The sequence below is a fragment of the Pinus tabuliformis genome, chromosome 1_2 (assembly GCF_031772625.1).
Source record: "Pinus tabuliformis cultivar Carrire ecotype Pingquan chromosome 1_2, CPIR1, whole genome shotgun sequence".
In the NCBI taxonomy this organism is placed as follows: domain Eukaryota; kingdom Viridiplantae; phylum Streptophyta; class Pinopsida; order Pinales; family Pinaceae; genus Pinus; species Pinus tabuliformis.
The window spans coordinates 937215804-937287892 of NC_142298.1; positions in this window are offsets into that span (position 1 = coordinate 937215804).

Consider the following 72089-nt stretch of genomic DNA (forward strand, 5'->3'; position numbering starts at 1 on the left):
TATGTTACATGATCAGGGCCTATCGTTTCACTTATGGGTTGAAGCATGCAACATAGTCGTATATGTGCAGAACAGGAGTCCTCATCAGAGTCTCGGTATGATTACATTAGAAGAAGCTTTTTCAGGTAAGAAACGAGATGTGGCACACTTTAAGATATTTAGTTCATCAATTTACTGTCATTTTACTAAGGATTCAAGGAAAAATCTAGAGCCGACAGCTGAGTTAGCCATATTTGTGGGGTACATTGGTACACTTCACAACTCTCGAATGTACCTACCATCTAATGCCATGAAAATTATTTATAGAGATGTGAATTTCGATGAAGACAAGACCATGGGATGTTCCCTTGAGAGGGAGCTTCAGTTACATGCAGATGAGGAGATTTTAGCTCCAAAAGAAGAACCTCATGATGATGTGGAGCAGCGATATGTAGAGGAGCAAAGAGTGGAAGCACCCACTCATGCAGAGACTTCCAGAGATGGAAGGAAGCGCACCAAAGAAGCTGATAGATTGATGCATGAATCTAGAGAGAATGTGGGAACACCCACATCACAACATAGGTAGAGGAGGTCACCATATATGTACACTAGCTACATGGCTTTGATGAGTGAGAGTGTAGAGATTGAGCCATCGTCATTTGAGGAAGCAGTGCAGCAACTAGTATGGGTTGATGCCATGGTATAGGAGTATGACTCCATTATCAGAAACACTCTTTGGGAAGTGGTCCCAAGTCTAGCAAAGAAGTCAGTGGTGACATACAAATGGGTTTACAAGGTAAAGCAAGTAGTAGATGGAAGTGTGGAGAAACAAAACGTTAGATTTGTGGCCAAAGGGTTCTCTGAGGTGGAGGGAATTGATTACGAGGAGATATTTTCTCCAGTAGAAAGGTACTCTTCAATCAGATCTATTCTAGCACTTTCAACATAGATGGGATGGATGATACATCATATGGATGTGAAGGCAACATTCCTCATTGGAGTGATTGAGGAAGAGGTGTACATTGAGAAGCCAAAAGGATTTGAGACCTTCAAAAAAGAGTCGCATGTGTGTAGACTCAAGCGAGCATTGTATGGATTGAAGCAAGCACCCTATGCTTGGTACACCAGGATTAACAGTTATTTCACTAGGTTGGACTTCACCAAAAGTGAAGCAGATGCAAACCTTTACCATATCGTGGTTGAAGGTAAATTGTTGATTATAGTATTATATATCGATGATTTAATTCTAATAGGTGATGAGAAGCTGGTAAAATCTTCCAAAGAGGATCTTGCAAGAGAATTCAGGATGAAGGACCTGGGGCTCATGCATTATTTACTTGGTATGGAAGTATGACAAGGAGATGATGAATTGTTTGTCTCTGAGGAAAAGTATGCCAACGAGATACTGAAGAAGTTCCACATTGAGAGAAGCAAACCCATAGAGACTCCTATAGCAGGGAATTGGAGGAAGGAAGATGCTACTTCAGGTGAAGTAGTGGAGGCTATTATTTACAGGCAGCTTGCGCATTCACTTATGTATTTGGTGAACACACGACCAGACATATGTTTTGTAGTTAACCAACTTAGTCAAGAAATGGTTAAGCCAACCAATCTCTATTGGAAGGCAGCTAAACATGTGTTGAGATACCTCAAAGGCACCACTCATTTTGGTATTTAGTACAGATGGACAGAGGGAGTGAAGCTTCAAGGGTTCACAGATGCAGATTGGGTAGGGAGTCCATCAAACAAGAAGAGCACATCAGGGGAAATATTCATTATTCGGTCAGCAACATTTTCTTGGTACAACAAGAAGCATAGATCAGTTGCTCTTGCTTCGGCAAAAGCAGAGTACATGGCTACTAGTCAAGTATCTTGTGAGGCTATCTGGATGAGGAATATCCTTGTTGGGTTTGGTCAGCAGATGGATCCTACATTGATTTACTGTGGCAATCAAAGTTGTATCAAACTCTCTGAGAATCTAGTTTTTCATGATCGGTCCAAGAATATCGACATCTGGTATCACCATTTACAAGATTGTGTGTAGAGGATAATAATATTGTTGGATTACATTCCTACAGAGGAACAAGATGTAGACATCTTGACTAAGGCACTGTCAAGAGGAAAATTCTAGTTCCATAGAGGCAGGATTAGTGTATATGATAATCCCTTTCTTGTTAAGAGGGAGTGTTGAAAATGTAATAAGAAAATCCTAATTTAATTTTGTCCTTGAATTAAATTAGGAATAAAATTTTAATTCCACATCACAAGACAACTTGTACGAGTCAACTAAGTTAAATTGACTTAGTTGGCTCAGTTAATTCGATTTGAGGGTCCAACTTGAGTCATGTAGAGTGTCTCCTACATTATAGGAGCATTGGTTGAGTTTATTTTGAGTTTTAATTAATTAATTCAGTTTAACTGAGTTAAAGTTAGTTAAACTAGTTCCAACTGATGGAGGAACTAGTAGGAGGACAGTTGGGTGTCGCTTCATGTCTTCAACCAATTAATTGATGATTCACTCATAAATAACTCATGCATGTCAGATTTGAAAGTTACCCAATTGAGATTGGAGTTTAGGGATAGTGTACTATCATTTGTATAATCATCTAAATTGTATAGGTGGTGCATCCAGTCAGAGGAATGCCTATGAGGATTGCACAATTCATATTGAAAATTTTCCCTGATTAATAGGGGGTTAATTCCCAAGGAAACAGTGTAAGGAAATAGGGACTTGGGAAAGCCAAAAATTGGTTTATTATTTACCAAATATTGTTTAGGAAGTAGTAAGACAAATAGAGATAGTGCAGAGGTTGCTCAGGCTTGAGCAAAGCATTGTAATCTTCTCATATTTCCTGACTAATGCAATATACATATAGCAGGGGTTTTCAGTTGTGGCTTTCCCCGGTAAATCATTGTGTAATATGTTGATTTAATTCTTTTTCTTGTATGCTTCACGGTTTCATGATCATTTAATTGTTTCCGCTAATGAGTAGAGTAGATTCAAGTGTTTTGTTTTAGTATATTACATAAGCAATTTGAATCTACAAGTAATTTCTATAAGTTTTGTCTCATAGTTACCTAAAAAATTCAAAGGCCAAATGATTTGATCTTCTTAATCATTCAAATTTATGAACCAATGTCTTAGATTTTGAATATAACATTTCCATTAGTCCACATTCTCCACATGTAGTCCAATCTCTTCCCAAGAAAGTCATTGTTGTGGATTCTCAAAAGGTTAAAATCCCCAAGTTACCTATCTCCAAGTATGATAACCCTAACTTTTCATAGCCTTAATTAAATGGTGTTGCAACATATATATATATATATATATATATATATATATATATATATATATATATATATATATATATCCAGGGGTCTAGGCCAATTTGGACTTTGTTTTGTCTTCCAATTTTCCAAATTAACAAATTATCTATTAAGTGGAAAGCCTAAAAATAACTTTCCATGTGTCTTAAAAGTGTTAAATTAGCTTATTGACCCATTATTCTATGGATTTAGAAGAAATATGCTTATCTTTGATTATTTGTTCCAATAGTCTAGAGCCTTATATTAGTGTCGAGGCATTTTGGCTACAAAGGCCTCTAAGAAAATGAATAGGTTTATAATGCTCCATCCATCTTCCTATTTTCATTATTGCAGCTATTGGGACTATTACTTGGGAAATAGGAAAATACCATTACTTTCATATCCCATGGTACTGTGAGTTTCTTCTACGAGGCTAGAACCATCATTTTCTTGCCTACCTCCCTAGAGTAGGTCAACCTAAGGCTTAATTGTTTGCTTGTTTTTCATGACTCCTTTCAAAATCCATTATAAGTACATCAAGTAGACAAGGATGGATTCTATGATTGATTTGTTAAGAACAAATTTACCTCCTCTTAAGAGCCATCAATTTCACCATGTGTTGAGTTTTTTCTATACCTGGGGTATTAGCCAATATTAGTTTCCTTTTCTATACTGATTTGTTTCCAAATGAAATCATAGTTATTTCATTCCCTCATATGGTGCCAATACTTGAAAATTAAATACTTTGTAATACACAACTTTCTCATTCTCTAAGAGTCCATAGTAAGAGATTTTTGACTTGTCAATGCTAAACTTGATACCCACTGATTCATAGAAGAGATTGATGATCTCTCTAAGATTGTACACCATCCTTCTAGGTACTTTATAGAAGATTAAAATTCACCAGCAGATAATAAATGGGTGACATAGTAGGAAGTACCAATATTTACACCTTTTATGTTTCTAGTTCTAGTAACCTCCTTAATAGATCTATTGAGATATTATATAATAATTAGGAACAACAATGGGGGAGAGGATAGTCTTATCTAATACTTGTTTCAAAATTAAATTATTCTCTATTTAATCTCTCTTTAAAAATTAAAGTATGGAGAGGAAATACCATTGATTAGAATTGCAAAAGAAATTAAGCTAATGTAGCTCATTACCCAAATAATAAGGTTATGGCAAAAATTTACATGAATAGGGATGAGTCTAATGAAAAGCTAAATCTACCTATAAAATGATTTAGAAAGGTCTACTTTAAGGGATAGGGATTTTTAGTTTCCTAGCCTTGATTGAGTGGAGACTCTCCTGTGATACCCCAATATCTTAACAATTTTCCTCCCTTCAAAAAATACAAATTGCTTTGGAGAGATCGAATAAGAGATAATTCTCAAACGGAGTGGGATTATGTGTCTTCAAGATCATGGGTAAGAAACAAGTATTAAAAGTTGTTAATACTTTCCTAGAGGTTCTAGAGACCTCAATCACTTGTTGAAGGTCCTCTTCAATGAAATCAAAATAGTTCAAGACTGCTTCTATTGGGAGATTGTTCAACCCTAGAATTTTCTCCTTTTGCAAGTTATGGAGAGTTCATTCTATGGAAAAGTTCCTTTTTCTTCACTTCAACAATTAGTTCTTGATTACCTTCATGGTTAAAAAATGTTGGAAAGAAGTTAGCCAGTCTGATGACTATTGTTACGATTGTTTTGGATTCTTTTTTTAAAAGAGTGAAAATAATTAACTCCTTTTGTATCCATTTTAGAGAAGTTGGTGGCCATGGATGCATCCTTTCTCTCTATCTTCTAAACTAAAATAATGTTTTTATTTTTATTTGCATACTTGCAAAAAAATTAGTATTTTCATCTCTTTCCTATAATCAAAGAGCTCTACTCTTAATTCTCCATTCTATCTCTTTGTTAAGCGAGAAATTCATTTTTTTATGTTTCAAGATTTTAATTTCCTCCTTGATTATTTGTAAGGAAACAAAATACTTCTTTGTTATAGAAAGATTCTATATATTCTTTAGCTTATATTAGGGTTGTTCCATCCTTCCTTTTTTTAAATCAATATACCAATTATTTGTAATCTTCTTTATCCTTTTTATGTTTTAAAAAAATTTAATGGGGTTTTATTCATGAAGATAATTGTCAAAATTCTTTAAAGGGTCCTTTCGCTTATTTAGGAAATCTTCATTTTCTAACCATTCAGGATTCAATTTGAAAGGACTGGGAGGTTTCTCTATTATTGGGAGCATCCCAAATAGCACATGATTATGGTTAAATATACATCTTGAGGGAACCCATTGATTTAGTCTTACAACATCATTTAGAAAACATTTCGAGATTAATAATCAATCCAATCATTTTTCTATTTGGGCTTACCCTATCCTCTTGTATCTCCATGTTGAGGTTGATCTAGAAATCTCTATTACAAGTAGACCTTCTAGTTCCAATTTATTTATGAAGAATATTGTGAGGTTATCCACATGGTATTTTGGTCCTTAGACCTTAGAATCTCCTAGGGAGAAATTTAGGTCTCCACCAATGATCACTAGACTTTTTCTAGTCTACTCCCTATGAAAGAAAACTTTCCCATTATTCTAGCCTAAGAAAATAAGGCCCATAAATGTTTATCAAAAATGTTTATTTTCCCATGTCCATAGAGTAAATGGTAGTTCATAGCCTTGATACAAAATCCCCAGAGTTAATTAGAGTAAATAATCCATTTTTCCTTCTTATGATATTCCCGCCAAAAACTCCTAAAGCACCAATAAACTAGAAATACCAACCCTTTAAAATTAATGTCAAGTCATGAATAACCTTCTCCTCATCTATAATAATCTCTTGCAAGAACATTATCTAGATGGGTTGTGAACTTAAAATAATCTCTCAAGCGCCTATTATTTTAGGGAATTGGCTAGTCCTTTGCAATTTAGGGCTTGCATAATCTCTCTCTCTCTCTCTCTCTCTCTCTCTCTCTCTCTCTATATATATATATATATATATATATATATATATATATATATATATATATATATAAGCTAAGGTAGGCAATGAAATATTTATTAATATAATTTTGAAAAATCTCACATGTCAACTTCATATTGAGAATAAAAAGAATTACACATATCCCTCATACTAGGGTATAAAAAGTCCCTTGTGATGTAATCATCATAATTAAAGGTAGAAAAATAATAATGTTTTTTTGGGAAGAGTCATTTCTTAGAAAACACTAGCAAAGAGGTATCTACTCATATGTAAAAGAATGCATCTATAAAATAGTCATATTAATCCCCCTTGGTTTTATAAAATTATTTTGTGAGGTTTCTTCATTTTGTGAGCTAAGATTCTGGATATAATTTTGTATAAAGCATTAAAAAGAGAGATTGGCTATAATTTTAACTACAATGGTGGATTTGATTCTTTTGGGATATGAGCCATAGAAGTCGTGTCCATTATGCCTCCCATTTTCCATGACCTATGAATAAATTGTAGAATTCTACTTATATCTCATTTGATGAGATTCCAACAAACTCAATACAATGTATAGTAAATCCATTTGGTCTAGGGGCCTTAATTGGTTCTAATCACCAAATTGCTTTGATGATCTATTCCTTTAAAATTATTTTGACTACTTCATATATATATATATATATATATATATATATATATATATATATATTATTTAACTAATTATTTTGGTTGTTTTTTAACATCGTTGTCTCCTGGGGCCATAATTTTACCTGAAATATATTTTTGCCAAAATCTGGTAATTTAACATTTATGGAATACATTTTTTAACTCTATATTTTATATTTTTGGTTGGAATCTGGTAATTTCTCCTTTATGGATTACATTATTTAACTTTATTTAATTATTCTATATTTAACTAGATATTTTTATATTTTTAGTCAAAATCTAGTAATTTGTCCCTTTTGAAATACGTTTTTTAAATATTTAACTTTTTTTTTATTATTTAACTATTTTATATTTAGCTATATATTTTACATTTAATGATTTTTTGTGTTTTTTTGGGGCATGGTTATTAACGTTAAATGAGTCCGCACTTTTTATTTATATTTTGTCACTAATATCAAGATTTACATTGCATTAATAACTTTTTTTATATTCTAATTCATATAGGTAAGGTAGGTAAATAATATTAATAAAATATTTCACGAATACCCAAATTAATAATATAATATTTCACGGATACTCAAATTAATAATAAAATATTTCACTGATACCAAAATTAAACAATTTAAAATTATTTAGGACATGTACCTCTTTTTAAATTTAAAGGATTTTGATTAGTTTACTTATTATGACATGGAAATTACATGAAAATTTCATGGGCACTTTTACGCTGAATTTTCCCCTGTCTCTACCTGAAGTAATTCCACCAAATCCACTGGTCCTCCACAATCAATAGGGTAGAACTTTGACTTTATGAAAATTTTGAAATTCACCCACTTAATAACTGGAGAATCTCCCTCTAATCTCAAGATTTATGTGTGGCTTTCCCACTAGATCAAGGCATGGCCCTCTAATTTCATACATGCAAATGAAATTTTTCGTTCATTCTCTATGTGGTGAACATTAAAATAAACCTTTAACTTTTGTAACCAATGAATTAACATATAATTGTCAATCTCACCTTAATATGGCTTGATGTCAATGATCGCTTCTATCTTGAACAAGAATTGTGAATGGTTTGTAGCACTCATACTAGGTTATTCCTTTTTGGGTTCTTTGTTAGGATCCCTCTCTAGTTCTTCCCAATCCCCTAATCTCCCTTCAAATATTCCCTATACATTAGAACCTCCATATTCTTTGAATATCCCAAGCTTACAAGTCAAGGATGCCATGAATAGGTTCACATTATGGTTTATATATGTGACTTGTGTTTCCAGCTTCACAAACCTCTCTTCCACTGGATCTTGAGGGTTATTAATAGATTTTTTGGCTATGTCTAGGGTTTTATGACTTTCAAATTAACAAATATGGATCCCTTGCAATTCCTTGTAATATACCCAAAGAAACCTGCTTTGATACCACTATGATCTATAAATGGTCATGTGTATTCCACTGTAATATTTGTCACAACAAATCTACTAAAATATGTTTCAAAAAGTGAAACTTATACAATGAGGGTTAATTTCTCCTTATATTTCTAGATTGATTAACTATTGTGCTATTCTTGTGCATGTTATTAATAATTTATGGAAAATAAATAACAACATAATAAAACTCACAAACCATAATGAACACAAGATATGATCTAGGAAACCGTTACAGGAGAAAACTCAGTTAGAAGGTGAGGTTTCTCTACTCTCTCTCTCTCTAAATGGAAATTGTTGCAAGTACACAGGAGTGAAACCTGTGGCCTGCGGGTTTATACAATGCAAAAACCATCTTTGTTCTCTCTCTATATCCACTCTTTTCTACTTTACTCATATATGAAACAAAACTCACTCCAATCTAATGGAAACCCTTTTCCTCCTAGTGGCATGATTATAACATAATCGATAGCCTACTAGTGGTTAAGTTTGACTCATTTAACTCTTAACTAGAGTTACAATATCAAGTCTTCTAGAGTATTTTTCATCATGATCACATGGCTAGCCCATTTTCCATGATTAATAGGGGCTAACATGGAATCTTCTTGAATCATGGTGGTCAAAAGAGGAAGGTCAACTTCTAGGTGTTATAACTTTTGCATACATACTTTGTTTAAGATATTTCTTACGTCATTCGAAAGGTGTCTGTGTGTATAATAGTGTGAGGGGGTGTTGCACCTAAGGAAAATGTTTTATACTCAAAAAAAACACCATTTAATCCCTAAAATTTCTTCTGAAATATTGTAAGGGTAGTTATTTCCCATGAACACAACTCCTCGAAAACTCGGTTTAAAAATAAATAAATAATAATAAATTAATTAATAATAAATAAATAAATAATATATATATATATATATATATAATTGGCACTAATGTGTCCTTTAAACCACAATTTATATTATGGCCAAGTAGATCCCTTAAGGGTATTGGGATCGTACTAAAATATTTGGATGGGTTGAACCACTTTGTCATTGGTCAACCATTCTTATTAAATTTTAGCATGTTTTATTGATGTGGGTAAAGATAAAGCTAAGAGAGACATGTCCTCCCCATATTTCCTAGAAAAAGCATCAATGGCCACATTCTCTTTGACTTAATTATCATAATCATATCCAAGAATCCTAGTGACCCATTTATGTTGCTACAAGAAACAACCTCTATTATAGGAAATACTTTAAACTAAGATCATCTATCTTGATATAAAAGCACACTGCAATGAGATACATGTGCCATATACTGACTCGCCCAAATTTTTGTCACACAAATATTTATTATTTGAATGCCAAGGGGCACCCTTCTTTCATTAGCACAAACCCCATACTCTATTCCTAAGACATCACATTCCAAGACAAAAAATTTAGTGAAATCAAGCATTGCTAAAATGGGTGTAATACACATGGTTGCTTCTTTGAAGCCAAAAATGCTTATCCGATAGCATTGTTACATACAAGGCTATTCATTTTTAGTCGAGTGGTTAAGAGGGCTACAATTCACCCATAATTATTCACAAACCTTATATTGTATACCATAAGTTCTAATAATTGACATAATAGTTTAGGGTCTTGGGGCATGGTCAATCCTCAATAGCTTCAATTTTCTTCGAATCCACTTGTTGTTTAATATTGCAGCTATTGTTGTAGTGTTTTTGGAGCACATGTGTACCAAAAAACACCCCCTCAATAGTGGATTGTTACCTGCGAAGGATCACAATCAAATTTGGTGTTGTTAGTGGACAGACTTAAATAAAAAAACATTGTAAATAATGGATACAATGCATACAAAAAACATAAAATTAAACAAAGAGGTGCATGAATATAACAATGCTCAAATGGAGCAAAACACATCAATAATATATGGAAAATATCCCTTTATCGATTGTTGGTGGTAGAGATTGAGCACAATCAGAATACTATAGCACTTGAAGAGAATTCCTTGAGATAGGGAGCTCAATAATCCTCAGCAAGGATATTTCTTTTCCTCGATCTCTTTGCAAGTTTCTCCTCTCTCTCAAATAACTGTGAAGACTCTCCAAAGGGTGGATTTTTCTTCACTCACTAAGATGTTGGGTTGCTTAGAAGCAATTTGGCTAGCATAACAATGTCTCCTATTTTTGGCTCTCCCATGGCCTGTTTATATAGAGTTTATTTAATCCCTCTTCCCTCCCTTGGTACATGTATGATAAAGACACATGAGTAGGACAAGATGGTTCCATTGAGGGTTTCACTTCTCCAAGGCAACTCGAATTCGGTTGTACTAGGCCGACCTCATATCAAGAAATCAGCTCCAAGTGTGTGGAGTGGTCCCGGACTGTTAAGTCACCTTTTCTCCAACCACGCGGATTTTTTGGTGATATGCCACGCACGTGCATTTATCAAAGAAATATACACGCAGCCTTAAGTAATTACCTTTATAAAATTTGGACCTTAGGAGAACCTTTGATTTTTGAATCTTTGTAATGTATTTGGCTGGAAAATTGCCCACCTGTGCATTCTACTAGACACTTTTAATGTCTTCTAGATTATACTAGCAGGTGTACGATTTTCCTGTGTTAACAGTTCCCCCCTGATGTATGAGGTTAGGGGTAGATGTATAGCCTAAATACATCATGTTTTCACTTTCTTTGGAGAGTCTGATTATCCTTTTGAGAGAGAAGATAGCGTGTTTCAGAGATGAGTAGAGAAAAATACTTGACTGAGCATAACTAATGCCCATGCTCCGGTGGAAAAAACTTCAATCATGGTGTGTTCTATACAAGGCAGGTATGTCCCATGCTTGTTATGATGGCTAATCAGAACTTATTACATTTGGACAACAACTGATTTATGTCCAGTCAAATTTTTGGTTGTTGACCTATTGATAATTGACGATGATTATTTTTTATGCCCTCAGTGGCGCTTTCTGGTCAAATAGGCAAAATATTCTTTCCCTATGCATATCTTGGTGAAACACTTTGGATGGGTGCTATGGTATGTATAGATATTTGGCAATAGGTACCTCCCCCACCTCATAATATAAGCATTGTTGAATGAGGTGCTTAGTGAAGCGGGGGTCTTCGACTATGTGAACAGGCTGCAATAGTAACTAAGTACGGCACCACCTTGACATGAAATTTTGAGTTGATGTTGAATGTCAAGGGAACCGATGACATCACTAGGCAATAATGGTTCCCACTGTGCCACCCGAGGATATCCCTATTAAGGGAGGGAGTATCCAAGGTACTACCTCTTTCTTGGAATACATTTGTTGAAGTCGACAGGAAAGGGGTGTCATCTGCCCGACGTGGGGAGTCAGGAAATAGATATGAACAGATTGTAATAACTTGGGTCAGATAGTCATGATAGCGAGGGCTATCGATATTGGAGGATACAAATAGCTCTTCTAAGGTCAGAGATCGAGATGTAAATGGTGGCAGTCAAAACATGCTTTCTGATGATCCTGGAGTCGGTAGGATTTTACAAGATGGGTGTAAGTGATTTTTGATAGACGTAAAAAATGGGGGTAGTTTGCTAATGAGTTGTGACTAAATATGATCCAGGACTGAAGGCGGGCAAGGGCCCTGGATTGTAAAAACCAAATATGGATGGGAGATTTTTCCTTTTTCTTTTTTTGGAAGAATCTTTGTATTCTTACCAAAATAATAGGGTTTGGTTTGGATGTACAGCCACGGAGATGGGTGCCCCATGATGATAGTAACCTATAAGAAGGTGTAATGTATCTGTTGAGGGTTGGGGCCTCATTGGTTTGTCTCTGTGTTGGGTGGGTTGGTGAGGTGGTACAAATGGGCTATGTGATGCAAATGAAAGATAGGCCAAATGTAGAATGCAGAGGTGCATTCGTTAGTATTTGTATGGGCTCGGGAGAATGGGGTGAATGTGTAAATGAATGTAACATAATGAGGCTAAAATTTTAGATATGTATGTGAGATTTCTCCCAGGCCGAAGTGAGTGGTCATGGATCCTTTGTGTGAAGAAGGATCGACAATGATGAAGGTAGCCATGGGGGGGGGGGGGGGTGGTGTGGGGGGGTTTCTATCGATCGGCATGAATGCTTATCATGTACAAGTGTGAGATGGTGATAAACATGGTCGAGATGTTGGACCTTATGGCACATTTTGGAGAAATGATGTCAAGATATGAAAATATTTTTAGGGGGAAGCCTATCATGCTAAGTGGAGAATGATACCTGCTCTTTTTCGCTTATCGAGGCACTAGTTGAAACTCACCATGTGTGATATTCCTGCAATGGATACAACCAACACTCGAAGTGAAAAGACATGAATATGTAATGACTATTATGGACTTAGAGAGCTTGAGAAGTACCTGACATGTGTGGTAGGTCTAAAAATGATTTTTGGTGTTTTCGGGAATGGAGGGTTCCATGATGAAGATGTTGTGGGACTGATCCTTGTGTCTCTTTTGGTTTTGTTAATGGAGATCCCAGGCTTCTGCAATGTTCCCCCAAAGATGGAAAACAGGGTGATAGATAGGTTTGTGGGGCCCAAATATCAATCATTTGCATTGTTGAGTTGAGGCCATAGAGATTTCCTAGAGCGTTTCTTGTTGTTCTCAGGATTCGTGTTGTCAGAGACAAGTAGGAGCCTGAGCCCATCCCTGTGTAATTTTTAGTCTAGTAGATCACGTAGGCCATATAAGGGTCCCCTGTATGGCTTTTTGAGTCCATTTTTGAGGACCATACAGGCAACTCAACTTGAGCCGCACAGTCTTCTCGCATAACTCGGTTTATACCCTAAGACCCCGCGTATAATGAATACTTAGACGTGCATGGTTCATATTTGAGTTAACACATTGCGCGAAAAAACCTGCTCAAGGTTCATCATGTCTTTCCTAGGTGAATGTGCACCGGATGTGCACCTGTATGGGATACAAGCGCGTGCATTGTGCGCCTGTTTAGCAAACAGGTGCGTGGTGGGAAAAAAATGGGTTTTTTTCCCCCATTCTAGTTTTTTGAGGACCTGAGGGGTTCTCCTTTCTAATTTGTGACATCCTTGATGGCAAGATGATCTAAAGAGAGCGGGACTAGACTCCTCTTCAAAATGCAGTGACACAAGATGCTGGTGCGAGGCACTAGCTGGTGCAGTGGGGGTTACTAAAGTTTCTTCAAAACCCATTGATGAGGTCGTAGGACAGCCTCCTACAATATTTGATCACTTGTTGGGATGTGGATCGCCAATTGATGGTCATCCATGATACAGACCTCTCGATCCTTGCGGAGGTTAACATCTATTTTGTGACCGGTTTGATGCCATGAGGGGAGGTGCTTATGTATCCCCTTCTAGGAGGTGATGCTGGTATGTGAGCTTGGGATGAGTAGCATTGTGGTCCAAACCCTATCTCAGATGGTTGCGTGAGAATCACAACAGTGGAGGATATAGCCGAGCGAGCAGCGCTCGCTATGATTATTACACTGGTGGGGTCGGCATCCCCAACTGATGCTCGGGGTCACATATCTCTATTTTGCAGCAACTTCCGGCAAGGGCATTTTTTGACTGGGTCGACTAGTGCAGTAGGGGATAGTGTCGCAACTTACCCAAGTTCAATGCTTGACACTAAAGAGTTTTGGTTACAGGAGCATGTTATGCAGCGTACTCTATGAGAGGGTGGTGATGCTTCACCCCATACTTGCAGTACCGGCTGGGACGCCTCGGGAGCCTCACATGCGCCATTGGGGTCGGGCGTTGCCTCGCGAGGGCGAAGGAGAGGTGGGTCATTATTGGACCGACGCGGTACAGCATTGGTTCAAGTCGAACCCCCAACTGATTTTGGACTATCCGTACCATGGGGTTGACTTCCGAGGAGATCTAAAGATGGGGCTCCCTCCAGGTGTTGCCTAGGGGTGATTAAGTATATGATTGTTATTTCTTCATTTGTATACATATGTATTTTTTCATGTATTTATGATTTACAATGATATTGACACTATGTTCTTTTTACTTGAAGATGTGGGACCGCAGGGGCATCCATTGGCATTCCTGGTTGGCCATTACCCGAGACACATGGGAGTTGAGGGGGATTCACCTGTTCCTCAGAGAGCCTAAGTATTGAGGCCTCTGGTTGCTCCTCGAGAGCGACTAGGATAGCGGCATCAGATGGAGATTGGTGGGCCATCCGTAGAGGGGGCTATGGTTACAGATCGTCTAGTCGCTCGAGCTGAGGAGGCTAAGGCACAACAAGATGCTGCAAAGGAACCGTTATAGTGGTACCGTGACTCCTAGATACTAGTGGAGACCTTGATTAGAGGTGTGCACCTTGAGGGATGGGATCACCTTCCAGAGGCTATGGTTGAGACAACGATGTTCCAAGAGCGGGAGCATAAGACAAATTTGCACCGCATTGCTATGGAGGCGGCTACAGTTGGTCCCATCTTCGATTTGGATGCACAGATGGTGCCACTAGGGCCTTAGAGAGGTCGGTTATGTATTTTTGTTTTGAGTTGGGATGACGTATGTACTAGGGCAAGCACCCATTTTATGAGGATGCTCCCCTCTATTTTTTGATGACTTATCATTCCTGGTCTTGGGCCAATGATTTTGTATCTATATATATTTTTTGATGTATATATGAAGCACTTTTTTGGCGGCTCTCATGGTGTGATATGTGCGTCCATACTTGTTGGTATACTTTTGCATTTATGTTTATAGATGTATCTAGTGTTTGATGTTTTTACATATCTTGATGGTTATATATGTGTGATGCATGTTAGTCTAGGATTTGATTAGCGATGTGATCAGCTACATGATTTTTATCTCTAGGTATATGTGTAAATGTGATTTGATCAAAATGTCTAGCTAACCTTTGTGCATGTAGATACTTGCGAAAAAGGCATGAATCATGGACTTGGAATGTCCTATTTAATTGTGACACTATGAGCTAGGAATCAAGGAATACATGCAGGTGACAAATGCCTAGGTGGTGGGCATCATCCAGGAGGCCTATGACGGCATCATATTCTTCTTGATTGTTGGTGGCTGACCTGATACATAGCCCATTGAAGAGACAAGGTGCTCGGTCAGGAGAGTATATGGCCCATGCTACGACAGCGAGATTTTGTGACCATCGAGATGCGCCGTCAGCGAACCCATGGTGATAAGATGGCAGAAGATCCATCTATTTACATGAGAGGAGAGAGTGATTTTTAGAAAAAATCTATGATGAGGTGATCATCATAAAAAATAAGTCATTTTAAATACATGCTTACTCTAAAATTTTATGGGTGAAAGTTTTTGAGGTAGAGACCATTGATGGGGTTTTTTAGGCAAGTCCTGTCAGGTTCTGATAGTATGTATGCCCCTTTTCGGAGGCAATCTTTGACTATGTATGGGTCCTTCTAAAGGGTTTCAAACTTCTATCATACCATTCACATGGTTTCTCTTAATTGGTTCAGTGCTAACTGAATAGATTGTATGACAGGGGATGCTACTCATGTTATGGGCTGTTGATGCCTCGTGGTTATTATATGACTAGATATCTTGTGGAGGTATCCATATCTACGGTGAAGTATGGTTATTGTGAGATAGGACATCTTGTGTAGGTATCCATCTCTGAGGTGAGGTCTTGTTATGGTGAGAGAGGATATCTTGTGGGGGTATCCATCTCTGAGGCTAGGTTTTGTTCTTGTGCGGCATGTTTGTGTGGGTTTGTTTTAATGTTGCTAGGGGGGAATGTTTCTTTGGGAAAGAAAAATGAATGATTATGCATAGCATCCCAAGGACACTCAAGTTCCATCATGGCCTCGAGAATATCTTCATCCGAGTGGAAAATATTATCCAAGGTTGACTGGGAGTGGGTCGATTCTTGAGATGTAGATTTGGTTGTGCTAGTGGAGGAACACGAATATAACTCATCAGTTGAAGCTATAGAACCAAGAGAGGTTGAAAAGGTGCAGATTGGATGGTTTTGCACCATCAGAGTTGGTATTACCATTGTGGTATGCTTTGCAATCTCGACACCAAAAAATAATGAGAAGACTGCACGAATCATGGTTCCTACAGATGAGGAAATAAATCGTATATGGTGTTGTGTATCGTCAGCATTGGGTGGTGGTATAATCTCAATTATAGGTGGTTGTTGCGTCTTAAGAGGAAGGTCTCACTCTATGGTTGGTGTAGGGGGGTGAGGGAAGGTTCTTCCATGGGATGTTGTTGTTGAATCCTAAGTTGCCAAAATGTGTGTAACATAGGGCAGGCTTCATTGGTATGAATAGAAGTGGTACAGATTCCACGTATTGGTCTTATGGTACCAGGTGTTGATGCTTTTTTATCATATGGAAGGTCCAATCTATTTTGGTGGTGTTGAAGAGGGCTCACATATTGAGGGTTAGGCCCTGTTGTTGGGAGTCGCTTTTCCTCAAATACTCACATAATGGACCTTGATGCTTCATTCCTTGGGGAAGGTGAATGTCTTGATGGTTGGGTCTTTACTCTGGGAAAATTTGGATTCTCTGCAATAAATCACCGCATGAATCCTAACATTGGACAGAATCAATTAAGATGTGGACAGTGTCACACATGATGGTTGTCGGTGCAAATTTTGCAAGTGTGACACATGTACCTTGATCTTGTCAGTTGGGTGATGTGAGGAACTAGATACAATCAGTTAAATGCTTATAACTCAGGGAATTGGTTGATTAAATTTTCTGATGCATCAATCAGAGCACGTGTTAGTGATTGTGAGGTATGTGGTTGCTGAGGGTGCATCCGACCGTGCGTGGAGGTTGATGGAGCAGCCGGATGAGAGGAGCAAGAGGCTTCTTCGCTTACGACAAAGAAAATATTTTTTGAGCCATTCTTTGTAGAGATTAATGGGGAACTAGGTTGAGTGATTGTTACTAATGCATCTTTGTATCAAGGCACTTTGGGGAAACTATGGGTATAATTCTCGTACTCGGCGCAGATGGCACATGCATGATTGGTGCATAATGCTTTATAATGCATGGGTAAATTCTTCTTCTCACTAGAGGTTAGATGGTTTATAGGATTTTGTGGGTCATGTAGCAGATATTTTAGCCTCTTTAATTTGGGGCACTTATCAGTGGGGTGCCCTATGGTTTCACACAAAGCGCAGGGTTGAGGGGTCTTAGAGGAGGAAGTGCTTGTGGCTTCCGTCTTTTTTCCTTTCTTATTATCTATTGGTTTTGTTTTAGTTGGTGTTGGTATCATCACTACTTGTGGCATAGGTGAAAACTAGGTAGGTGTCATATGGGGTGTCTTATTGCCCTCAGGAGGGATAGGGAACACCCCTGTCGCAGTGTAACCAGTGCTAGCTGGAGATTGGGATAAATACCACACTGGTATTGTGAGGGTTAGGTCAGGAAACGTGATTGTTATGACGACTTGGTGTGAAACAAAACCCAGTGGTGGATATAAGAAGGGTGTTTTCATAATTACAGAAGGTAAAGACCTGACTTCTTGAGTTGTCGGTGTTGAGGTTTCTGGAACTTATTCTAGTGTTTTGGTGGTGTTTCATGATGTCATCATGCAAACTAGTGCTTCGGTACTTGGGACAATCTCTTTTATTACCAGATGGTCTCCTGGTAATGTTCGTAGGAGACTTGATGGCTTAAACTAGCCTGAACTGAGCTCAGTGTAAGTAGTGACCACTTCTTGGGATACTAAGGGCAACACGCCATCTGGTGTGGGTGAAGTTGTCTTCTCGTAGTATGTTACTTAATCAATGGTAATGACCTTTCCCTCATGGGGGAACACCATTATTATGAACACCAATGAAGCGGTTGGGATCATTTCGTACATATGGCTTCGGCCTAGGAGGATATTGTAATTCAATTGAGCATTGAGTGATTCAATGTCTATTAATATAGTTTTCCCATCCAAATTAATTGGAATGCTAGGGTATCGGGGGAAGAAGGGCACCCATCGCATGCTCTGAGCATTATGTCAGAAGGTTGAAGTTCAAGGGATCCGATTTGGACATGATGCATGTGGAAGCCCCTTCGTCGATGATGCAATGATGGATATTGATATTCTAGATTGAGAAATGGATTTGGAAAGCGATGGTTGAGGGTAGTTGAGGAGTAACTTTGTCCAAGTCAAAGACCATGAGACAAGAATAGGATGGGTTGATTGCACCTAAATCGAAAAGTAGGGCTTTCCACTAGGTTGGGCATGTCTGTAGGACTTCAAGTGTTGACATAGCTGAAGGCGCCTGAGACAAGTCATCTATTATGTAGTAATTGTGGGCAGCTCTTGAATTGGACCCTGCACGCTGTAAAGGTCCTTTAACCATTTTATGCATGAAATCATGGTCAATGGTCCAGCAGGTATAGCCTTAGCCTAGTTGGATAGACTGGGCTCTGGGGGAGCCTCATAAGTACGATTCCTCATTTGCAAGAGGATGTCCTCTCCTGTCATGAAGATATCATGTTTAGGAGACTTATTGAGGTTCCCTGCAAACAAGTCTTATTGTCGGGTGTTAACAATTCCCTAATGGGGAAAGGGTTCTTGCATGACTGCATTTAGCTGGCCCCTTTTCCTCCTACTATCTTTTACCCTTTTTAAATCGGGAATCTGGGGATAGTGATGGGTATAATGGGAATATTCCCCGCAGATGGTGCATGCATGATTCGTCCGAAGACTAGTGTTCTTGCTCTATTTCTGTGAGTTGTTATTGGCTGTACCCTGGTTTTGGTTCTGTTTGGGGTTGTCCCTTCTGGGTGCCCTTAGGGATTGTTGTTGATTTCTGCCTCCCCACTTGGGCTCTCCCTTTGGCTTATTTTTCGGTTTTTTCCTAGCACTGTTAGAAGAATTAACCGAATTCAGTTGTTCTTTTGATTGATGCAATGAAGTGAGAGATGGTTGCACTAGATTTACCTATGCATTGTTTTGCTTTGGCAGGTTGTTTTGTTGCAAAGTTGGAAAAGGAGAATATTGGTTCTCCTTTCCCTAGTTAACATACTGGTTCGGGCGAGTAGACGTTTTCTTCGTACTCCAAGAGGAGTATTGATTTCCTTGTGGGAGATGATACAAGCCTCCTTGGGGGGGCTTGTATTGTTTAACCCTATTGCCTATATTTTGCATAGGTGCGGGTTGACTATTATAATACCCAGTATTTTGTAATGGTGGCCTAGCATCGTAAGATGGGCTATTCATTGGATACGCAGGGTATTGGCTACTACTGTTGTGATGTCTTTGGGATAGTGCCCCAATTAATCTGTCAACAGTATTGGACGCACCTGTTATTTCTCGATAAGATTGCAGGCACGGGGCGTTTGGGAGTATGTGGTAAATGTACCCTGACTGGTTGTAGATTAGCTCCAGTTGCTGAGATTTACTGATGGCTTCTTCCTCTATTTGCAAGAATGTTTTAGCCACGTCTTTTGAGATTTAATAGGTGAGGGATCTCAAGAAAATATCCAAGAGGAATTTATCTTCAAAATAATTTTTTCACAGGTTGCGACGTTTCCACCACTTGTGGATGCGTTCCAAGATGTTCGTTGCCTGTGTTTGCTTGAAATTTTTTAGAAGCTCCAACCCATAATCATGGCGGATTGTGAGTTAGAAGAAAGTAAGGAATGAATAGCTAATGACCTAAAGGTTCCATGAGATGTAGAGGGTTGGTCTATATACCACTTCACAATAGGCCCTGTCAGGGTGCATTGAAATAGCCTTAATCTAATAATATCTTATGTGATATTGTTAGATGAACACCATAGGTGAAATTTCATGATGTGGTTCCCTGGGTCTTCACCCTAATTTCCCTCAAAATTTTGAATATCTGAAGGGATATTTGTGGGCTTGGCTGGACAATTTTGGCCATGATCGATCGGGTCATTTGTGAGCTTTCTTAAATCTAGGAGATTTAGTGAAGCTAAAAACAGGATATGTGCATTTTTTTCCATCACAAATCAATTCTGGATAGCTATGTGCAGTGGAGTCCTCTTTGGGGATGTCACAAGAGGGTTACCCTGATGGGTAGCTCGGGGACTCTCCGGAGGAGAAGTGTGTGCGCTCCCAAAGGTGGTAGCATGTGGGGATCCCTCATGGGTGGTGAAGGGTGTCCCTTGCCATGGAGGACTTCCAAGAAAAGTTGCGCCAATAAAGGAAGATCCAATAATGGTGGTTGAATGATTTCTTCTCCACCTAAACTATGAGAAAACTTGGTAGGCCTCCCGGTAATGGGAGGAGGTTTAAGAAATGCTTAGATCAACGGGGAGCCGTGGGGTCCCCGATAATGTCAATTTAGATTATGGGATACTTTGATTTTAGTGATGGGAGGGGATATATATATTAATGAAAAATGGATTACATACATAAAGCAAAGTGAAAATATCAATGGTTTATTTTCCTTTAATTAAACTATGTGACCAAGCAAACAAAAAAATGGTTTTTATTTGTTGTGTATGATAAATAGTTATATGAAGACCTAATCATCTTGTTCACTCTCAAAGTAACTAGTCCTTGCAAAGATAACCTCTGATGGTTCATGAGGTAACATCCCGAAAGAACTAACGATGCCTTCCAGCAGCCGAGGAATCAACCAAGGTAATGGTAATGAGGATCGAGTGTTTCCTGCACCGTCACCTATAGGGAAGGATGCCCTAGTTTTTTCCACTAAGTACCTTCGTTCCATGTGAGAATTTGATTATTTAGCTTCTTGGTAATCAGTTACGAGCACCAAGCACTAGATGGTTCAAGTAGCCCCAAAGAGTATCGCACGCACTGGGCTTCAGCCGAACCCCCTCTGAATCAAGTCTTTACCATGCTGGGGTTTTATTTTCCGTGGAATTGTTGAAGGATTTTTAAGCTCCCTAGAAATTCAACAACGATGTTTCAGTGGTGAATCATGGCCATGGAAACTTATGGGATGCCTACCCCCAATGGTCCTATCCTGAAATTAAAAAAAAAAATGTGGCCCCTATGGAGAAACTTAATTTGTACAAGTTATAGTTGTTTTTAAAGAGGCTTATTTCACTTATGGGGTGACTTCTTAAGCCAAAATAGACTAAGTAACCAAAGATCCAAAAATGGATGGTCTTTGAGTACAAAGTGTATGGAGGTTTAGTGTGTGATGCAATGTGAACATACAAGTGTGATAAGATTTGGATATGTGATGATCCTTTTCAATATCCCTTTAATTACACTAGGTGTTGGTTTAACCTTGCATGGAAAAATAAATTTATTTGTGGATTATGGGCCACTTACTTTTTCCTATTAAACTACGTGGAATTTAATGAGGGAGATGTAAATTCAAATATTTTCAAGAAGGTTTTCATATGCAAGCCCAGGTTCGTCTAGAAGACGCAAGGGAAGCATGGATTACTCACTTTCTTTACTAATATTTTCCCCTAGTTCCAAAAAAAAATGTGTGCTTTGGTTAGTAATAAGATTCATGGATAATGGCCACTTACTTTCTTTACTAATTAAGCTAATGTGACTTGCAAAAACTTAAGCGAAATAGGTTGAAAACATATGTTGATTATGGCCACTTAATTTTCTCCCTAATTAAGCTATGTGGGTATTTGTTTGAAACTAAAATAAAACAATAAAAAATCTAATTGATTGATGAACTCGGGTTCATTCAAGAAATCAAGGGTGCTAAATAGTAAATATAGAATGCAGGGGTGAAGGCAATTCACTAGAGGCTACCAATCACTTGAGAAAACTGAAAAATACAAGTTTTTTTTGTTGCCGCACGAGTTCTGTATAAACAAACATGTGCTTTGCGATTCTTGAATATACAAACATGCACTTCACATATGTCAGAGAAGAAAGTGAGCGAGCGATAAAACTCAGAAATTTCTTCATTTCCACGGGCTCAGAACAAGTCCAGGGGGACTGTAAAAATTCTAGAGAGGTAAAGAGTGCCTTGAAGGATGTTTGTGCAGAGAGGAGGTACTCCTAGAAACAATCTCTATATTAGCGAAAAGAGATCAGTGGAGTCGTCATTCCTGTTGTAGTCTTTTTGGAGCACAAGTGTACCAAAAAACACCCCCTTAGCAGTGGATTGTTACCTGCAAAGGATCACAGTCAAATTTGGTGTTGTTAGTGGACAAACTTAAATAAACACAACATTGTAAACAATGGATACAATGCATAAAAAAAACATAAAATTAAACAAAGAGGTGTATGAACATAACAATTATCAAATGGAGCAAAACACATCAATAATATATTGAAAATCTCCCTTTTTTTATTGTTGGTGGTAGAGGTTGAATACAATCAGAATACTAGAGCACTTGAAGAGAATTCCTTGAGATAGGGAGCTCAATAATCCTCAACAAGGATGTTTCTTTTCCTCAATCTCTTTGCAAGTTTCTCCTCTCTCCCAAAGAAGTGTGAAGACTCTCCAAAGGGTGGATTGTTCTTCACTCACTAAGATTTTGGGTTACTTAGAAGCATTTTGACCAACATGCTACTACTCTTCACTTCCTTGGTTCAACAATGAAATGGTGGTTTGCTTACAAGATATTAGGCAAACATAACAATGTCTCCTCTTTTTGGCTCTCCCATGGCATGTTTATATAGAGTTTTTTTAATCCCTCTTCCCTCTCTCGGTACATGTATGATAAAGACACATGAGTAGGAAAAGATGATTTCATTGAGGGTTGCACTTCTCCAAGGCGACTCGAATTCGGTTGTACTAGGCCAAACTTGTATCAAGAAATCATCTCCAAGTGTGTGGAGTGGTCTCGAACTGTTGAGTCGCCCTTTTTTCAACCACGTGTATTTTTTGGTGATATGTCACGTGCCCACATTTATCGAAGAAATATACGTGCGGCCTCAATTAATTTCCTTTATAAACTTTGGACCTTAGGAGAACCTTTGATTTTTTAATCTTTGTAATGTATTCGGCTGGAAAATTGCCCACTTGTGCATTCTACTGGACACTTTTAATTTCTTCCGGATTGTACTAGCAGGTGTACGATTTTCCTGTGTTAACGGCTATGGTCATTTTTCATAATTAATGTTTTATCCATTTAAATATATAAAATTAAAAATGTAACACACATTCTTCATGTCATTTATTTAGCCAATGAAATTATTCATGTTGTTTTTAAGAGAGAAAAAAATTAATTTTGAATTTTGAATTTTTGGCTCCAAATGTGTCAAGTCAACCCTCCTTCAAGTCAAGTCATCCCAAGGAAGAGAGACGCCCATTCAGCTAGGTAAAAAACTATATATATGGCACTCGGCCTCCTCCACAAGGCACCATTTGATCTCTCACACAAGAAGATATATTTTAGGCATCTAAGCGAAGGAAGAAAGACAAGAAAGACAAAGAAATAAAAAATTCATCTTAAGCATATTTCTCTCTCTATTTGACTTCGCACGTGTGACTTTTTGGGCATATTTTGGGCAATAGGTCAAACTTCTGGGCGGCAAGGCTGAAATTCTAGGCAGAAGGGTCGAGTTTTTGGGTAGTTTCTGGGAGGTCAAAATTTGGCCTAGGTAGATCAGACCAAGTTTGACCATTGTCTTGTACGTTAGTTTTACCATCATATTAATTAGCATAATTAGGTGTATCTCTTGTTGAACTAAAAAAAAATTCTAAGGAAAAGGTTGTTTGGTTTTTCCCCAAGTGGGTTTTCCTAAGGTAAATGTTATGAAACCAGCTCACAAAAAGATAGAAAAGATAGATGAACGCCTTATAAATAAGCCTCTTCAAGGGGACAACTTCCTTTACATTACACAAATGAACAATTCTTGGATGATACAAATGACAAGACCTCCTTTTATATATAGGGGTCTAAGGGGTCATAATATAATCAGAGTCGACATAACAATAATAATGTAAGGGCACAATAATAACAATAGTGGGCTTCTATGGGGCACAATAATAACAATATGGGGACTACATGGGCACAACAATATAATAAGGGGGTTTTACTAATAATAATAACGGGTTACACTAGTAGTATAGGGACCTAACATTCCCCTCTCCTTCAAAAAGTGTTATCCTCAACGCTTGAGTAGTTCTTGATGCTTCTGTGTAAAATTCTTGTCCTCCCATGTGGAATCTTCAGTGGGTAAGTTCTTCCACTTTATGAGATACTCTAAATTTGATCTATTTCATAGTTGTCGATTTCTCGGTTCTGCGACTGCATCAGGTTCCAATATGATTTTTCTTTCCTTGTCAAGTTCTCGCAATATTGTTTGAACTGGGATCTTCTGAAACTTTTGAATGAGTTCCCACTCCTTTGGGTATATGGATATCTATAAGGCCTGATGTTTGGAGGAACACTTTCTGGAATCAAATGAATAGCATGATCATGATCACGAATAGGTGGGAGGCCTTTAGGAGTCTCAAATACCTTGGAATGATTGTCCAAAATGTTTTAGAGATCTGGAGAAATACATGATTTCGATGTGGGATCCTCTAGTGAACATAATTGTATAATTACGCCCCGTTTTTCTTTATTTAGAAGATTTAACATGCTATTAGATTTTATTATCTTTCCCGGTTTCCCTTCGATACCCCTCAATTCAACTTCCTTTCCTTCCCAAAAAAATTTCAAGAAAAGTTCTTGAAAATTAAAAGCTATCGTACCCAAAGATTGTAGCCATTAGACTCGTAGTAAAACATCAGTACCACCCATTGGAATGGAAAGCATTGGGATATTCAATACATATTCTCCCATGGATAGCTTGATATTATGGAACTTTCCAGAGAAATTTATGGTTCTTCCACTTGCAACCATCACTTGACACTCTGGTGTTCGATATAGGAAGCAATTCAATTCCTTGGCTATCTTACAATGAATAAAATTATGGGTACTGCCTGAATCAATCAACACTATTACCTTTTTCTTCTTGATATTTCCTTCTATATTGATAGTTTGAGGAGTGGTAATTTCTTCCAATTCATTACAAGATATGGTTGGATTCATTTCTTGATGCTTGATGTGATCTTTCTCTCCTTGAACATTTTCCTTCTTGATATCTCCTTCTATATTGATAGTTTGGGGAGTGGTAATTTCGTCCAATGCATTACAACATATGGTCGGATTCATTTCTTCTTTCTCGATGTGATCTTTCACTTCTTGAACATTTTTCTTCTTGATATGTCCTCTATCTTGAGAGTTTAAGGAGTGGTAATTCTTTCCAGTGCTTTACGAGATATGGTCGTATTCATTTCTTCTTTCTCTGGGGTGGGTTCTCGGTGTATATCCTCTTCTTTTGATGTTTTTTAATCTTTTTCTTCCTCCTCTTCATAATCTATGTAAAATGAATTCTTCTCAGCACACATGTGATCTTTAGTGTATTTGCTATCACAATTGTAACAAAGTCATTTTTCTCTTTTTTCTTCCAATTGTTGTGTTGTAAACCTTGTAGGTTGAGTAAGGCTAGGAGAAAAAACACTTCCATAATTATAGTCATGAGTAGTGGGATTCCTTGTTTCCATAATTTCACTTTCAATTTTTCTTGCCAACCTGAATGCCTTCTCCAATGAATCAGGTTCCCAAAGACAAACCTCGTGTTGAATGTTATCCTTTAAAGTCCCAATGAAGACATCAACCATTTTCTTCTCTAGAATATCATTTACCCTTATATTCAATTTTTGGAAGTCCTCAATGTGCTCTGCCATTGAACCCTTTTGTTCGAGATTTATCAATTGGCTAAAGAAGGTGTTACTCTTTGTATCCTCATAATGTGTTATCATTTCTTCCATGAAAATTGACCAAGTGACAGTGTTTTACAAGAACAAAGCCCTTTATACCATAAAAATTGATCCGGTTCTAAATATGAAGATGCAATATGTACCTTTGGTAAAAGTTGCACCTCATGTAGATCAAAATATTTCTTCATATGTAGTATCCAATTTAACGGATCCTTGCCATCAAACTTCCTCATATCGAATTTTCTTGATTTTAGGAGCTCGATCTTGCAACGACTATAACTCTGTACTTTCATATCTCCAAGTTCTGAAAATGCTTCCTACAATAGTCCTGTGAGTCCTCTTTCTAACCCAACAAGTCTGATCAAGATTGGATTCTACAAGGAAGCTTTATGTCAAATATCCCATGATGACCTTATTATAGACTGCTTCAGTAGAGAGAACTTGTACGAATTTCCACTTGTCACTGTTTCCACCTTAGAAGTTAAAACTGATGCAAAAAAAACTATAGTCCATCCTCTTAATGTAACTTCTTACGAAATTTCAATCTGATGCTCGTAGAGAAAGTTATGACGATTTTCCCAAGGTCACCTATTTGGAATGTAATTCGGGAGTCTGCGAAAACCCTAATTTCCTCAGATCATATCTCCTAAAATATAGCGAAACAAGATCTGAAATTCAGACCCAAGGTTCAAAACGATTTCTTCTCAAATGGGTTTTGTTTTTAGATTCTGAAATTTCGTAGCGGAAACGTTATAGCAAAAATTCCAAGATGACCTGTTTGATATGGAATTCTGGAGCTTGCAAAAACCCTAACTTCCTCAGATTATATCTCTGAAAGTATAGTGAGAAAATATCTGAAATTAGGAACCGAGGAGCAGAGCGATTTCTTATCAAATTGGTTTTTTTTTAGCTATTGAAACTTCGTAGCGAAAATGCCTTTATGGCCTATTTGGAGCAGCGAAACCCTAGAATCCAAAGCTCTAGTACCAAATGTTATGAAATTAGCTCACAAAAAGATAGAAAAGATAGATGAACGCCTTAGAAATAGGCCTCTTCGAGGGGGAAACCTCCTTTACATTACACAAAAGAACAATACTTGGATGATACAAATGACAAGACCTCCTTTTATATATAGGAGTCTAAGGGGTCATAATATAATCAGAGCTGACATAACAATAATAATGTAAGGGCACAATAATAACAATAGTGGGCTTCTATGGGGCACAATAATAATAATATGGGGACTACATGGGCACAACGATATAATAAGGGGGTTGTACTAATAACAATAAGGGGTTACACTAGTAGTATAGGGACCTAACAGTAAATCTTGTGTTCTCTTTGTACGCTATGATCTTTATTGTCCTTATGCATTTATAGCTGAATTTCTGAAGTGTAATAGATTAATGATAAATTGGAAGTGCTAAAAGAATATCTTCATCATACTGCATATATCTATTGCACTTGAAAATTCAACACTCACATCTCATCCTCACTAAAAATGTGATCGTGTATTCAACCTCTGAAATGCCAAAAGCACATTTTGAACATTTAAAACCATTGATGTTTTTGGAGGATTTGTATGTATTAATCAACACATTTAACATGTGCCTCCCACATTTTGTTATAAATCAAGATATTATTAAAGACCACAAGCACAAAATTTTATAGGAAGAGCTTAAAAACCTTGTTCTTCATGCTCTGAAAGGTGGATGAAGCATTGTAAAGTATGGATAAATTCACTAGCAAATCAAAATGACCTGGATGAACGTGGATTGTTGTCTTAGAAATTTCTTCCTTCTTCATCCATATTTGGTGGTACCCTGAGTGAAAATCTAGTTTAGTGAAGAATTTGGCCCCATGAAACTCATCCAAAATATTGTCAATAATTGGGATCGGAGACGTGCCGTTGATGGTCATATTATTGATAGAATGTAAATCATGACACATGCACCAATTTCCTTCTTTCAACCATGACTATATGTGAGCATTAAGGGTTGATATTGAGACATATGGATTTTCTCTCTTAATAGTTCCTAAATAATATTTTCAATTCATTATTTTGGGAAAAATCATTTCAATAAGTGTGCACACTAGGTGTTTGAATTCTAGAATAAAGGAAATATCATGGTTATGCTCATCAGGAAAAGGAGGTAAACCATGGAGTGTTCCAAATACATGTTGATACTTAGTCATAAACAATTGTATATCACATTGAATTTCTTATTGGGGGTTGTTTATCGCTTAGATGGCAAGAATTGGGGAAATAATATTGGGTAGCCTTTCTTCAAGAGTTTCCCCATATAATGAGAGCTGATAATTTTTAAGGAGCCAAACTTGACCACCTTGGGTGTATATTTATGACTATCTTTAATGAAGCTCATGAACAATTCCCCTAATTCCATAGTAATTGGGGCCAATGTTTGTAACAATTTTTTTCCAAGTACTACATTGAAACTACCCATTTCAATAGAAAACATGTTGGGTTTGAGCTAATAGTCCCCCATTTGAAGTTTCGCATTCTGACATTTTCCATTATATTTCATCATATCTACATTGATTATCATAATCTGGAATTGTTCACCACATGGGCATAACAATGCATTTTCTTTTCCACTCACTTACGAATAAAATTGTGGATGCCTCCACTATTAAATAAACAATCACCTTTTTGTTCTTGATGTTCCAAATCAACTTCAAGTTTTTAAGAGCTAAAATTCCTAATAAGTCATTGATGGAAAAGGCTTAGGGATTCCTCTTAAGGAAACTCTACGGTGGGCCACTTCCTGATGAGGAGCTATTAGGTCCGCTACTTCCAGGTCTAGGGTGGTGTCCTTATAAATTTTATCAAGATGGTTAGGTGTCAAGACATCTCTTTTAAATATAATTTGTGTCCCTCACATTTATTCCCTTTTAAATAATGCTTACCAAAATTATAACAAAGTTCTAGGGGTTAGTGATCTACTACTTTTTCTTGATTCAACTTGTGACCTTTGAGCGTTGGAATGAAGGGAAAATGATTGTTGATGTCAAAGGAGGGTGAAGGTGGGGAATAAAAGAGGGAATTTTTGGATTGTGAATTTACCAACATATGTGCTTTTAGATCTTATTGAGAAGCCTCCAACCAAATATTTGGTACTACATCATAACTAGTACTCGAATTTCCTCCTTATGACAACTTATGAAGCATTCTTTAAAAAAAATTAGTCAAGGCTTTTGTGAAAATTCTTCTATTGTACATGTTTTATGCAACTTGGTTAGTCAACCCAAATAGGTAGGGTATATGTCAAAAAAGAGTAGATGGATTTCACAAACTAGCTCTAGCAATGTATCTTCCATAAGATTTATTATGTCATTTCCACCATTACCATGCTCATAATCCAAATATAATACATCGTCTCTAAGTTTCGTTAGGTATTTTTTCATTCCATAGAGAGATAAATAGTGTTCCTTTTGGGTAACCCAACTGGTGAGATCTTAACCATAAAACTTGTTCCTTTCTACTTTGTAAAATGTATGCCACATATTGTACTAATTATCTTATAAGTGTGACCTTGGGAGTGTGCCACATATTGTACTAATTATCTTATAAGTGTGACCTTGGGAGATATCCACCACCCCCCACCCCACCGCATTGGAAGAGGGACCTCTTTTGGGCTGCTTTAGGTGTTCCAATTGATCTAGCATAGGGTATTTTCAATTGAAAATTATAGAGGGGTAGGTGTTGATTTTATAGCAATCTAGGTAGTAAGCTAAGATTCCAAGCCATTAATTTATATTATGATTGTTTGTAGCTACTTAACTGATGTTTCCAAATTTTTCATCCTATTATCCATCCTAGTGAATGGCATGGAACGCAAGGTCCATAAAAATGGTTATTTGAGAATTATACCAATGCAATCAACACCTTGCAAGGAGACTTTTGGGATAAATTTCTCACAATAATAGGGTCAATGCGAGCAAAAAAAGGAAACTTGCGAGCTCTATCAATGAAATCCATGTCATGTAAAGAGTCACTTAAGACGAATCTCCAATGGTATAAGTTATTCCATTTAACAGTTTCATTCATGTATACATATTACTATGCTTACAAAAACCTCATATTCTTGATATTCCACTTTATGTAGGACTTTCATTGTTTATGCTACATCGGCTAGGGTTTTCATGTCCCAAGGATAAATAAGTGTTAGGTTCTACAGTTATCTATAGTATTGACCAATTTAGAATAATAGTACTTGATCAAATATTTCATGATGTTAACAAAGGAGCCTAGATTTTACCCTTAATTGTACTATCTAATTCCCAATCACTAGATAGTTATCCCCCTGACCAATGTTCTCAGTGTCCTATAGAACCAAAACAGTCAAGAAGTTTATGTAACACTAACTCCAAGTTTACCTACATGTATTTTGATAAACCCAACAGTGTGTAGAAGATAAATTTGTATATAGGTGTTGTATAACATGAAGCTACTCAAAGGGGTACAAAAAAATATTACAAGGTTGTCCAACATGCCATTGGTATTTTCCATATGTTTGATTCCCTTGTTTACCTACTAAATGAAAAATATTTTTGTTATTAAAGATGCCATAACACATCTCTAGCCTAAAAAAACATCTAAAAATTTGGCATGTGCTAACTTGGGAAGAGAAATGATACCACTTGTAGTGTATTTAACCAACAAAAATAACAACATGTCAATAAGGTTCAAAGAAATTAAATTAGGAAAATAAAATGCAAGAGTAGATAAGACTAAACCTACAAAATATAACCCTTGTATTGAGAGAGATCAATTTTCATGGGCCTATTCGAGGGGGAAACCTCCTATGAGCAAAGCTCCAAATATAATAACAAAACATGAAAACATTACATAACCTTTCTTAGTAGCAAAACCCTAACTACTTGTTGAGAAACCAAGATGTAGGCATATTAGGATTGATTTCTCTTTCATGATAATTACTTGTGTTTGTTGGAATTTTATTGTTATGTTATGTTATTCTTCATCAAGAAATTACCAAATTGTACATGAATATCACAAAGAAACAAAAGAACACAAGACATAGGCTCTCCAAGACAGGGCCAAAACCCCACAAGGGGAAAACCTAGAAAATCCCTTTTCTTATAGAATCAGATAAAAGTGAGGTATCCAAGATAAATACTACCACACAGACCCAAGTTAGCCCTCCATCAATTCTTCTTCATCAATTAAAATTCAACAAAGTCAATGTTGGTCAAACATTTGAATTCTTACCAATCCCTGAAATTTTGGCCTCCCTGAAATCTCGGCCCTATAATTTCGAGCCTATAATACTATAGAAGCTCCCTCAAGAAATTGCACATGTGGACGGAAAACTAGGATATAAAAATGAACTTTCTCTTTCCTTTGACTTCTGCCTTTCCATCATTTGACTTCTCTAAAATTCTCCTTGTTCTGCACAGAAATTGAAGTGGATGGATGGATGATCAAATGAGGTCAAATTTTCTTATATATATAGTTGTCCAGATGGCCAAATGGGTGCCTCTTATAGGATGGCATGTCCTATAGGGCTAACTTGGCCTTGTGGGGAAAATTTGACTTTTTTGACTTAATAAAAAAAATATTTCTTTTACAAAATAGTCCAAATGGGACTTTAACTCATGACAAAATTTCTTTTAACTTCAATAAACCCTAGAAGCATGAAGAACATGATTTGACTAGAAAATGATAATAATAATATTTTCTTCTTTTTTCTTTTTCATGAAATACAAAATGATACAAGTACAATCATTATTATGAAGACCAAACCTAGTTACATTTTCAACACTCCCTCTTAACTAGTGAAGTATTCATAATTACACAATGGGATACAAGGATACTCTCAAATTGATATATTCTCATAAGAAAAGTTTGGATTGATAAACATCATCAAGCATAATCATCACAACTAGCATTGTCAATTACAAAATAGCAAGGCCTTGACTGACAAACTCTAACTCTCCACTAGATTAGAGCACAATGTTGGGAGGCATAGATTTGGAAACCACCACCACCACCTCTCAAGGCACATACCCCATCCATATTTTCACCAGGTATGTCCTTACAGGACTATTATTATCTTGAATTTCCAATCCTCAAAGTATGTCAGTCCTCTTCAGGACTACTCATGTCTTAGATACCCTGACCTATACTCAAAGAGAAGTGGTCCTCGGGACTACTCCTATCTCAGATTCCCAATCCTCAAGAACTATTGATCCCAGATTCTTATACAATCCTCCATTCTCCCTAACATTTCCTTCACTAGACTTACGGTTGTTAGTCCTGGCTTAATGCATGACACATTCAGAATACGGTGTCCATCATCACTCCCTCTCAACCAAGGAGGATATTCGTACTCCCTCTCAACCAGGGAGACATAATCATAGGCTTCAACTTGTATAATTCATCAGCTACTTATTCTTCTATGGATATCTTAGTAGTAGCTTGCAAGGCTTCTCGACTCCTAACAGCATCACATCATATCTAACTTTGACATTCCTGAATATTGACAATATGCATGCAACTTTGTCATCAAATGGTTCATTTATCATCTTCAAGAAGCCAAACTTCCTCATAGCTTCTAGCATTTGCCTTTCTCCTTACATAATAAAATTTTTCCCTCGTGCTCTTCCAAGCCATCATCATTGTTTTCCACTCAATCCATGTTCTCCCAAATTGAATCAAACAGCTATTGGTACAATATCATCAAAAAATTTATCTCAACTGCTATATTTCTAGACTCTTCACATAATTCTGCAATATGTCCTTTAAGGAATCCAAAACATATCCCATTATTATAAAAGTTTCCAAATCACAATAGACTCTAGTCAAGGTGTGGGATTCTTCATGTAAAAATCATGTTGCTTGCTCCCTCAAAGGTCAAAATTCCTCTTCATATTGTGACAAAGTTTCGCTTCATGCTTTTTAGATTTCAATCTATCAACATCATTACTATAAATTTTAAATTGTTCCTAGAACGAACCAATCAACTATCAAAACCATTCAACTTCTTCCCTAGATCAACCATCATCTCTTTTGGTCACAACATTCTCAGGGTTGTCTTCCAAGCTTTAATTAATATTGTACCAATAAACATATTTACAACTCCCTTTATCCATTTGACCCAATTGAATTTCAGGCCATCTAATTTTCTCCTTTGATGCATACATCAAATTTATCCTTCCTTCACAATCTTCATGTTATGCCACGTTCTTTCAAATTTTTCATCTGTTAGTCAAGCTTTAGATAGAACTTTCCTTGACCTACAACCTTTATTACAAGGCCATGAAAGAACAAAAAGTACAAGGCATAAAGATAATAAACAAGGAAATATAGAGTGCTTATCTTTTCAGAAGGATTAGCTCTCTCTTGATTTTGGAAATGTTCACCAATCATGTTCTCACATCAAATACCAAGGGTTAAATCTACTTCTAATAGCGAAAATTATTAGATATGGTTTTTGTTCCTAGGTGTTACACGTCATTTTTTCGCATTAGGCAAATGACCATCGGTTTGGATCTTTCGCTATCCACAAATGTGTCCAAAAGAATTCCTCTAAAAAGTTAGAATCCAAATTTTCCCAAAGAAAGTGGAATTCCTGGATTCCATGGTACAAAACCCTATTTTTGTCTTCCCATGCGGTTCCCTAGTCAATTTTGCGCATACGCAGAGGAGTCCATTAGAAATTTCTTATAAGTACACATTGTCTTGCACTGTGAGCTACGAGCATGACATAACACATGTAAAAATAAAAAGTTAAGTCTCGAAGAATTGTTGGAAGCATCTATCCCAACCAACAAGCTTCAAATGGTTTCCTATTCAGTTTTGATTCCTCCCATCATGGAGCAACTCCCTCTCTTTGTGGAATCCCTATCCCACCATTAGTGGATCTCATTCCTTGGAAAATGGATCCCAAACTTCCCACTCTTGGCCTATAAAGTTAACACAAGCCTGAGGATTGAGGAGGATTGTTGGAAGTAGGCTTATGTTGCAGGAATAAGGTTGGAAGGCTATTCATTCAAGGAGAGGGTTGGAGATTGTGGGAGTGGACTTGGACCATCAGGGCTACATGGTTGTAAGGATATTCTCCATTTTATTAATATAAAGGCAATTGTTCTTTCTCAATTACATCTTAGTTGATATAATTTGTAGGATTCCTTGATCACCTACATATATTGTGATTTCATATTGATCATTTTATGATACATGATTGGTTAATTAGTCCATTTATATCTTATGTTATATATTGCATGCTTTGATCTCGTGTTTGTTTCTGTCTATGCAAATCTCTTTTAGGACATCATGGAGAAGTTTTGGGGAGTGACGGGAAGATCTCTAAAACATTGGGGAGTGAATTATCAAAACATTTGAAGGGGACTTCATCAATAATTTCGTTTAAATGGTAAGTGGCCTCTATCATAGTATATGTTTCAGTGAATCATAGCCTAGAGAAAGGTAGAAATTCCTAGTTGTTTGTTACTAGGTTTCTTTGAAGTTTAGGGAGATCGCTCTTGTTCGCAAGAGGGATAAGTCCAAATAACAAATTGGTGACTACATTGGGGACTCGTCTTACTCTCCATTAGTTTTCTTGTTTGAATTTTTGAACCTTTTTTAAAAGCCTTCCTTGAGTGTCTGGAAATCTTAAAAATTTGTATTTTGGGTTGGATTTGACTTGTTTTTTATTTTTTCCAAAATTCCCTCTTGTGTGCACTTAGGTTTAAGCAACAATGTGCATATTTGTGTGCTTGTCTTTTAGCAACAGAGCGTATATGCACTAGTTTCCTCTAGAACCTGTGCACATACCTAGAATTTTTTAAAAATTTAGTTTTATCCTCATCCAGTACAAAAAAAATGGTTTTTCCTGTTAATTTACACTTGTTTGTACCTTCTCTGAGTGTTGGTCAGTATCGCTAAGTGCTATGAAAATATTTGCTTGCGTTTGTATTGTTTTTGCAAATTAGGGTAAAGTCTCATATGATGAATGGTCAATCTATCAAAAGAGAGATTTGTTGATCTTGTTTTATTGATTGTTTATCTTCCTTATTTCGATTATACCATGTTTTGAGTCCATTTTACTGTCTTGCAAAAGTTTGTTTTGTGTGCAAAAATCAATGATTCACAACATTAGGTATTGTTTGTGAAAAAATACTTCTTATGCTTGTTTCGAAATGAAAAGTCATTTTTATTTTTATTACTGAAGTGTTCACTATACTTTTCACTGCAAGTGAATTCATAGCATTCAATTAGGGGAAACTTTTTTAGTGCTTATTGGTTTCTTGTTTCATTTTGCAAATGTCTGAGTGATTGTATGAAAAGAGAGATTTCTTGCTTTTTGTGTTATTGGGCAAAGTGAAAGTTTGAAATTATTTTCAATATTTGGGTGATTCGAAATTGGATATCTGCATTTTAGGAAAAGGAATATAGTGGGATTTAGGGGTTTTGTTTACATTTTAGTTGAAAAAGTGAAAGATTATTTCCTTACATCAGATAGATTTTCATTAAAACGAAAAGATTACATTTTCATTTTTCGACTGAATTAGAATTTGTGTCAAGTCATAATTTCATCAGTTTCACATCCATTACCTTTGAGTAAATAACATCTCTTAAAATCAACGCTAATAAAATCTATCTAGAAAGTTTTATTTTTAGGGCTCTTTTCCACCTACAGTAGATCAGGTTGTAGGGCTTTGGAATAGGGAAGTGAGTTAACTTTCCAAACTTTCAAACAAACATTAGCATCTTGTGACAGGAGGGAAATACATTTACTGCAATTTTTCTCTGGGAGTTTCCCCTTACAAAGGAGTCAAGCACGAGATCATATCGGACCCATTGAAGTGATTGACCCCACTTCATTGGCTACGGTAGATTGATTTACACATACTAAAAATAGTGCCAAAAGGTACTTGGGAGTCACTTGGAAGTAAACCTCAGATTGACCATGTTGAGGAACTTTCAAGGGGATTGATATTTGTTACTCTGCCCTTGTGTGTACGTATGATCTTTGATTGTTCCCCTAGGTTGAATTTATTTATGTGGTAACCTTAGTGACCATATTCTTAGGGCTTTCACCATAGTGTTTCCAGGAAAACTAGTGTCTTTTCGATCTGCTAGTCCCACTAAGACGGGTAGATATCTTAGAAACAAACAATTCAAAGTGCTTCAAGATTTCCTTTATGTATGATAGATAAGGGATATGCAAACAGGAACAACATGTATTTTTCGCTTGGCTCCTTGCTTGTTTCCTCTCTCCCTTGATAGAGCTTGCCACTCCTCTCCTACTTGTCCCGCTTTGGAGAATACCTGTAGAGACAAAACAACAAAACACCATCAAAGCATCTCGATCTATGATATCACAAACAATGCAGAATCAGAAATACATTAACCAGACAATTGCATCTACAAATAACAAGATTCACGAATACACAATTATATGGAGGAAAACTCAAAGGACTTTATTGATAGTAGAAATAGAAGAGAGGATTACAACCCAAATGTTTGATCCAGCATCATCCTCCCAACATGAAAGCCCTCTTCACCTCATGAAAATAAAGATCACCCAACAATACAACGTTCTTCTCAAAGAGAAACCAACAGCACTTCCTTACAAATTACAAAATTCCAACCCCCAGATCTCTTAGATGATGGATCCATTTATAGATATTTGCAGAGGGGTGAGTCAGCGTCTAGGTTTTTTATTAGTGTCATTTCACTAATAGTTCTTGGTTCCACTTGGAGATTTCTTTGATCTCTCACTCAGCCCTGGCTGAATTTAGAGAGGCAAGTGTCATATGAGCAGTTTCTAGAAGATTCTCTGGGTTTTCACTTAGCAAACTGCCTCTGCCATTTGTCTACTCTCGCCCATCGCACCCCACAGAAGTATTTTTCAATATGCATCACACCTGGCTAGTGTAGCAGCCAGTATGCATCGCACCCTAATCATGGAGCAGTCTGCATGGTCCAGTTTTGGCCAGTTCTGAGTGGTTTTTTAGGTGGAACCTCTGGGAAATGATGTAACCAGTTGACCATGATTCTTTAGGGTGTGAAACAACACTTTTAGGGGTTTAAGAACCCTTGGTTTATCGACATATGTGATTAGGGTTTCAGTGCCCAAATATGTCTATAACAGTTGCCCCCTAAAGCATGAGGTCGTAAATCTTCTGATGTCGGGTGAACATGAGGATCCGAGGTATTCGAACTGGAAGGTGACCTATATAAAATACAATACAATACATCATCTTCATATTATTTTCATGATCTAGCTGAGACGGGCATTCCCATGCTCAGCGTTATAAATTCATTTTCATGTACATAGGACAGATAATCGTCCGTTGTTGTAGACTGGTGATTCTTGTAGAGCCATCATCCCTTAGCTTGGATGATCATTTGTGTAGCTACTGTGTACATTTGATGTCTTTATTTTCCTAAATATATCACAGCCCGGATGGATGAAACTAGATCTGGGGTCTTCAAAACTCGTTCAATCTTCACCTGATGTACAAGTCGATCCATGTGAAAATATGTTCTGAAGTCGAACATGGAAAGACATCGCCTGATTACCAACCAATGACGTAAGTTGTTAACAGGCGTGAGAGGAATCACCAATAATGATAATGACCTTCAAGGTACTGCAATACAATTCACGTGGTGTGAATTTATGATCTGATGTCGAACACCACGCAAAATCTTTCAGTCGAAGGCCATTAATGTAAACCTGTCGCTGGAAGTGAGAAACTTGCCATTGAGGCATGCAAGCTTCAAAGTACTGAAAGGGTTGTTCCTAAGTCAACTTCTTGGATAATGAGCCAATGTCGACAAGAAGTGACCCGTCGTAGGAGGGCCTTAATGAATCCCACATCTACAACACGAAACGAAGCAAATGATTTTCTGGAGGTGAAAACGATCTAATGATACAAGGTTCAGGAATGGCAGTCATGAAAAATGGAGGGTGAAGGTATTGCAGTGGATGAGGCGTTAGCTGGGTGGTGAATTCTCTAAATGACTTCTCTTGAACATATCGGCGACACTGAGATGGATTGGTAGCGTTAACCCCAAAAATGGATGGTACAGAGGACCAATGGTGATGTGACCGGTGAACGAAATAACCCAACCAGACTCAATCATGGTGACGGAGTGAAAGTGTCATGTTCAAGAGCGACCTGCTACCAATGAAGTTCTTCAAGTTTTCTTCTCTTTTTTTGCCAGTCATTGCTTACCAGTACTTCTTTATTTTTGTCAAGCTTGAGGAGGATAACATATGCTTGTTGTATAATTTTCCCTTCCAGCAAACTTGTCGCTATGTTTTAGTGAGCCTAGCGACAGTGAAACTCGCTCTCGTCTGGATGGACAAGTTTGTCGCTATTAGTTTAACGACAAGGATAACTCAATCCTTTTCATGTTTAGAGAGTTTGAAAAGGGACAAAAAGGAAACTCCAGCAGTCCTTTTTCATGGCATAATCCCTTAAGTTCGAAAAGTATAAAATAATACGAAAGGATTGACTTTTTGATCACTTTAGCAAGCCGAAAAAGACAAGCACTCGATCTTTTTGTGAAATGATCCCTCAGGTCCAAAAAGATTAAAATGTAGAGGAGGGATGGCACTTCCCTTTACTTTAATGAGCTGGAAAGGCCAGTAGCTCGGCAATCTTTTCATATTTTACGAGTCTAAAAAGAGCTTAAAAGAGACTAATTTTATAGGAACGAGTGACGTTTTCGGGTAGCAACTGGATCCAGGTAAGTTTGGAATTTCTCAAACATGGCAGTGTAAAGAGGTTGGCTAATAGAATCACTCATCGCAACTATTCCTCAAAAGGGTAAACAATCAAGTGGAAGTGTATGATCGACCAAAATAATGGGGTTGACGGTAAGAACACAACCAAGGCTCAAAAGGCTAATAGCAAGGCGATCAAAAATGTTATTTACCGAGGATGGATTCATTTTTTAATGAGCTTGAATCAGAAGAAACTATGCTCAGTTGCGGGTTTATTTTTTAACGAGCTTGAACCTTGCGGAAACATTGTTCATGCCAGTCATTTTAAAGATGTCTCTCATTAGTAGGTTCATTTTTTAGTGAGCTTGCCCCATGCGAAACTTTTCTCATTGCCCCTTTTTATACAGGCTAGAAACGACCAAACTACAAAGCTAACTACACTAAGAGCTAAAGAGCTACTGAGGTTAGGTAGGATAGTTTTGTCTTTCTCCTAGATAAAACATTTCCTTTGCTTTGCCTACACGCCACCGACAAAGGTGAATGGTGGATCAGACCAATCACCTAACCTAAGAAGTTGTTACTAAGAGCTAAGCTAAAACACTACAAGGCTAGAACTAAACTAGTCACTTTTCACTTGCATAAAAAGGTTTGCATGCCCCTAGGTGTTGAGAAAACAAGAATTTCTAGGTTACCTTATGGAAGTCCTTGCATTTAAGCAGGATTGTTTCGTCTACGGAGCAGACAAGACACTTCCTTGGCTCTGTCCATCGAAATAGACAAAGATGAATGGTGTGAGCTTCCAATCACATAACGTGCGAGGAGATAAATGTTTCGGATTGATCCCATATCCTACATGGAAATGGTGTTTCAGACTGGTCATATAACCTACAAGGAAATCTGTTTTTTCAACTGGGTTTTCCTGCCGAAGCAGACCAGGGTGCATGCCCCCATGTGCTTCATTACATTCACCAGAATACTCGCGGTAATTAGGTGGATGAACAGGAGGTTGAAGAGACATTCTTGACGCAAAGAGACCATTTAGGGATGATGTTAGACTCATAGTTGTGTTTGAACCAGGAAATGAAAGCTGGTCGATGATTTGCACCACCCTGCCTTCATGCAGGAAACACATTGCTCGAAAAAGTTTGGAAACAATAGCTCCCATGCTGTAAACGTAGTCACGCACAAGGAGTAGATTATAATCTAGTCACCCTTGGACTACCACCATGTTCAAGTGAACGGTTTTCCTTCTCAAAGTTATAGGCAACTTCAGAAGGATCCCTAACGGTCGATTGGTTCCTTTGTTGAAGCCTGACAAATTTTGATTCTCAGGAAAAAGTGATGGCGAACCAAGCGCTTTCCAAGAAGTTGAGGATAGGATACTCACGGAAGCCCCTTCATCTATGATAGTGCCAGACACGATCATCTTGTAAACTTGTACTATGATTCGGAATGGTACATTAAATGGAAGGTGGGGTCCCGCTAGTTGATTCCAATCGAAGGAAATGACTAGATTGCTTGGAGAGGGGACTGAGTAAACGGCTGGGTGAATCTCTCAAAATGGGAAACTTTCTTCCTGTTGTAAAGGAACGAGTAGATTTCCCCCATGTTCATCAGACTCTGTGTTAACAAAAATAATTTGAATGGTGTCGTTCTCATTCTCTTTAGAAATTGTATCATCTGAAGGTGGACCTTCTAAAGGCAAGACTGGGTCGACTGCCATTTCGACCTGTTGAATTTGGTCTGGTATGGACTCAGAGGGTTTACCTTCAACAATAGGTGTTTAAACTAACAATTGAGTTATGTCAGTCAGATTTTCAACTAGCGATGGACTTGGCAAGAGTTTCTTGTACCCAGGTGGAAGTCGTTGCGGTGAGGCAGGACGGTTATCCAAGACGCTCTTGGCTTCATCCAGAAAAGGAAAACGATGAAGGGCATGATCACCTTCACACAACCTACAAGGAAATATGAACTTTCCTTTTTGTCTATTAACTTCATTTTCAATAGTCAATGGTGTGCTCTCAACATGATCGACAGAGGTTGACGACACCGGGCGGTGCAAGCGGGGAGACCAGTCTCTCAAGATCCGTGGAATGCAAGGACAATCTCAATGAAAGTGGTTTCCTTTGAAAATTATTCATGGAGATTTGGGTTTGGAAGGTTCGGTGTGCGGATTTTCGCCAGATGATGCATGGTTGCCCCCTTGCTTGACTGACTTCTTCTTCTTCTTCTCCTTCCCTTTCTTCTTCTTCTCAGTTGCTTGGTTTTTAGTATCACTAGTTTCACCAAGCGAAGAGGAAGAAGGAGAGGGAGAAATAAGCGAAGTAAAAGGAGAGGGGACAACTTCAGTATCATTTGGTTGCTGATTCAATTGCTGAGGAACCACGGTGTTTTGAACGACAGAGGTTGAGAATAGCCATACCGGTAGGCCAATTGTGATTCCTGGAAGGGACAATGTAGCCATATATGGAGCACTAATATCTCCCCAAGAAGAGAAAGGACTAGGATTCCCCCCAAGGAGAAACCCTTGATTGGTGGACTCCATTACCTCAACCTAAGATCAATGAAGGAACAGGGATGTTATTCTGAATTAAATGAATTTATGACGCTTTGACACAACTTTGATTTTTCAATTTTTAAGAGTCGAGAAAAAGCTAAAGATGACTCTAGTCGCCTTCGATTTTTAATGAGCCTGAAGTGACAAGTTCTCAAATGGACCTTTTCTTTTAAGGAGTCGAAGAGGAACGAAAGTGACTACTATGGAAATCTGGACAGAGGGATTACCAAACCAATCGCAAAACTGCAATATACACCTTGGTGGTAAATTAAAGAGAAATTATGAAGGATTTTACGTACGACAGTCAATCTTCCCGAATGTTGTGTTTAGTGCATTGCAATCAATAGGGCGGCAGACACAGCTTCCTAAGGATAAAGGATATCAGCCTATTGTGGTCTCCCAATATATACTCGACGGTACGGGGAGCACAAGTCCGTACTAGCACTTGTATCAAAGAGGAGGAATCACCCAACCTTCGATGAAAACGATAGTTATCAGGTTTTACGACACCGGAATACGTCTCTGGCCTAGACCTCTAGATGTGTTGCGTTAGGTTCCAAAGCATTTTTATGTTCATTGAGGTTTATTTTAGAGTTGATCTTTTTAGAATTTTTTCTTTCAAGGTTCACCGTGTGATGTAGATGTAAAATTCCTAAATATGCAATCTAAAATGATAAACAGTCTTTGTTTTCTTTTAGAAATGAAAATCCTAGCTACTAAGGAAATAAGAGTATGATTCTTTCAACAGAGAGCAAAGAGCACACACTAAATGCACTTTTCCTAAATCATTTTCCGCATGCAGTCTAAATGCAAATGCACATGCATGTATTTGTTTTTTCTGTTTCCTTAATGTGAGAATGCCAAAAAGGAAAACTAAGTATAGATCTGAACTATTTTCTTCAAAGAAACACTTCAACAATTTCTTTTCAAAATGAAAGGAGGACTAAAACAACATTTTCGATTTCGAATGGAAAAATGCTTTTGACACTTCAAATATTGACAATTCAAATCAAATACAATGAAAAAAGTACAATCAACTATCTAAAAGAGGAAGACTTTATGACACTCTTTTTCTTGACTCAAAACGACAGTTACGACACTTTTGAATCAAAAACGACAATTCGATTAAGCTACTCTTGACCAAGGAGGACTGTAAATGATGAAAAATACATAATAAAAAAAACATTCACAAATCCTTATCAATGGAGGCTGAATAATGTAAAGGAATAAGGCTTCAGCAATGATATACTGATCATAAGCAGCAAAACTACTGAATAGAGCTGAAAACAAGGAGGAAAAAACCAAATTCTAGAGAGAGAAACAGTATCATTCAGTCATCGCACCTGTCCTTAAGGGAAACAGGGATGCATCTCACTTGCAACACACAGGAGGTGCGATGCATACAGGCTACCAGTTACAAACAGTGCGATGGACCAAGGAACGAAACTGACTTTGGTTTTTGCTCAAAATTTGCAGCTAAGTTCAGTGATTTAGGCTGAGCTATGATAGACAGTAAAAACAAAGTATAGGGCTATGATCTTAGGAGGTTATTGAGCTACCACAAGGGCATTTAGGATGTTTTCAAGTCAGATGTTCAATTCATAAACCAACCCAGAGATTGACTGAAGCAGCATTCATCTACTTTACAGTTGCATAGAAAAAGCAGTTCGAAGGCTAGCTGGCTAACTTCAGGCTTTTTCTGTAGTTTATAAAGCAAACAACAATAACAAAAAAACAAACTATTCTCTCCCCAGTGGAGTCGCCATTTTGTTTCCAGGAAAACTAGTGTCTTTTCAATCTGCTAGTCCCACTAAGACGGGTAGCTATCTTAGAAACAAACAATTCAAAGCGCTTCAAGATTTCCTTTATGTATGATAGATAAGAGAGAAGAAAAGAGGACCAACCTTTATTTTCCACTTGGCTCCTTGCTTGTTTCCTCTCTCCCTTGATAGAGCTTGCCACTCCTCTCCTACTTGTCCCGATTTGGAGAATACCTGTAGAGACTGTTAGAGTCGGTCTAGTAGCCCTCCATCAGCGATCAAAGCTCTTTGCATTTGCATAAGTAGGTGTCTCATCAGTGTCATCTTATTGCATTCCAGTAGGCATGCCATAACCCTGATGGAGGAGCTGGTGTCTTTACTCCCCTCTTGGCACTGCTGGACCAAGTTGTTTCAGTCAATAAACTATTTCAAGGTTACTTGTTTTGTTTTGAGGTCAAAATTCTAGGTCCAGGGTTTAGGTCCAATTTGTCTTCAAGGTCATGTCTCTAAAAGTCAATAAATGCCCAGCAGGTCAGAGGGATGATTATCAAAGCGTTTCTTTAAAAGATTTCATCTTGTACAGCTAATTTTTACCTTGGATTTAAAAACCCTGTTTTTAAAGACAAGGTCATTTTTCTCATTTTTCTAAAAAGTTGTAAAAATTCAAAAGTCTTCAAAAATCAGCATGCAGCCTTGGTCCCCTTTGCTAAGACTCCTCAGAAGCTATCCCTGCAAAAATTTTCAAGAAAAAACATCAGTTCAACCAATTTCAGGACAAAAGGAAATCATAAAGTCAACAGCATTCAATTTTGAAAAAAGTGTCATGATAAACATTAGAAAGAGGGTTTTGAAATGAAATCAATTTAAAACAAGAATATAAAGCCTCACTCTCCCTCCATTAGTCTTCATTGTGCCTCAAAGCAATAGAGAGAATTGTGTTGAAGAGAATTTGGGCGAATTTGTGAAGTCTGAGTGCGCGCGACCCATTGAGACTGGCACGCGACCCGTTGGGCGAGCGCGACCCATCAGAGTGCCTTTGCCAGTGCAAAAATTACACGGGCGCGACCCATTGAGGGCGCGCGACCCGTTGGGGATTTCTCCACAGAAATTTTCCAGTGAGCTGCCAAACGACCCCGGAATTTTTCAATCTTGCGGGTAGGCCTCCCATCATCAAGATTATTATTTGCTAGAGCTTGAGAATAGCATGAGAATATTTTTTAAAAAGCCATCATTTGCAAAATAACGACTCCATGTGCATTTGCTTAATAATGTCAAAGTGCTAGGGTTTGTTTTTCTGTTTTAAGGTCATCCTTTTCACTCCTATTTTTTCCTACATTTTCCTACATCCCATTTCTTACTCCCTTATCATTTTTATTTAATTTCCCTACCAAAAATACTAAAAGCCCCAAAACCCTACCCCTATTCCTAAAAAGTCAAGAATCAAACCCTAAACCCTACCTCCCATAACATCCTTGCAAATGAAATTGTATGATGATGTATATGTCATGATTCTTCCCCTTAACTCCCTATTTCATATATTTTTCCCAATTTCCCTTCAAAGTCTCCCTTCCCTAACATTTCCCTTGTGCTATTTGTCCCCTTGAAACAACATCTCAAACAGTTAAAACAGCAGATTTTAAAGCAGAAGCAGCAGTACATTTCAGCCACTTTGCTCCTGAAACCATGTCAGAAACGAAACTAATTATAAGCAAAGTGATGACCATGAGTCAGCCTCAGAATTTGAGGTACATAGGAGGCCTCACAGGGGTGGTAAGAGCGGTCACGATAGGAGAGAGGAGCCCACCTCTTTGACCGATTTGCAGGCTTGTCCAATTGCAGTCACATGTTTCCGCTATCTGTCATGTTATGAGTTTTGCGAGAGGATCTCTCAGATTCAGCATCACAGGGAGTTGGCTCGCTTGTTTGTTTTGCATTTGAATGATGGGCATGTGAACCTTGCAGGGGTGGATTTTACATTGACACCCGAGATGATTGCTCAAGCAACAGGGATACCTAATGTTGGAGAAGTGTGGAACAAGTGCAAAATATTGGACAGTTTTCAGTACGAGCCTTACATTAAACCTGCATTTATGAGACACTTGACAGGTGTATTTCCTTTCAGATTTTTGAGGATTGAGTATGCTCCTTTGATGAGGCTTATCATGCGCTATTTCACCTGTGAGGGCAGATTTTCACGTGTGTATTCATACCATATTCGCTTGTTGATGCATTTCACACGGGTACGGATGATGAACATCCCTGTTTTCTTGTGCCAGAATATTGAGAGGATGGTGCCCTTGATGCAGAGGAAAAGCCCAGCACAACAATATAGGAGCCTCTATCATTATGGTTTGATCCATCTTGTGGTCATACATCAGTTGGCTCAGCATGGCATCCCATGGGAGGAGTTTATCTCTCGTGAGTTTTTCACAGCACCACCACCACATCCTGAGATTGTTCATGAGGAGGGAGGACCATCACAACAGCATGATATCCCTGAGACTAGACATGTCAGCTCTCCTCCATTGGTCACCTATCAGAGAGGCCACAGGGCTTTATTTGCAGCAGCTCGGCGAGTATTTTCTCCACATCAGGTGGAAGGGGTCTCGCCTTCTTCATCAGCTCAGCGAGTGTTATCTCCACACCAGGTGGAAGGGGCCTCGTCTCCGATAGCAGCACAAGTAACAGAGAGAGGCAAGCAGCCCAAGATTGATGAGGGACCATCAGGTGTTCCGGGCATAGAGGTTGTTGATCTTGACATCAGTTCTCCTAGCCTAGAGTCAAAGGAGATCATTCAGCACATAAGAGCTGAAAATGATTCATTGCAGCAAAGATTGGAAGGGGCACAAGGGACGATCACATATTTAGAGCAGCGCAACAAGCAGTTGGAGGATGAGCACACTCTTGATGAGTTGCGGAGGATTCATGAGGACCGCAACTTGGCTCGAAAGAGACCCGGCAATTTGGTACCCGTTGAGCGAGAGGCTATGCTTCTCCAGGTCAATGCTCATTTGGAAAGGTTGTTGGCCAAGGCCAACCAAGATAAGGACTTGCTCAGGAACATGAAAAATCATTATTGGGCGCGGATGCACGTATGCAAGGCAAGAATGAAAGTGCTCCAAAGACGATTGGCCAAAGCACAAAAACAAAGGAAAAGGCCCGACCCCCTCCACATCTTGGCTGAGGCTTCTTTGAAGTAGCATGATACTAAATAACTCAACTCCAGCACAAATTTCAAAAAAATTTGAGCATTTTGGGTCATTTGTGATTTTTTGGGCAAAAAACAGGTTTTCTCCACCAATGGGTCGCGCGCCGCACGCGACCCTTTCGTTTGGCAACTCCATTTTGGGAAAACTCAGCATTTCTGGATTTTTCATGAAAATTTACACTTGCTCAGACATTGCCAAGAAATTTCACCAAGTTTTGGGCCTCCAGAAAGTCAAAAAACAAGCAAAAAATGACTTTCTGCCACATTTTTGACACACAGGAAGCAGTCTTGGGAGATTGCAATTTGGAGGGGCAAATGACCACCAAATTCCGAAATTCCACTTGGGTTGGAAAGTAGACATCCAGACCTTTCCAAAAAGCCCACGTTTGCCTCATTTTGACACCTGGAAGTGCCTCAACAGTGCCTCCAAAGGCGCGCGACCCATCAGGCAATTTGCACAGGAATTCAACCTACAGCTCAGCAAAACGAAGTTTTGACTGGATTTTACTTTTTGGAGTTGATTTTCATCCTCCTTGTTATAAATGATGTAATTTTATGATATTTTGATACTTATTTATCTCTTCTAGAAGATTCATTCACAAGATAGGCAAAAATTTAATGAATGAATTGGTTTCCTAGCTTATAGAGGCAAGTTGTTTTGATTGCCTAGTTTTCAGTGCTTAGTTTAGAATTGGTTGAAACAGCTCCTAGGATAGTGAGCTCGACCCCTAGAGGCAGGGAAAGATGTTAGGTGGCCTATATTATGTACTTTCTTGCTCATTTTCATGGTTGGACTCTTGAGGGAGAAAGCTTCTATTGTATTACTCATTGTATCTCTGCAATTTTGGCAAAGGAAGAAAGACCAGGGTTTTGCAGTCTTTTTTGGGATTCCTGTGGTTACATGTATTGATGGTGTGTTTCTCTTTGTACTTGTAAGTTTTTTATGTGAATCATCTCCTTACTTTTCCTTCTGCAAATTAGGCAAATGAAGTGTTAAAGTAGAATTCATGATTTCCATGCTCTGCTTTTAAGTTTGCTTAATATTTATGTTTTCATCTGTCTAAAGAGAACTCTTGAAGGTTTCTTGCTCTCTTTAGCTCCTCACCAGTCATTCCTATCCATTCACTTAATTCAAAGGCATCAGTACAGTCTCCTACCTTGCCCCAAAGAACCCCCTACAAAAACTGTGTCCAATCCCCGCACCCAGAATTGCCTTTCCCCAATTTTTCACCAAAATCTTAAAACTTCTCAATTCAAACCTTTTATCAGTTAACTAGCCTAAAATCAGTGTTTCCTTATTGGTTATCTCATCCATTGAAGATCTTTACCGAGATAGACTGGAGAGAGCCCTCTCCTGCCCCATAGGGCTAGCTACAAGGCTAAGTGGTTTGATGTTGCCTTGGAGTTTACCTTTTTCAGCCTGAGGTGAAATTTCAAGCGCTAACAGAGACAAAGCAACAAAGCACCATCAAAGCATCTCGATCTATGATATCATAAACAATGTAGAATCAGAAATACATTAACCATACAATTGCATCTACAAATAAAAAGATTCACGAATACACAATTATATGGAGGAAAACTCAAAGGAATTTATTGATAGTAGAAATAGAAGAGAGGATCACAACCTAGCTGTCTGGTCCAGCATCATCCTCCCAGCATGAAATCCCTCTTCACCTCATGAAAAGCAAGATCACCCAACAATACAATGTTCTTCTCAAAGAGAAACCAACAGCACTTCCTTACAAATTACAAAATTCTAGCCCCCAAATATCTCAGATGAGGGATCCATTTATAGATATTTGCAGAGGGGTGAGTCAGGTTCTGGGTTTTTTATTAGTGTCATTTCGTTGATAGTTATTGGTTCCACTTGGAGATTTCTTTGATCTCTTACTCATCCCTAGGTGAATTCAGAGAGGCAAGTGTCATATGAGCAGTTTCTAGAAGATTCTCTGGGTTTCCACTTAGCAAACTGCCTCTGCCATTTGTCTACTCTCGCCCATTGCACCCCACAAAAGGCTTTTTCAGTATCCATCGCACCTGGCCAGTGTAGCAGCCAGTATGCATCGCACCCTAAGCATGGAGTAGTCTGTATGGTCCAGTTTCGGCCATTTCTGAGTGGTTTTTCAGGTGGAACCTCTGGGAAATGATGTAATCAGTTTACCATGATTCTTTAGGGTGTGAAACAACACTTTTAGGGGTTTAAGAGCCCTTGGTTTATCAGCATATGTGATTGGGGTTGCAGTGCCCAAATATGTCTACAACACATAGGTGATGGTGCAAGGGAAGTCTTTTTTGTACCTGGAACAGATGTTGGCTAGACTCACTTGAAAATTTATGGAGGTTATTCTCCATTCGAGATGGTAGAAATGAAGTTTACTTGCACTAGATCGTGTACATTAAGTAGGTTGTCAACATAGCTAGTTCCACCTGCTCTATCTATAGCCACTTTTCACCTTAATTTCTGTGATGTTGGATTTCATCACCAACTAGTGATCTCGTTGTGAAAATCTTGTTTGCATGGTTTGAATCCTTATATTTTTTAGTGTGTTTTAATTGGTTTTTTTTTACTTTTTAGAGACTTTAGGATTGAATAGTGAATATTGTTTGATTTTGTCATAAATTTTCATCCTGTATGAATCAGTAAGGAAGTCACGTAGAATTCAAGGTAAACCCCCTTAATACAGACCTCATCAATTGGAAAAAATAAAAACTAAAAGGTCAAAGTTGACAGGATCTAAAGCCTCAGAAGAACCCGAAATATTGACAGTTTTACAATCTAAGACAGTAGAAACCAAAGTGAATCCAACGCAAGAAATTGAATTCGTCTTAGTTCATTATGGCCCAGAGATTACCGAAGTAGTTCAAACTAAATTTAATATTGGTGAATTTTCAGACACTGAACTAACTGAACCAGAGGTAGAATAACATGAGTCTGAAGTTTCTCAACTTGAATCACCTTCAGCTGTTATAGCTCCTACTCCTGAGCCACCTTCACCTTGAAGGAAGCCGGTAATTACGACTGGATTACCTCTTGGGTTAATTAGCATTGAAGATATTACTAGAAACGAATAGGTAGAGACACCTCATTCTCCATTTACCGGTAGTGAACATTTTGACCCAAGAGCTCATTTCTCTCCTTTCTAACCTCACCCTTGGTATTCTACCAATTTGACCTTTGTAGGTCATAATTTGTCACTTCCACGCATTCCTTTTTATTCATCACAAAGAACTATCTCAAAAATTCGTATTGGGAGCCAACCCATTGATACATCTTTGTTTACCAGCTCCCCGGAATCATTATTGTATCGTGGTCGCTCAGTTCCTCCTAGATACCAGTCACTTACTGGGACATTTTTAGGAGTTTCTTCTTCTCCCCAACCTTTTACTTAGTCATCTGGTTTATCTACATATATTGTTTAAAGCATGACATCCATGCCTGAAGCACCTACGACATCAAACCAACAAACTCACATGGTATCTGGTATCTCAAGTAACCCTCAATTAACCCCAACTGGTGTTTATTACCCTCCTGGGGGTAAACCACCTTATCCTCCACTTAGAGGAAGACTTGTTTTCGGATCTTATCCTACAGTTGGAGGTCAACCCTTTTACCAGAACTTATGGTCAGATACCTTAGCCTAGTCTAGGTCAACCTGTTGTAAGTCAACATTTACTTGGTACTTCGTACCCTGGGATGAACACTATTTAGAATCCTCCTTTTACTCAACAGTTTGGTCCATTTTCTCCACAAGTACCACTTTATCAACTTGTTCGGCCTACTAGACAACCTTTCCTCAAATACCTATTCCTAGTATTTTTGTACCTGTCCAGTAGCATGTTCAAAACAGTTTTTCAATAACCTATCTAAGGAATTCCTCAAACACATGTTCAACAACTTGTTTAGAGTGCACCTCAAACACCTATTCAAAAACCTATTTCGCAGTCGGTTCCAAGTTCCCCTCAAACACCTATTCCAGCAGTATCACAAGAAACCATTCCAGTTACCCCTCAAATATTTGTTCCTCAGACTACTCAGAAAATCCCTCTCGTTTTTTCTTATCAAACCTTTCCTACGATCCAGTCTATTTCACAGATTCATATCGGAAAACCCACTATAGTAACAATGAAAACACCTTTTCAAGGTCAATCTTATCAGGTTCCACCTTTTCAAGGACAAGTTTTTCAAAGTCCACCTTTCCAAGGTCAAACTTTCCAAAACCCACCTTTTCAAGGTCAATTTATTCAAAGTCAACCTATTCAAAGTCAATTTGTTCAAGATCAACCTTTGCAAGTTTGACCTGTATGAGGGAAATATTACTTAGGTCAAATGGGTCAAGCTTAACCTTTCCAAAGTCAACCATACCCTGGTCATATTTATCAAGTCCATGTTCAACCTCAACCTTGGTATGGTTCACCCTAGTTACCCTAATGGAATTCCAATTCCAACTGCACAGGCTATTCTAGGACATCCTGGGTATACTCCTCCAGGGGTTGGTCTTGACCCATAAAGTTATAAAAATTTACCGCAAGACCCTAACCGGTAGTTATCATTTATTGCAATCCTAGATTTACCTAATTTTATCCCAGCTAACAAACGATCCCATTTATTATTATCCTTATTTGCCAAAAATTCCTACCAACTTACCGAGCAACATAACCAAATTTGCAAGGAAATCAGGATAAGACCCATCCAATAATGTGATGACATATCATCTTTGGTGTGCATTGAGTTATTTAATCAATGATTCTATCCATCTTCGCCTTTTCCAACGAACTTTAACCAATTTGGTAGCTAAATGGTACATTGAGCTACCTCGCACCTCTTTCCATAACTTTAACTCTTTAGCAACAACATTTTTAACCCATTTCCAGCTACCGATTCGATACTATACTGGTACCGAACTATTGACTTCTTTAAAACAATCAAAATTGACTCATATTTCCAATCATATACATGAATGGAGAAGTAGATGTTAGTTAGTCAAAGTTTTTATTCTAGATTAAATTTTAGCTTAATGGTTTACGAAATCACTTCTTCTCATTATTATCGAGGATGTTGCTAAAGGAGGTGTCATCACAGAAGAGTATGTAATTTCTCGTGCCTAGTATATAGACTCGGTCTACACTCAATCTAGCACCTTCTACGAGAAAATATTAAATCTATCGTGCCCTACATGTGATCCAATAGTTACTTCTTCCACAGGATCTAATTTTATTGAAGGTATAATAGGTTTTGTTAGCCAACCATCTAATGGGAAAAAGAAAAATTCTAAAAGTACTCAGACTTTGGCCATACAAGATTCACCATCTGAAAGCATTTCTCTAGAAGCTATTTCCGAATTTAATGCAGTAGAACCATCTACTAGAAAGATTCAGTCAACGAGAGGTAAAATAAGGCGAACAGAAAATTGAAACAAAATGCTTCTTCAAAAGAAACCCACTAAAATTGAACCTACTGACGAGAAATGAAAACTTCGTTATCCTTGCCTTATTTTCAATGAGGATCATTGTACGAAGGAATTACCTAGATTTACCTGATTTTATCCCAGCTAACAAACGATCCCATTTATTATTATCCTTATTGGCCAACAATTCCTACCAACTTACCAAGCGACATAACCAAATTTGAAGGGAAATCAGGATAAGAACCATCCAATAATGTGATGACATATCATCTTTGGTGTGCATTGAATTATTTAATCAATGATTCTATCCATCTTCACCTTTTCCAATGAACTTTAACCAATTTGGCAGCCAAATGGTACATTGAGCTACCTCGCACCTCTTTCCATAACTTTAACTCTCTAGCAACAACATTTTTAACCCATTTCCAGCTACCAATTCGATACTATACTAGTACCGAACTATTGACTTCTTTAAAACAATCAAAATTGACTCATATTTCCAATCATATACATGAATGGAGACGTAGATGTCAGTTAGTCAAAGTTTTTATTCTAGATTAGATTTTAGCTTAATGGTTTACGAAGTCACTTCTTCCCATTATTATCGAGGATGTTGCTAAAGGAGGTGTCATCACAGAAGAGTATGTAATTTCTCGTGCCCAGTATTTAGACTCGGTCTACACTCAATCTAGCACCTTCTACAAGAAAATATTAAATCTATCGTTCCCTACATGTGATCCAATAGTTACTTCTTCCACAGGATCTAATTTTATTGAAGGTATAATAGGTTTTGTTAGCCAACCATCTAAGGGGAAAAAGAAAAATTCTAAAAGTACTTAGACTTTGGCCATACAAGATTCACCATCTGAAAGCATTTCTCTAGAAGCTATTTCTGAAATTAATGCAGTAGAATCATCTACTAGAAGGAGTCAGCCAACGAGAGGTAAAATAAGGCGAACGGTAAATTGAAACAAAATGCTTCTTCAAAAGAGAAACCCACTAAAATTGAACCTACTAAAGAAAAATGAAAACTTCGTTATCCTTGCCTTATTTTCAATGAGGATCATTGTACGAAGGAATTCCCACATCGGGTAGAGGTACAACCCCCGGTGTTTTGAAGGAAGCATTTCCTTCTCAAGAAAGAAAAATGGTTTATCATAACACATCTTCCTCTTCCACATAGCAAGATATCATGATGATGTCTTCGCAACAAGTTATGGTAGCTACGATATTGAAAGATTACGGGTCTAAGGATCTTGTTGATAATGGAAACGAGGCTAGTTCATCTAGTCAACCTTCCAATTCAATTTCTCCTCCTCCTTTTGAACCATTACAAATTGAGAAACTGAATCCTGACATGATGATTTGACCACCTCCGAAAGGTGTGCTTCGGAAATCAGCTTTCAACCCACATGCTAGAGCTGCACAAAGTTAAAACATTGTTGAAGACCTGGCTATGTCTCCTTCCAAAATTTCATCTCTGGAAGTGCTGCAAACATGCCTAGAATAGCAAAATATTTTATTGTTAGTAATAACAGTTATTGATCCGCAGGATTCTAATCTAATTTTCTTTGATCTTGAGAGTCATATCCTGAGACTCCCTCAACAACTAGCATTCCAAATTCATGTCTTTGTTAAACTAGGTGATTGTTTCGCACAGTTGTTGATGAAGGATCTTCTACGTGTATCATGTCAATTTCTTGTTGGAAATATTTAGGTTCTCCAACCATCAATCAGTCATGTACCACTCTTAAAGACTTTTATGGAAGAGGTTTTTGTCCTTATGGAATCTTGAATGATCTGCCCATAGAGCTAGAGGGTAAAATGGTCGCGATTTAAGTTGAATTTTTTGATGCTCATCTCAATTACAACCTTTTGTTGGGTCGAATTTGGACCTACGCTATTTTATTAGTGTTCTCATTACTTTTTCAAATGATACAATTTCCTCACAAAGGGAAATTTTTCAGAAGTAGACCAGTTTTCTTACTACGCTTCAGACCCTAACTCTACGGGTAGTATACGTTGGAAAAACAAATAATCTTTATGAGGATATTGGTGTTGGTTTACTCAAAGATTCATCACTGATGGAACCTTTGCGCTCCCTCCACCGAATTTTCCTTCTAACCTTGTCGAGGTTGACATGATTACATAAAGCACTATGGAATCTTCTGATCCGGGGATAGTGCCTTTAGAGTATGAATTAGCCTCCTATGGAAATGAGATTCCTTTGAGCCCGTTTAAATTAGCTTATCAGGCAGTTCAATCGTTTTCCAACCCATCATCTTTTGATATTGATTGAGTGAATATGATCAATTGTGATTATTCTCCTTTACCTTAGTTAGAACCAGTTTCACTCCTTAAACCTTTCAACTATACATTTCCAAATGATGAAAGTATTATGGAGGTCATGACTTTAGATGAGATTCCATAGAACGATTACCATCATCGTTCATCTTTTCTCCCTAACCCTGATAAAATCAAGAATGATTTTTCAACTATGTTTTCGCCTGAGATAGTAGATAGTCCATAATCGCCCATTTTAGTTTTTCAAGCTGAGTCTGAAAGGAATTTTGGAAGCATATATACAAAAATTACCATTGACATCTTATTCAAAAAGATAATTATTGAAAATATTCACATAGGCGCCTCATGCTCATTCGAAGAAATTTGAACATATAAGGCCCTATTTCAATAATTTTGCGACATTTTTACCTGGTCCTATGAGGAAATGCCAAGAATTGATCCAAGCATTGTTGTGCATGAGAGTAAGACTTACCTAAATGAAAAATCTATCATAAAATTATTATGTTTGGTGCATCCATGAAAAGCTATTGCAATTAAAGCTGACGTTGAGAAATTGCTCAAAGCAAGTTTCATCTACCCAATTCCCTTGACTGATTGGGTATTCAATACTATACCTATTAACAAGAAATAGGGAACCATTAGAGTATGTGTATATTACATGGATATCAATAAGGCATGTACGAAGGACAACTATCCTACTCCCTATGTCGATCAAATCATTGACAAATGTGACGGAAATGAATATTTTTCATTTATGGACGAATTTTCTGGCTCCAATCAAATCAACATACTCCCAGTTGATCAACACAAAACCACATTCATCCACCCATGGGGGGATTTTTCCTATAGAAAAATCCCATTCGGTTTAAAGAATTTTGGTGCAACGTTTCAATAGGCTATGTCTTATGCATTTCACGATATCAAGCATATTGTGCAACCTTATTTCGATGACTTGCCTGCTCATTCACTGAGGCGGGAAGACCATCCAATGCATTTGAGAGCCATCTTTATCAAAAGTCGTCATTATAATATTTGCTTGAATGCACACAAGTGTTTTTTTGTGTGCAATCTGGTCGATTGCTAGGATTTGTCATTTCAAAGGAATCCATTTGTGTCGATCGCTGAAGGTTGAGGCTATTCTGAATTTTCCTTCTCCTTCTGATCTCTGCCAACTCCAAAGTTTGCAAGGAAAAGAAAACTTTTAACGTCGATTTATCCAGAACTACACCAACTTGACTAAAGGTTTTACTCAACTGTTGAAAAAGGGCATCTCATTTTCTTGGGATGAACTAGCTCAAAAGGCCTTTGATGCACTTAAACATGCGTTGACCCATACAGTGTTATTGGATCCTCCCAATTATCATCGAGACTACTTTTTATACTTAGTTGAATCTGATGTTACTATTGGCATGGTTTTATTTCAGGAAGATGAATCGAACGAAGAGCATGTGATGTATTACTTAAGTAGAAATTTGACCAAAACTGAAGCAAAATATGCATGTGGAGAAATTAGCCTTGGCAATTGTTCAAGTTGTCCAACATTTTCGTCACTACATTTTATTGCACAAAACTAATGTGATTTCTGATTGCAACCCCATGGTTTACATTCTTACCAAACAATTTCCAGGGGGAAAGTATTCCAATTGGATAGTCATCCTAAAGGAATTCTATTTGGAATTCATTAAATCCAAATCTAAGAAATCATTAGTATTCGTTGAATTATTGTGTGACTTTCCCATGTTGAGACAGAAAATGTGGTAGAGGATTCTCTTCCAGATGACTCTCTCTTTCTGATCAGTACTTTAGATCCATGGTATGGAGATATCATCATTTATCTTCAAACCCAGACATTTCGGCTAGAACTGAGTCGAACTAATCATCGTCGTATCTGGTATCAATCCCAACAATACAATATTGTTAGCGACACACTTTATCTGTGTGGTGTCGATTCTATCTTCAGATGATGTTTAACTCATGAGGAAGACGAAAAGGTATTAAATTACTGTCATTTTAGAGCTTATGTAGGTCATATGTCAAGGCTTTCCACTGCTCAAAAGGTGCAGGGTATTTATGGCCTTCTATGTTTAAATATTGTACAACTATGGTCCATAAATGCCATAATTGTCAAATCTATGATCAAAAAATGTGTGCACACCAAATTCCTCTTCACCCAATAATCGATGTCGATCATTTCGCTAAATGGGGCATTGATTTCCTTACATGTAACCCTCACTCAGCCATGGGGCATGGGTACATTATCTTTGCGATAGATTATTTTACGAAATGGGTCGAGGCGATGTCTACAAATAAGGATGATGGTGAAACAACATCCATTTTTGTGTTCAATCATATGATTTCTCGGTTCAAAGTTCCACAAGCCATCGTCACAAACCATGGTAGCCATTTTTGAAACTTTATGATGACAGATCTTGCCATGAAGCTAGGCCTACGTCATGACAGTTCTGCTCGATATTACCCGCAGTCCAATGGCCAAATAGAAGTTGTTAACAAGGTTTTAACCACCATGATTAACGAATTATTGGGACTCATAAATGATATTGGCATCTAATTATTTATCTAGATTTGTGGGCATATCATACCACAGGAAAAACTTCGAATACTTTTACTCCTTTCCATATTGTTCACGGCATCGAAGAAGTTCTACTAATTGAATGTGAGATGTCATCTTTGAAACAGACAATTGAATTATTACTAGCCATTTCTACCGAGGAAGAACATTTCATGTACTTAACATGTCTCGATGAGACTCGTCATGATGTTGAATTAGCTAGTGAGACCCAAAAGAAACGAGTTAAAGCACAGTATGATCAAAATGTCAAACCTTGTTCGTATGCAGAGGGTGATTTATTCTTGTTTTGTGATCAAGAGCACAATAAGTTAGGAGCTGGTAAATTCAAACCCATGTGGCATGGCCCTTATGTTGTAAAATGCGCACTAGAAAAAGGGGCCTATGAACTAGTTGATTATGACAAAATTCCCTTGGGAAAGCCCAGAAATGGTCTTTATCTAAAGAGATATGATGCTTAGATTGTTGTTGAAAAAGTTATATATTGTTGTACTATAGTTTACGTGTGGCAATTTTTAGCAGCTTTTTATGATTTTCCGTTACTTCTCCTGCTTATCTTGTGTTACACTTGATTTGCAGATGTTGACGGTCCCTTAAGATTACATTGGATTCGCTGATGGTGCTAGTCATAGTACTCGGAATTTATCTTCCGTAGCCTGGGTCATTTATTTTCCCACACATGAGTTAGTTTTTATTCATGGGATATGCTTTGGTCAAACAACAAATAATATTGCAGAGTATAACGTAGTGATTGAGCTATTATCTGATGCCATTTCATTTGGAATTTGTCAATTGATCGTTAGGTTAGATTCGCAACTCATAATATTACATTTGAATGGTGTTTATTCAGTTAGAAGTGCTTCCATGTTAAGGATGGTTTTGTGGGTTCATCTCTTGGAAAGAGAATCTGATTATATTGAATATCAACATATTTTGAGAAATTTAAACACGTTAACTAATGAATTCGCTAATTATGTGTTAAATAGGCACTTGTAAAAGGATTGTAAAGAAATCAATGTAATATTCAGCCATATATTGTACAAGGTAGACTGAAATATAAGTAGTAGATTTCATAAGAAAAATGTGACCTGTAAAAAGTGTGGTTTTTACAAAAATATCATCCAAAGACATGAGTCCTCATGGCCTTTATTTAACGAACATGCTAGTGCATCATCAAAAGACAAAAATCTAGCCCTGAGACTAGTGACTACGCATGATGATGATCACGGTAGCTTACAATAGCGCGTGCTACTTGTTGTAGCAAACAAATAATAGGACCGAGAACCCCCACAGTATGCCCTTGATAGCAGAGAGGTTGTTCATATATCCTGACATCTGGGATGTCCAAGTTCAACCTCTCAAGGTTGTGCTCTATCTCTGCCAATGCCTCTGCTACATATAGGTTTGGATCTATGGGAGCTATTGGCTGCTCACCATGAATATCATATATGTGTAATCCAATGGGTCTCGTTGGGGCCTCATTTGCATGATCATTTAGGACAATTAATTTTGGATGCCAAAAAATAACAAAAATAATTTGAAAATTTTTAAAAATCAACCAAAGTGTGAATTTTTACCTATGTTTCCCCACTGCATCCCAGGTGGAAGTGGCATGTTCAGATCGCCTTTGTAATCCATATTTGAGTATGGAAAATCTCCAATCATAATGATTTGATTTTCCAACCACTCGAAGAATTCAGGAGTATATATTATGATTGGTCCTTGGCCACCTCTGTGGCGTGCCATAAGTGTAACCCAATTCAGCATGTGAGGGTCCCAAAGTCCTCCTCTCTCTATAGCTATCTGTGGAGCAATAAGAGGGATCTGCTCTAGAGAAAATGAGACAACAAAGGCATCGTACCCAAATTTTTTGAGTCTGTTTGTTCTAACTCTAGTTAGTTTCCCTTTCAAATTGGCAACTACAGCCTCGCTCCAGTTGAATATAGTAGGTTGCAAACACTCTACGGTAGTTTGCATCTGAGCCTTTGTGAGTAAATGCAGAGTTGCACTACCGCATATCCATGTAACAGTGAACCTGATAGATTTCAAAGGAATTCGTGAGATGGTTTTAATGTCAATTCTCCCATCTTTGAGAGCAGCTTCGTCAGTATAATGTTGTATCAAATATGTGGCATTGGTTTTGCCACCTCGCCTATGCCCAAACATATTTATTTCCACCCCATGACGTTGAATTCCAATCAAGAAGTAAATGGTATCATCATCAATTACAATTCTATGGTCTCCAACTATGAAACATTCTTCTTTAACATTCCACTTGCCCACCATCCATTCTAGCAAGTCAAATTGAGATTTCATGCCTAGAATGGTGAAAAACTTGTACATGCCACAGTTTTTCAATTCATGTATGGTTTCTGGAACGTTTAGAGCAGCTATACCTTCCTCTTCATGTTCACACTCTCTCCACTCCATATTTGCAGCTCAAAACCTTGCAAACAAGCATAAGAGATCATTAGAAGCAATCATGGTAAAAATTAGCAAAACAAATGGTGTTTTTCATGTTTATTTTTGTGCCTTTGGCACTGTGTGCAGCCAACTTTGATAGACAGTGAAAATTTGCACAGTTATCTTCTTAGAAACTGTGCACATCACGTTTTTTATTCTAAAAAAATTGGTCGATATGCACGGTCCCGATAAGGGTGACATGCATACATCGAGGGCGAATTTCATTTTGAAAACCCTCCCCAAAAAATCCAAAACTATGGTGAAATGCTAAATAAAAAACATGAAAATGAAGATCTCGGAGAGATGATCTACCTGAAAAAGATGGCTCGTGATTTCACCCAACGGTTTGCCCGGAATCCGCCTCTGAAGTTTCTGGTGAAAATGACCTCTATCACTCTCAAAAGGTTAAAAACGCAAATGAAAAAAAAAAACCTTTTTCAGCTTTTATAAGTTTTTTTTAGGCCTATTTAAATATTATTTTTTGCCTATTAACATTTAAAATCTAGATTTGTTATGTTTTTCACTTTATTTTTTAGTAGGGATAATTATTTCGAGTTTAAGTGTGCAGGTCACAAGTTATTTACGGAAAATGAATCATTTCGATATTGAGTATATTTTTATCACTTTTTCGAACTCGTTAAAACTTATGAAAAATAGAAACCCTAGATTCCTCTTTACGCCCTTTTTAAACTCCTTAAAAAAGAAAAGATAGTCGAGTACTTGATTGTTCAAACTCATAAAAGTAAATGAACAACCTTCTATTCAGTATAATTTTACCCCTTTTATGAACTGAACCAGACTATTTACGAATAAGGTATATGTTGACTAATCACGGTCGATAGAGTTCTATTCATCATTATTTTACCCTTTTCCGGGCCTGAGAGACTAAATTTATGAAAAAGGACACTGTGGAGTTTACTTATGTTTTTCTCCTCACTCCCTAAAACTGAAAAACATTGAGATTTACCTTCTCCGGGCTTGTTAAAATTTGCATTGCAAGAACTAAATGAGTTTTATTTTCGTGTCTTTTCAAACTCTTTAAATATGAAAACGACATCAAGTTACCCCTTCACTGGACTCGTAAAATCTAAACAGTGCATGACTCATTAAGCATGATGAGACTGAACCACTACTTTTTAGGGTTCATTAAAAATACTTCAAATGACTCATACGAAGGATGAGCTTACAGGATAAGCATATGTTATACTCCTCAAGCTTGTAAAAAATAAAGAGGTACTTTCCAGTAATTGTGGGGGAAGTGGGAAAGAATATTTGTTTTGTATTTGTAAAAGGCAGTATGTCACTCTTGAACATGACACTCCGTCACTTTTTGTGTCCAGGTTGGGAAATACATTTGTCTCTTAGTTGACCATACCTCATTGAAAGTCTTCAGTTGGTTTGGGTTTTATTTTTTGAGTTTAATGTTGCCAATTCATCATGTGGTGTCTTTGATAAGTTCAAGATAAGTCCAACCTCAATCAAATTTCTTTGCAAGTCATAGTCTTCAATTGCATCAACCATCCTTGAGTCAATCTTGGATTACTCCAAACTGCTATTCTTCAAAACTTGACATGAGTTTTGTGTCGTGGGCCCTCCTACGACAGGTCACTTCCTATTGACTTCAACTCATTATCTAGGAAGTTTATCTGGAAACCTTCAGTACCTTGGATCCTTCATACCTTAATGGAAGGTTTCTCGCCTTCGACGACTAGTTCTTATCATTAACCTTTGATTAAATGATTCTATGAGTGTTCGACATCATCAAATCTAATCGCACTTCATAGATTGTACTGGAAGTACCATGAGAGCCATTATCGTTATTGGTGGTTTCTCTCACACTTGTTAATAGTTCACATCATTGATCGGTAATCAAGTGATTTCTCCCATGTTCGACTACGAGACATTCATTTGCATGGCTAGATTCGTACTACGGATCGAGAGGTGGAGATCAAGACCCTGGACCTTGTTTCATCCATCCAAGTTGTGTGGAGTTATTAATATTCATGATTGTAAACATATATTCATTGATGGTTGCGTCCATACTATGTCGTCTATTGACATAGATCTTGAGATGTATTTCTGTATTGTTCTTTGATACATTTATTTTATAATTATGGGAATGTCTACCTCAAAAATGATTATATATTGAATTGTAACGTTTTTTTGATTGTTTCAGGTCTCCGACTGCAGCCTCTAACCTAGACCTTAGCGTGATAAAGCACTTCAGTCATCAAATATATATACGGACTTTTCACTTTAGGGGGAAATCTGTTACACCTCATTTTTTCACATTAGGCTAATGACCATTAGTTTGTATCTTTTGTTATCCACAAATGTGTTCCAAAGCATTCCCCTACAAAGTTAGAATCCAAATTTTCCCAAAGAAAGTGGAATTCCTAGATCCCATGGTACAAAACCCTTTTTTTGGCTTCTTGCACAGTTCCCTAGTCAATTTTTGTGCATATGCAGAGGAGTCCATCAGGAACTGCGCATAACTACATATTGTCTTACACTGTAACTTGTGAACATGACTTAATGCATGTAAAAATAAAAAGTAAAGTCTAGAAGCATTGTTGGTAGCATCTATCTCGGCCAAGAAGCTTCGAATGGTTTCCTATTCAATCTTGATCCCTCCCATCATGTAGCAACTCCCTCTCTTTGTGGAATCCCTATCCCACCATTAGTGCATCTCATCCCTTGGAAAATGGATCCCAAACTTCCACTCTTTGCCTATAAGGCTAACACGGGCCTGAGGATTGACGAGGATTGTTGGAAGTAGACTTATGTTGTAGGAATAAGGTTGGAAGGCTATTCATTCAAGGAGATGGTTGGAGATTGTGGAAAGGGACTTGCAACATCAAGGCTACATGGTTGTAAGGGTATTCTCCATTTTATTAATATAAAGGCAAATGTTATTTCTCAATTACATCTTAGTTGATATCATTTGTAGGATTCCTTGATCACCTACATAGATTTTGATTTCATATTGATCAGTTTGTGATACATGATTTGTTAATTATTCCATTTATCTCTTATGTTATATATTGGATGCTTTGATCACATGTTTGTTTCTATCTATGCAGATCTCTTTCAGGACATCATGGAGAAATTGTGGGGAATGACGGGAGGATCTCTAAAACATAAAGGAGTGAATGGTAGAAATATTTCAAGGGGCTTTCATCAATCATTTCATTTAAATGGTAAGTGGCCTATATCATAATATCTATTTCAGTCAATCATAGTCTAGATACATAGCAATTCCTAGTTATTTTTTACTAGGTTTCTTTGAAGTGTAGGGAGATCGCTCTTGTCCACAAGATGGATAAGTCCACATAACACTATGGTTTATTTTATTCAAAACTATGCTAGGGTTTATAAACCCTATATGCCAAAGTTTTCAAGACCTACCACTCAAAAATTGCAAAGTTCTGTACAAACCCTAGATTCTTCATAGTCATTAAGGCTTGTCATTCATGCATTACAAAATTCTACAAGCCTGCTGAAAAACCCTAATGATATTGTTTAACATGCCTTTTATCCATTCCATTTTCTGATCGCAGGACCTATTCTTCATATGTTATTAAATATTTGATGTGATAACATAACATCAATCTCTTACATGTCATTGTCTCTAATCTATGTCTATGTAAACCATTTTTATGATCATCACTGTGACCTAAAGGACTTAAAATTATAAGTAATTGACATAGGTCATGGAATGCACAAAAATTATAAGTACCTCTTTGATTTTACATGTCCTTCTTTACAGAGGTTTGGTCTTATTCCTCGAGTTTCCATGTATTAAGTTTATTCAAAATGGATATTCTCATATTCTTAGCGCAGAGATGACCTTCATCAATCTTCAAATACAATACTTCCACAATTTACAAAGTCTCGGTATTTAGATGATTTATACAGATATTCTTTCTCTTTCACAAGTTATATGCCACAACAAGGTAACCTTTGCACATATCCCAAACTTATGTTATTTTCATATAGAGTAACTTCTTTCATTTATGTCTCTTGCAACTTCATTTTAATCCTTTAAATCATTTCTTCCAAACTTCAAGTCAGCTTCATTGATGTCACTTATTCTTCTATTATGTATAGGAAGGAGATATGGATAGTCTGAATTCCTTAACTATTGATGTTACATGGATAAGCTTCAAATCTCAATTCATTCATAGAGATTCAACGTTGTGATCTTCAAGCTAGGATAAGAACCAGGTTGTCATACTTCTTTCATCTATATATCTCGTCCATTGTGGTAGTAATGATCTCATAACAAATTCATCTATACTTCCATGAATGTCACGGAAAATATGTTTCTCTGTGTATGCCTTAGATATTATTCATATTTTTTTGTTTCTTTAATTATAACGCACTTATTTCCATCGTATCTTAGGTATATAATCATAGTTCCGTAGATTTGTATCGATTGCAGAGATGACGGAATTTTTGGATGTCAAGAGATGGATAGTCTCCCAAATGAGTTGAGTTTCCTTATAGTTTCACATTGATCTTGTATATTTGCTTCTTGGAATAGGCTATATAGAGGAAAACTTCTTATGAAATTAGTTCCTTCAAACTTTTCCATATTGATTTGTATCTTGACTTTCTTTTGTTGATCCATATTCATTTGTCAACAAGGACTCGCATCATGGGAAATGTATCACCATAGAGACTCATATTTCATGTCCACAGAACTTGCATAGAAAACTTGAATTGTATTCAGGAGCATAACCTTGAATATTCCTGTATTATTGATGATATATGAGACTTAGAAACTTTGTTTGAATCGTCAAAGAATTTATATTGTTCATAAGCGTCACCATCTACTTCATTTCTAGGATTTGGATGCCCATAAATTTCTTACACTTCCTTTTTATTGATTGCATTGTTACTAGTAGTACATAGAGACTTCAGATTTTTTATATCATATAACCTTTTATTATATGATGAAATTCCAAAGTGTTTGAATGCTTGATAGGTCTTGGTACAGATTGTAGAATAATAATTTCTATGTCACACCAAGATAGAAGCTCATAGAAAAACCGGGTGAATGTAATCATTTATGCATCAGAATGGTTTGTGTAATTTCCTTAGAGATCTTCAGAAAGTATGCCATAGGAGATTTTCATAAAGTTTATAAGTCTTTTTGTGATAGGAGAGTACTTACTTGTCAAAGAGAGAGAGTTATTGTATCTAATTGAAGTCTTATTCTGTGATATATATAACTACTACAAATTGTGTCCTTCAATGTAGCTAATGTAAGTGTGTTTGATGATTGTGCCAACAAAATGTGATCTTAAAAATTCCTTCCATAAACCTTAGCTCCAATACCATGTGAAAAAACCAAGATGTAGGCAGATTAGGGTTGATTTCTCTTTCATGATAATTACTTGTTAGTGTTTGTTGGCATTTTATTATTGTGTTATGCTCTTCTTCATCAAGAAATTCCCAAACTTTACATGAAGATCACAAAGAAACAAAAGAAAACAAGATGTAGGCTCTCCAAGCCAGGGCCAAAACCCCACAAGGGGGAAAACCCAGAAAATTCCTCTTCTTATAGAATCAGATCAAAGTGAGATATTGTTAAAGAGTGCATCTAGAGGATAATTCCCCTTCCTAGAATCCCCTCCATTGATGGCATCACTCCATTAGGCTTCCCTTGATGGCATCTCCCTTCACCTCAAAAATCAAAATTTTTGGACACGTACGAATGCCTCATTTTCAAGTTGGCCTCATCTCCACATGTTTTCCCCTCTTCAAGTTGACCCCATTGGTGAATATACATGACTCTTCACCCCACGTCAACAACTATAAATATAAGTCAATTTAATCTCATTTTGGCATTATCTCACACGCAAATATTTTGTCTCATGTTCTTATTGGTTCGTACAATCTAAGGTAGCTTCTTCATTCCACATGTGCGAAGGGTTCCTTGGAAGTTATGTTTTTCTCTGCGTTGACTTTCTACAACTGAATTTGACCAGCATTGACCGAGGAGTTTGAAAGACTATTTGACTATGATTTGACTTGGAGAAATTTTGTTTGGGAAAACCACATCCATTGGCACAAAAAATGAAGAATTTTGGGCAGGTTGGCCAACATTGATTGCAATCATAATTATAGGCTTTGACAGCAAAAGCATTGACTTTGCTTGACTGACATTTCATCTCTATTTTGGGCATACTTTGACCTGCTTAAGAGTCTGAGTTCCTTGCTGGTTTGATCGAACTGATTGGATTTTTTTTACTATGGTTTGATCTTTGTTGAGTGGACTGGTTAGGGCAAGTTGACTTTTGTTGACAAACTTATGAATTGCATATTTGACAAAGACATATTTGGATCATATTTGGATTATTTTTTTTGCATTGACTCTAGCTGATCATCTTTCTTTGGATAATAAAAGTTTTGACTTTGACTTTGACTTTGTCATCATTGTACAAAATTAGATTTTCTCTCTCTACTAAACATTTGATGTTAATCAATAAGAAGGATTGGTTTGGTTTTCCCCCTTGTGGGGTTTTTCCCTAGAATTAGCCTAAATCTCTATGTTCTTTGTCTTGTCTTGTCTTTTCATGCACATTATTGTTGATGTTCTATCTACAGTTACTGTGAATGGTGAATTTGGAATTTGAAGTGGAATTATTATTGGGTTGATAAGACATTGAATTAATTGTTGCAAGCATAGAACATACCATAGAAATTAACACGGTATAGAGCCAAGGTGAAGACAAAACCCAAGGAAGAAGAAAGCAATCATTATTGAAATACTTGTTGTTGTTGGACAAGGACTATTTGGACAAGTCTCCATGGTTGCTACCTCATATTTCAAGGCTAAGGATAAGCTCAATAAAAATTTAGATTATCATTCCTATAAGATGACTCTTGATTTGACCTTGGAGGAACATGAAGTGTTAGATTAGGTGCAAGGGAAAGTGGTGGATCCTCCTTCAAATGCACCTACTACTTCTAAAACAAAGTATAGAAAAGGTGAGGTCAAAGCTAAGAAAATCTTAGTTGACTTAATTCAAAAGCATTTAATCTTTTATATTTATGATTTGGGAACTTCCAAGGAAATGTATGATAAATTGAAAGGGATGTTCAAAGTCAACAATGCAAATCAAATCCTCTTTCTCAAGAACAAGTTGAGGGATATCAAGATGGACAAAGAGGAGTCTATCCAAGCTTACTTCATGAGAATAACTCAAGTAAAGAATGATTTGTTATCTATTAGAGAAGTCATTGTTGACAAGAAACTCGCCCTCATTTCTCTTAGAGGTATTTCAAGGTTGTGGGAAACATTTGTCACCATCATTCTCAATAATTATAGGATACCTGGTTTTTATGAGTTATTGGCTTGATGCACTAAAGAGGAAATAAGGATGATGGAGAGAGATAAGCCTTTTAATGGAAGTGGACCTACTTCCTTCTCTACTCATGCTAAAAGGAGGAATGATGTTGGTCCATCTAATTCAAGAAAGCAGGGTCAAGGATCTAAGAAGGAATTCAAAGGAAAAGGAAAAGGAAGATGCTACAATTGCAACAAGTTTGGCCACTATGATATATAATGTCCTAACAAGAAAATTAATTAAAGGGACAACAACAAAAATCAAAGAAACAACCGGTCTGAAAACAAAGGGAAAAAAATTCTCCATTTGCTCGAGAAGGAAATAATCGACCTCCAAAGAGAACAAGAAATGCCAAGTGTGATGAAAATAATGTTGTTGAAAAAAAAGATGAATATTATCTCATTTATGCTTTGTCTACTACCTGTCCTCCAGACACCATGGATCATTGATTTATTGATAGTGGGGCCTCAAGGAATTTCACTAGATATAAGGAGGTTCTCTCAAATTTAGCTGAGAAGAAAACTAATCTAAATATTATTCTTGGAGATAATACAACCTACCCCGTGAAATGGATAGGAACTGTTACTCTTCTCTTGAACTCTAGTCAACCATACACCTTCAAGATGTATTGTATGTGCCCAATTTGAAGAAGAATTTGGTGTCTATTTCTGTGATGGAAGACAAAGGCTTCAAGATAGCGTTCATTGATGGAAAGGTATGTGCATGGAATAAGAACTTTAAAGGTGCTTTTACTCTTTGGTTTAGGGTTGATGGTATTTATCAAGTTTGTGGAAGTCCTTTGGGGTAAGGAAGATGGTTACAGTGATGCCCTAGTTTCACATGAATCATGAAGGAGTTTGTCAAGGTCATGTAGCTAGAAAACATATAGAGGGACCATTCCCTTCTAGTGAGAGGAAGACATATGATATTATTCAATTTGTCCATCCTTACATGGTTGGTCCTTTTCCTGTGACTTCATTAGGAGGATATTCATACTATGTGATATTTTTGGATGATTTCTCCTGCGATACTTGGATTTATTTCCTAAATAAGAAGGATGAAGTATTTATATGGTTTCATTCTTTCAAGGCCTTGGTGGAGATTCATATAGGAAATAAGATCAAGACATTAAGAACTGATAATGGGACCGACTATGAATCTAATGAATTCAATGACTTTTGCAAAGAGGCGGGTATTAAGAGGGAGACAATTGTTCCATATAATCCACAACAAAATGGAGTTTCTAAGAGAAAGAATTGAACTATTATGGAAGCCACCCATGCCATGATTTATGATCAAGATCTACCAAAGTTTTTATGGGGAGAAGTTGTGAACACTATTGTGTACGTTCAAAATAGGAGCCCTCATCAAAGCTTGGATTTCAAGACACCTGAACAAAGTATTCACTGGTAAGAATCCTAATGTTCCTCATTTTAGAATCTTTAGTTTTCCTATATATTTTCATGTACCAAAGGAGAAAAGGAAAAATTTGGAATCCTATGGAAATAAAGGTGTATTTGTTAGATATAGTGAAGATTCAAAGGCATATCAAATATATGTACCTAGCCAACTGGATGTGGTAGTAAGTAGAGATGTTACTTTTGATTAAGACATTTCCCTAGGAAAAGAAAGGGATATCCCTGTCATAAGAAATTATGATGATGCTACTAAGAGTGAAGAATAAAATCTAGTGGATGATCCCACACCCAATGTTGATGGCCCGATGAATCCACTTGCTCCACCTCCTTGTGATCCCTCTACCTCTAATAAAATACCACTATGGCTCTGGGATACACTTCAAGATGTTGAAAATTATGTTTCCCCTAGAGGGACATTTCGGGAAAGTAAGAATCCCACCAGGTATCAAGTATACTTGGCTGCCATGAGTACTGCCATTCAAACTGAACGTTGTAGTTTTGAAGAAGTTTTGAAGCACCAGTATGGAAAAATGTTATCGCTGAGGAATATGAGTCAATCATGAAGAAAAATGTTTGCAAAGTGGTGCCTAGACCAAAGGACAAGGTCGTGGTCACTTCAAAAGGGGTATACAAGATTAAGCATTGAACCGATGGAAGTGATGAAAAATATAAGGCAAGGTTTGTGGCTCATGGATTTTCTCAAAAGGAAGGAGTTGACTATGATGATATATTTGCACCAGTTGCTCGATACACCACTATATGATCCATAATTTCTCTTGTTGCAAATAAAGGATGGAGACTGCATCAAATGGATGTCAAGGCTCCATTCTTACATGGCTCACTTAAAGAAGAAGTCTACTTGGAACAACCTCAAAGGTTTGAAGAACATGATAGAAGGACACATTTATCCAGGTTGAAGAAATCCCTATATATGTTAAAGAAAGTCCCTAGGGATTGGTATGAGAGGATTGAAAGCTATATCATGAAGTTGGGATTTGCAAGGAGCTATGTTGATTTGAACTTATACTTCAAGCTTGAAAAGGACATGCCACTTATTTTGGTATTGATATGTTGATGATTTGTTTCTCACATGTGTGGACTATCCCATTTATCAATGTAAGAGGGAGTTAACTTCCGAATTTGAGATGGACCTAGGACTAATGCATTACTTCTTAGGCTTGGAGGTCTAGCAAAATCCAGGTGAGATTTCCCCTTCTCAAGGAGAATATATTGTGAAGTTGTTAGAGAGGTGGCATGGTGGAATGAAAATCACTTACTACACCAATGGAACTAAATTTCAAGAAACTATGTGGAAGTGTTGTTGGTCCGAATTTGGAAAATCCTACTAAATATAGACAACTTGTGGGAGATTTTATGTTCTTGGTGAACACACGACCAGACATATGCTTTGTTGTTAATACATTAATTCAATTTATGGTTGAGCCTCATCATATACATTGGGTTGCTGCAAAGAATATTTTGAGATATCTTCATGGTACTATAAACCATGGATTGAGGTACATTGCTAGGAATCTGAGACTACATGGATATATTGATGTTGATTGGGCTGGCAGTGTGGTGGATAAAAAAAACACATTTGGGTGTTGTTTCTCTATGGAATCTGCTACAATTTCATGGATGAGTCGGAAAAAAAAAATATGTTGCTCTAAGCACCACTAAGGCTGAATATATTGCAGCTTGTTGTGAATCCATTTGGTTGAGGAAGCTCTTCAGTGAGCTATTTGAGCACGTGTTGGACACCACTGTCCTTTACTGCGATAATCAATGTGGGATTGACCTTTCATAGAATCTCATGTTCCACTACTGATCCAAGCATATTGATATCAAGTACCACTTTATCCGAGATATGGTACAATGGGGAGAAATAAGGCTCCAACACATCAGGATGGATGAACAAGTTGTTGACATCCTTGTGAAGCCCTTGGGGAAGGCCAAGTTCCTAGCCTTCAAAGGGAGACTTGGAGTCTTGGAAAGACCCTCCTATGAGGATCCCGCTTGAGTTGAACATTGAGCTCTGGGAGCTCTTAGGGGCGTAGGGTACTTCTTGGAGCTATATGAACACACAATGTGTGGTTCACCTTCCCTTGTGGAGTACATACCCCATCATATGAGCATAGGGTGAGTGGTTCACCTTCCCATATGAAGTACGCTATATGAGAACACGGTGAGTAGTTCACCTTCCCCTGTGAATACCCTAGCATACATCCTACCCTTATAGTCTAGGACCCTTGGGAAGTACCACTCATTTGGCCAATGAGTTTGGAAAAGGTGGTTAGGGATAGTTAGTACTACCGATGGACGCGTCAAGTACTACTATATTCCCTATGACTATGATGCATGATGTTCAACAGCTTAATCATTAAGGATCAGCCATGCTAGGGATTCTATCCCCTGGACATGAGGACTTGCCTCTGTCATTTTAGCAAGGGTGGCAGGGTATTGTGACCCATTAGAGAAATTTTGAGGTCTAAAATGGGCCTTCTAAGGAATATTATAAAATAATAGTGGAAATAATAAAATAAGATTAGATTACATCATCAAATTTTAGAGGAAAAAAAAAAAAAAACTATTTTTTCAACTCGTATCTTCAACTTATCTCCCTACATCTTTACTCAAATTTCAAGCAGGAGCACTCATTGGATTCATAATTTAATTCCTCATCTAAGGAGTGCCCATGTTAAATACTTTCGATGATCTCTGCCACACGAAAACTGAGAAAAACATGAAAAGCATTATTGCAATCTTGTTTTTCATGTATTTCTCATTTTTCGTGTAGCATGGTCCATCAAAAGCATGCAAAATGGGTACTCCTTGGATGAGGAATTAAATTTTGCATCCAGAGAATGCTCCCGCGCAAAATTTGAGTAAAAACATAAGGAGATAAGTTGAAAAGTCATTTTTTATTTTTTATTTTTTTATTTTAATCTTTTTACTTTTTTATTCTGAAAATGGTGAATCATCCCCCATGGTTTGCATCATCTTATTGAATCCTACAAGCTCTTATAAAATTGATTTTGGTTTTACATTTTTGTTTTGAGGCCCATTTTAGACCTCAAAATTTCTCTAATGCACACTCTTTCGATCCTTTCTTATTGGTCTATGATATCAATATTTAGCAAAGACGAAACAAGTTGCAGAGATTGTACATGATGGCATAGCATTGGATGGAAGTTGACAGGTGGAATTCCTCCGTAGTTGAGAAGGAATGTTAAATAGTGCAACTAGGGGCTAATTATCCTTCCTAGAATCCCCTCCTTCAATGGTTCATCGCTCCATTACACTGCCCTTGAGGGTATCTCCCTTCACCTCAAAAAACTGAATTTTTAGACACCTACAAATGCCGCATTTTCAAGTTAGCCTCATCTCCACATGCCTTTCCCCTATTCAAGTCAACCCCATTGGTGAATAGACATGACTTCTCACCCCATGTCAACCACTATAAATATAAGTCAATTTCATCTCAATTTGGAATCATCTCACTCACACTTCTTCTCTCTCATGTTCTTATTGGTTCATACAACCTAAGAAAGGTTCTTATTTCCACATGTGTGAAGGGTTCTTGCAAGTTCTGTTTTTTTTACAGTTGACTTTGACCATCGTTGAATGAGGACTTTGAGAGATTGTTTGGCTGTTATTTCACTTGGAGAAAATTCATTGGGTAGGCCGCATCCATTGGCACACAAAACAAGGAATTTTGGGTAGCTTGAACAACATTGATTATAGGCATAATTACAAGCTTTGAGTGCAAAAGCATTCACTTTGTTTGACTGGTTTTTCATCTCTATTTTGGGAAAACATTGACCTTGTCAAGAGGTCAAGTTCCTGGTTGGTTTGACTAAACTAATTCGAGGTTGTTTGACTATAGTTTGACCACTATTAACTGGACTGGTTAGGGAAAGTTGACTATTGTTGACAAACTTCTGAATTTCAGATTTGACAGAGACGGATTTGGATCAGATTGGGCTTCTTGTTTTGGCATTGATTCTGGTTTATCATCTTTCTTTGGATAGTCAAAGTTTTGAATTTGACTGTCATCATTGTAAAAAATTGGATTTTCTCTTTCTACTGAACATTTGATATTAATCAATAAGAAGAATTGGTTAGGTTTTCCCCCTTGTGGGGTTTTTCCCTGACATTAGCCTAAATCTATGTGTTCATTGTCTTGGCTTATCTTCTTGTGCATATTATTGTTGGTATTCTATCTACAGTTATTGTCAACGGTGAATTTGGAATCTGAAATGGAATTATTATTGGGATAGTAAGACATTGAAGTAATTGTTGCAAG